The sequence below is a fragment of the Falco biarmicus genome, chromosome 14 (assembly GCF_023638135.1).
Source record: "Falco biarmicus isolate bFalBia1 chromosome 14, bFalBia1.pri, whole genome shotgun sequence".
Lineage (NCBI taxonomy): Eukaryota > Metazoa > Chordata > Aves > Falconiformes > Falconidae > Falco > Falco biarmicus.
The window spans coordinates 11,483,136-11,541,793 of record NC_079301.1 but is presented as its reverse complement, the minus strand read 5'-3'; the positions used below and the strand labels follow the sequence as shown (position 1 = coordinate 11,541,793).

At 57.4% G+C, this 58,658-nt stretch overlaps 4 protein-coding genes across 14 annotated transcripts; 3 read left to right on the top strand and 1 right to left on the bottom strand.

Moving 5' to 3' along the window:
- The first annotated feature begins 4,006 nt into the window (after positions 1-4,006).
- On the top strand, positions 4,007-10,133 carry RAB9B (RAB9B, member RAS oncogene family). Of its 9 annotated transcripts, none has more exons than XM_056360103.1 (6): positions 4,007-4,174; positions 5,761-5,830; positions 6,010-6,133; positions 6,222-6,359; positions 6,464-6,593; positions 6,687-10,133. In XM_056360103.1, the coding sequence occupies exons 5-6, from the start codon at positions 6,560-6,562 to the stop codon at positions 7,325-7,327; spliced, it is 675 nt and encodes a 224-aa protein (XP_056216078.1). In that variant the 5' UTR covers positions 4,007-4,174; positions 5,761-5,830; positions 6,010-6,133; positions 6,222-6,359; positions 6,464-6,559; the 3' UTR covers positions 7,328-10,133. The 9 variants fall into 9 exon arrangements, with proteins under 9 accessions (XP_056216078.1, XP_056216077.1, XP_056216080.1 ...); XM_056360102.1 differs by having other exon boundaries at positions 5,975-6,133; XM_056360104.1 differs by having other exon boundaries at positions 4,131-4,149.
- Positions 10,134-14,848: 4,715 nt separating this feature from the next.
- PLP1 (proteolipid protein 1) lies at positions 14,849-22,201 on the bottom strand. Of its 2 annotated transcripts, none has more exons than XM_056360097.1 (7): positions 22,058-22,201; positions 19,548-19,734; positions 18,798-19,059; positions 17,823-17,991; positions 17,541-17,614; positions 17,365-17,430; positions 14,849-16,894 (listed from the first exon to the last, which is right to left on the bottom strand). In XM_056360097.1, the coding sequence occupies exons 1-7, from the start codon at positions 22,059-22,061 to the stop codon at positions 16,823-16,825; spliced, it is 834 nt and encodes a 277-aa protein (XP_056216072.1). In that variant the 5' UTR covers positions 22,062-22,201; the 3' UTR covers positions 14,849-16,822. The 2 variants fall into 2 exon arrangements, with proteins under 2 accessions (XP_056216072.1, XP_056216073.1); XM_056360098.1 differs by having other exon boundaries at positions 18,903-19,059.
- A 13,196-nt stretch (positions 22,202-35,397) lies between these two features.
- On the top strand, positions 35,398-47,414 carry LOC130158953 (glycine receptor subunit alpha-4). 2 transcript variants are annotated; one of them, XM_056360087.1, is made up of 10 exons: positions 35,398-35,772; positions 38,462-38,595; positions 38,981-39,048; positions 39,807-40,030; positions 40,166-40,248; positions 40,478-40,618; positions 40,701-40,915; positions 41,222-41,371; positions 42,273-42,377; positions 45,132-47,414. In XM_056360087.1, the coding sequence occupies exons 1-10, from the start codon at positions 35,690-35,692 to the stop codon at positions 45,417-45,419; spliced, it is 1,491 nt and encodes a 496-aa protein (XP_056216062.1). In that variant the 5' UTR covers positions 35,398-35,689; the 3' UTR covers positions 45,420-47,414. The 2 variants fall into 2 exon arrangements, with proteins under 2 accessions (XP_056216062.1, XP_056216063.1); XM_056360088.1 differs by lacking the exon at positions 42,273-42,377 and having other exon boundaries at positions 35,401-35,772.
- Positions 47,415-51,812: 4,398 nt separating this feature from the next.
- Positions 51,813-57,832, top strand: GLA (galactosidase alpha). Its single transcript, XM_056359250.1, has 7 exons — positions 51,813-52,004; positions 52,357-52,531; positions 52,764-52,941; positions 54,373-54,464; positions 55,372-55,533; positions 56,136-56,333; positions 56,543-57,832. The coding sequence occupies exons 1-7, from the start codon at positions 51,838-51,840 to the stop codon at positions 56,804-56,806; spliced, it is 1,236 nt and encodes a 411-aa protein (XP_056215225.1). The 5' UTR covers positions 51,813-51,837; the 3' UTR covers positions 56,807-57,832.
- Positions 57,833-58,658: the final 826 nt, after the last annotated feature.

The following is a 58,658-nucleotide window of genomic DNA, read 5'->3' as shown; positions in this document are numbered from 1 at the left end:
GGGAGGGAAGGCAGCTGTTACAAAGGGGCCACGCAAGGAGCCTGTCAGCTTTGCTGCTGTAGAGACACAAGAAGGCAATCAGCGATCTCCCAGACATAGAAAGACTGAGGTCACCTCCATTGCCCCTGGTGAGGGGACTTCTGGCCTGGCATTGCAAGGGTCAGACAGTGAATACTCTGACCAGGAACAGGAACAGAGGGTCCCTGCCTTTGGCCAGGAGGAGGAAAGGGGTGACTGGGTATGCTGGGCTGTGTGGATTCGATGGCCTGGCACATCAGACCCACAGAAGTATAAGGCTGTGGTAGACGCTGGTGCACGGTGTACGCTGGTGCCATCAGGGTGCAGAGGCACAGAACCCATGCGGATCTCTGGAGTGGCGGGGTGCCAAGAATTGTCTGTATCGGAGGCTGAAGTGAGCTTAACAGGGGTCAGGTGGGAAAAGCACCCCATTGTGACCAGCCCAGAGGTCCCTTGTATTCTTGGCATGACTGCCTCAGGAGAGGGTACTTCAGGGACCCAAGAGGTACCAGTGGGCTTTTGGTGTAGCCACTGTGAACACCGAGAAGATCAAACAGCGATCTACCCTGCCTGGCCTCTTGGAAGATCCCTTCATGGTGGGATTGCTGCGAGTTGAAGAACAGCGGGTGCCAGATGCCACCGGGACGGTGCACTGGTCGCAGTATCACACGAGCTGTGACTTCCTGGCTCCCATCCATGAGCTGATTCATCAACTGGAGAGCCAAGGAATGATCAGCAAGACTCACTCACCCTTTAACAGTCCCACATGGCCAGTGCAAAAGTCTGACGAAGGGTGGAGGTTAGCAGTAGGCTATCGTGGCCTGAACGAACTCACACCACCACCGAGTGCTGCTGAACTGGACATGTTAGAGCTCCAACAGGAACTGGAGTCAAAGGCAGCCAAGCAGTATGCTACAGTTGACAATGCCAATGCATTTTTTTTAATTCCTTTGGCAGCAGAATGCAGGCCACAGTTTGCTTTCACACGGAGGGGTGTCCAAGACACCTGGAACAAACTGTCCCAGGGGTGGAAGCACAGCCCTACCATTTGTCACAGACTAATCCAAAGTGCACTGGAAAAGGGTGATGCCTCTGAACATCTACAATACATTAATGACATCATCGTGTGGGGCAACAAGGCAGAAGAAAAAGAGTAATTCAGATTCTTCTGAAGGCTGGTTTCACCATAAAAAGAAATAAGGTCAAGGGACCTGCAGAGGCAGTTCTCGGATTGAAATGGCAGGATGGACACCATCATGTCCCTGTGGACGTGATCAAGAAGATGGCAACTATGTCTGCAGCAGCTAGCAAGAAGTAAACACAGGCTCTCCTAGGCCTTGTGGGATTCTGGAGAATGCATATTCCAGGTTATAGTCAGCTTGTGAACCCTCTGTATTGACTAACCCAAAAGAACTCTTTTGACTGGGGCCTTGAGCAACAGCAAGCCCTTGAGCATGTCAAACAGGAGACAGCTTGTGCGGTAGCTCTTGGGCCTGTCCAGACAGGGCCAGCTGTGCAAAATGTACTCTGCACTGCAGCTGGGGAGCATGGTCTCACCTGGAGCCTCTGGCAGAAAACATCAGGAGGAACCCAAGGTCGACCATTAGGATTTTGGAACCAGGGATATTGAGGATCAGAAGCCAACCACACCTTGACTGAATAAGACATACTAGAAGCATATGAGGGGGGTTGAGCCGTACAACTTCAGAAGCTGGTACAGAAGCATATCTCCTCTTGGCACTCCGTTGTCCATGCTAAACTGGATGTTAAACATCTCATCTACATGTCATGCAACCAGTGCTACATAGAGTAAATTGGTAGTGTTGATCACACAACAAGCTTGACTGGCAAAACCCAACCACCCAGAAATGCTGGAAGAGATCATGGAGTGGCCATTGCCTGAGGAGGTGGCTTATGCTCAATAACCACCATATAATGAGTTATCAGACGAAAGGCATTATGCTTTGTTTACTGATGGATCCTGTCATGTTGTAGGAAACCATCGGAAGTGGAAAGGTGCTGTGTGGAGTCCCACATGACAAATCGTTGATGCCTCTGAAGAAGATGAGTCAAATCAGTTTGCAGAAGTGAAAGACATCTGAGTAGCCCTAGAGACTGCTGAACAAGAAAAGTGGCCAGTACTGTACTGACTCCTGGATGGTGGCTAATGCCCTATGGGGGTGGCTACAGCAGCAGCAGAAGAGCAAGCAGCATCCCCTGAGGCTTGGTATTTGCCATCCCTGCCCGGTGTGGTCCAGGGCGTCAGGGTATGGCATGGTGCTCTGCAGCAGCCTTAGGGCCCTTCTTGCCTTAGCAGGATCTGTCCTGGCAGCTCTGTCTTGCTCAGGAGGTGTCTCACCCCTCCTGGCCTCAGTATTTTTACACACTAAATTAGAGCTCTAATAAATATGTAATGATGAATAATGGGATTAAATGGCTGCCAGGCAAAGGGAGCTGGCAGGGGGAGGTGAGCCATGCTCAGAGACTCACTTCACCAGTGCATGGCCCTGGCAGGACCGGTGCAGGGAATGGGACTGGTTTGGAGTGAGCCCCAGCTGGTGGTGCGGGCTGGACCTGCCACCTGTACCAGCAGCATCCTGTGCTTCTGACCCTGGTGCTGGCATGTACGTTGGGGCACCAAATACATGCTCGAGGAGCACCCTCGTATTCCCCAGGTTCCCCTGGTCCCAGACTACCAACACCCTGCACCTGCCACGTCCTCCTCACCCCGCTACGATTCTCCTGTTCGCTGTCGCCTCCAGCAGATCACCGAGGCTGGTATTACTATAATCCCTGGCTTAATTTAAATCCTCCTCCCATCTCATGTTTTCCCGGGGGAGGGGGGGGGGGAAGGGGGGGGCGGGGAGGAAGGAATCGATGCGCTTCTGTGGCACCCGCTCGGCCCTGGGGCTGGTGCCGGGTTCAGATGGCCAAAAAGCACCGGGCGTCCATGGCAGGGGTCTCTGCTTTTGCCTCCTTGAGGAAGGTGGCTGGAGCGCCCCGCAGCCCCCGCTGAGGGGTGTCCCCGGGTTTTGGAGCTGTCTCTGGGCCGGCACCAGGCACGAGCAGGAAGAAGAGCTGATGGTTCCCCGGGGGAGGCGGGGGCGCAGGGAGCTGCTCCTCGCCACCCCCCCCTGCAGCTACCGGGGTCTGGTCTCTCCCTCCCCCTTCCCTCGCTGTCTGCCCCGAGCTGGGCTGACCTTGACACTGTTTTTCCTTTCTACCATCTGAAATGTTTGTGTTTGCTGCTCTTTCTCAGAAAGCTCCTTCTTTAAGACATTCTCCCTTCTGGTCCCTGGGGTGATGGTGAGGGTGGGGGGAGTCGCACGCCTTCGAGCAGCTGCCAGGCATTTGCCTCCCTCGGAGCTAAATGGGGAAGCAGAGAGAAGCCATTTGGGGTATTCGCAAATTTATTTCTGTACGTCCCCCTTGCGCAGCAGCTGAGGTCCCGCCGGCAGGGCGAGGGACAGGCTTCTGAGCAAGCCAGAACGGGCGTGGAGATGGGGACACGGGCACCCCTGCGTGGCGACATTGTGTGGGGAACTGCCAGGCAGGCAGGCGAGGGGCTTTTTGTGGCAAGGGTGTCCCCGGGCTCACACAGGCTCCGTGGAGACCCTGCTGCTGCGACGGGGCACCCGCCGGTACTGCTGGCCTGGCCCGGGCCGGGGGTCGCACTGCACCTGCCCCGGGGCAGCCGCGGGCAGGTGGCGTGGGGACAGCGGGGGTGGCAGGAGCAGGGAACGAAGTGACAAAAGAGAGACGGGAGGGGAGCGTGAGGAGGGCGGTGAGGGGACGGGAGAGGACGGGAGGGGACTGGACGAGGGGGGCGGCAGGCGGGCGGGCGGCGGGCCAGTGAGGGGCAGGCGGGCGACAGGAGGGCTGTGAGGGGCAGCGAGGGGCGGGCGGGTGACCGGCGGGTGACAGGCGGGCAGTGAGGGGCAGCGGGGGGCGGGCGGGTGACCGGCGGGGCACACGGGTGACCGGCGGCGCCACGGCCGCCCAGGAGCTCTCGGGCGGGAGCGGGGCGAGGAGGGGCCCGGCCCCGCCCCTCAGCCTCGCGCGGCTGCCGCGGGCAGGGCGCGTGCGCTGCGCAGGCGCGGGGTGAGCCGGCACCTGCGCCCGGCGGGTCAGGTGGGCGGCAGCGGCGCGGAGGGAGGTAAGGGCGGGGGGCGGTAAGGGCGGGGGGCCCCGGCGCCATTTCCCCTGGCCCCCAGACACCCCTTGGGGCTGGCAGAGCCCCCTTTCCCCCGGCCCCTTCCAAGCGGCCCCGGCAGCCGCTCCGGGGTTGGCTTGGGGGAGCGCAGCGCCTCGGCCGCTCGCCCCTTCCTGCGGCCCGGAGGTCCGGCGGTGGGTCAGGCGAGGGCCGGGCGGCCCGGCGAGGGCCCGCCGGAGGGTCTCGCCCGCTGCGGAGCTGGGAGCCGGGTCCTGGGGAGCTGGGAGGGGAGGACACGGGGCCTACCGTGCGGCTCCCACACACCCACCCTGCTGTTTTTACCGGCGAACAGGTGCTGGCGGCCTGCGTGAGGGTGTGGGCCCTGTTGTAGGTCGAGGTTACCCTCCGAAATGGCTTGTGAAGGGCTAATCGAACGCTGGCTGCAAACGGCGTTGCTAACAGCGGTGTCACGGGTGGCAGTGTGCCCGTCGGTGTCATGGCAGTGTTATGTCTGTCAGTAGCCTGTCAGGCTCTGGAGTAGCCTAGCATAACCCATTAGTCATTTTTAAAACGTCTGCTAGATGCTTGCTAACAAACCATTTCTGAACGGAAAGTCTTGTCAGGGCTGATGGTGTGTGTCAGGAAGGGCTTTGGTGACAAGGGCCAGGGACCTTCTTAAACCCCCCTCAGCAAGGGTTTGGAAAAGGAAGAGCAAGGGTTTTGAACAGCTCATCTGCTCAGAGGAGAGTTCCCCAAAGCCATTAGCCCCAGGGACCTATGCTGCAATTCCTGTTTGCTGCTTATGACGTTTGAATTTTCTTTGGTTTGAAACCACTGCTTTAGAACTGCAGAGGCTGCTCGGATGTCCCATGGACCATCGAGTCAGTTCAGCCATGCTTGATCTGGGGTGTTTCTGTGCAGGGGAAGTGAAATTGGTGAGCCTTCAGTTCTGCATTTTCCACAGTAACTTGAAGAGGAAGTTTCCGATTTTGGCTTTGTAGTAAGCACTGGTTGAAAAAGCTGCAAAAAGAGCAGAAACAAAACTGAACAGGCCCCCCTGTGATTAATACAGAGAGTGTGTTTTGGCCTGGAAGGAGTAGGAGTGCTGGTCTGAGCAGTGTTGAATGCGCCTGTTTTGGTTGATGGCCTGTTGGTCTGGTGGTGTCATCACTAAGCAGCACTCTGCGTCCACACCCTTCCAGGAATGTTGGTAGCACCTGTACGCAAGCCAAATCCCATCTCTTTTTGTACCAGGCTCTTGCCAGCTGTCTCACCCTTCTGGTTAGCAGATTCAGGCATGTGTTCAGTCCTCGGATCAGATTCTAGAGTGTGTGGGTAGGCAGGCCAAGCAGATCAAAGCTGTCTATGTCCCCTGGATTGAGGAGAGACGGGCTACGCAGCCTGTGTGCTCATGCTAGAGCTCCTTCAATTTATTCTTTTCGTATTTTGGGCTTAGCGTCCATAAATCATTACTGCATTTTCAGCTTCCTAGAGCTCTGCTGTTGTTCTTCCAGCCTGGGTCAATGTTACAAATTTAAAGGCAGTGCACCTAGTGCTGACAGCCTCACTTACTGATGTTTGTTTTTTAGTGACTGTTATGCTGGAGGAAGGTGTTCCCTGGGCAGTCCTGGAGACAGAAGCACTGTATATCTAGAGCAGGTATAGTACAGATGGCAGCCAAACAAACTTCTTATTCTGTGTCAGGCCTTTACATTTGCTTGCAGAATGTCCCTGGGAGCGGGAGGACTGGTTGGCAGTTGGCCTTTCTCTTGTGACTGCTGACTAAGGAACCTGTGGTGTCAGGGTTGTTGCAATGTGAACTTGCACCTGTGCCCTAGCATACTGTCTTGCAAAAAGCCTTGCCAGAAATGAATGGCAAAGAAGCTGGGTCTCTGTGCCTGGGAAACCCCTTCTGAGCTATGGAGATCGCATGCAGAAAACAAGCACAGCTCCAGTTGTAAGGTGAGTCAGTGTTCCTGGGGTGATTAAGAACTCATTTGCCAGATGAGTTGTATTGATGTTGGCCTGTACATCTTTTACATCCTTCCAGTAGAACAAGTCAGGAGAAATTACTTAGCTATTGATTGTACAGTGCAATGGAAGGCCTGATGACGGTGATCCCTGTTGATAATGCTGTTTCTGTGATAGCCTGAGGATACAGGCCAGAAGAGATGTTTAACTAGTGATGGTATGTTTGGAAAAACTAGACAAGCTTTCAGATACAGAGTTTTCATCAAAAGTGGTATAATTGACACTAAACTCTCAACAGTTGTTCTCACCTTGTGCTTACAGTGGTGACCAGCTGCTTCCATTTTGGACCTGCTGGAGGACTTGTGTGCCTGAAAGCTTGTCCAGTTATCAGCTCTCATTTCTCTAATAAGAGACAGAATGTCTCCTATGTACAAAACTTGTTCAGAAATGGGTATGGAAATACTGTATTCTGTTCTTCAGTGTACAACTTCCTGCAGAATCTGCAAGTCAAATAGCTGTTTTGTACTCTTTCTGAACCCTACAGATTGCCTTGGTACTGCACCCTTCCATCCTGCTGCAATGAGTGGGAAGTCCTTGCTCTTAAAGGTCATTCTTCTTGGGGATGGTGGAGTTGGGAAGAGTTCCCTCATGAACCGGTATGTCACCAACAAGTTTGACTCACAGGCTTTCCACACAATTGGTGTGGAGTTCTTAAACCGGGACTTGGAGGTCGATGGACGTTTTGTGACCCTCCAGATTTGGGACACTGCGGGACAGGAGAGATTCAAGAGCCTGCGAACCCCCTTTTACAGGGGAGCAGACTGCTGCCTGCTGACCTTCAGTGTGGATGACCGGCAGAGCTTTGAGAACCTCAGTAACTGGCAGAAGGAGTTTGTCTATTATGCTGATGTGAAGGACCCTGAACACTTCCCATTTGTAGTCCTGGGCAACAAGATAGACAAATTTGAGAGACAGGTGAGCACAGAAGAGGCCCAGGCCTGGTGCATGGAAAACGGTAACTATCCATACCTGGAGACTAGTGCCAAGGATGACACCAATGTGGCAGTGGCCTTTGAGGAGGCTGTGCGACAGGTGCTGGCAGTGGAGGAACAGCTAGAGCATTGCATGTTGGGCCACACTGTTGACCTGCACTCCAGCTCCAAATCAGGGTCTTCCTGTTGTTAAGAGTGGCTACTGCTTTGGGAATGTTGCTGGAGCCGGCGGCTGGATTGGAATAAGCATGGGCAGCTCTGGGGCACTCTGAGGAGAGTGGCCACAAGGACAATAGGTGGTTTGCTCACTGAGAAGTTGCAGCCCCGCCATCTGAATTCTGGCTGGAGTTTTCAGGCACAGAGCATGTATCTGCAGGAGGGAGATATTAAAAGAGCATGTAAGCGTAGTCCTGCTTCCATCTCTGCCTGCTTTTTAGCAGGTTTAAAGGACTGAGTTGAAGTCCTTTAAATTCACTGAAGACAGTAGTGATCTGATCTGTACCAAGAACTGCCTGCAGAACAAAGCTGAGAGTGCCCTAAACACTCTTTGAAGTATTTTAGTCCTGAACTCAAAAAAAAAAAAAAAAAATACTAGACTCACTAAACTCATGACCTTACTGCCAAAGGAAAGTCTGCTCAGCATACTGAATGAAACCTGTTGCAGAGACTCTAGCCCATTTGACTGTGAGAATGGCAAATACTAGAGTGGCTGAGATGTGTGTATCTGAGATGTTTTTGTTTGGGATAAGTGGATTGTGTCCTGAGAGTGAATTGTGCTGAAAATTGTTAGAGCTCTGATCTGAAGCAACATACAAAGGAGAGAGAGATGGACCTGTGTTTGTGGCAGCATCACTTCTTTGTAGCTGCCTATGACTGGTCTGTTTTTCCTCACCTCTAACTTTGTCTTGTGTGAGTGTTACTTTGTGGAGAGACTGCTTCTTGTTTAATATATGTTTCCTTGTCTTTTGTGGAGGTTAAACACCGATCTAGCTTCTCATACATTGAATCCCTGGATGAAAAATACTGATGTGGACACTTGCCAGGTCATGTCAAAGAGTTTAGAGTCACTCAGGAGTTCAGGAGATCTGGAGCATGAAACTTCAGCTGGTTTCTGTCACAAGTAATCACCGTGTCCAGATGATATGCTCTAGCAGACCAGATGTTAGCTGAGTGGAATGTCTTCTAGGTGTGCAGGTGGCTGGGGGAGTCATGCATGGTCAGCTGTTAAATCCACTTACTTGGTGTGCGGGACCAGTGACCACTGTGCTTTATTAGCTGGCGGATCAGCGTCTTCAGTTGCTTTGGCACGAACATTCCTGTCTGGGTGCTGCAACATAGAACCATTCATTTTATTACCTGTTGTGTGAGGTGCAGTGCTGCTGAGCACAGTTAACTCACACTGTTGTCCTGGCTCTTCCTCCCTAGCTGGGAATCCAGTACATTTTATCTGTAATTCATGACAGCTTTGACTGGTAGAGGATGTCCACTCAATTAACTGGCCTTTGTTAATGCCTGCTGTGGTCAGTCCACTGGGGAGAGAGCTGCACTGGTTCCACCTCTGTTCAAAGTAGCTGGAAAATGGGGGGTGGGGTGGGGTGCGGAACCCTTTAGAGAAGGATGCCAGGCTTTGCTGATCCCAGCTCCTGCCCCTGATAGGTGTTAGTCCCAACCTGTCTGTGTAGCAGAGATGAGTGCTTGCTGACTGCTGTCTTTACCATTATAACCTCATGTCCTGCAACTCCCCATGCAAACATTTGTCCAAAACTATGGCTTTGCCCATAAGCCCATAGGACCCTGCCACAGGGAGAGCTTCCCTGAGTACATACCCGCTAGCTGTCAAATGCAACTCCCACTGTGATAAGCTACTGGATGGTAAATTTTGTAGCTCAAATCGAGCACCCTCGCTTATGTCATGTTTTAAGAGCAGGCAGTGTGCCCTCACTGGCTGCTGGCAGCTAATCCCCATCACTGAACACGCAGGGAGTCTCCTGGGGGAGCTCAGGGCGATCCTGCCCTTCTCCGCAGGGCAGTCACGTGTGGAAGGGACTGAAGCTTTAATGCAAAGTGCTTTAGAGGGATCTGATTTCTAAACAGGGCTGGACACTCATATTCACAGGCATAGATAGGGAGTGCCTGCAGTCTTTGGAAAACCAGGTCTTGCGGTGTAAGAGAAGGCTCTGCCTCTGTAGGTGCAACAGATTTTTACAGCTTATTGAAGTTGTTGTTACTGTTTATTTACCAGTGTCTGACCTCCCCAGGCTCTAGATTTTTCTTCAGTTTAATGCTGCTTGATAGTTCCTTCAGGATCCCAGACTCTGTGCTTGTGGTTCTCATTTACATCTCTGAACAGACATAGTCCCCCGCAGCTGGTTTGTGCAGGGGCCCAGGGTCAGAACAGGCTCAGACCCTTGGGCACTGCCCAGCCCTGCCGGAGGGGCTGCTGAGGGACCTCCCTGGAGGTGAAACTGCCGCTTCCCCGGTGCAGATCTCACGGGATATGTGTGAGGGCTGGCAGGCACCTCCCGTGGGAGAGGACAGAGACTGAATGAGCCGTGGTGTGGCATAGGAGGCATGGGTGCAGCACGCTGTTTGCAGTACCCTGGGTACATGTTGATGCTGGTAGCTGAAGCTCAAGAACCTCATTGTGCACAGGCTGTGCAAATGGTATGTATCAGCGAAAGGTGTTACACAGCATCTTTTATTCCTAACAGACGTTGGTTTGTTGACTTGAAAAAAATAAATTATTAGGCTTATGTGTTTTAAAAATACATTTAAAAGGTATAGTATAATATATTTGCATTGATTTATTTTAAATGATACGCACAATTTCCAAAGGAGCCAGGGTTTTGAACTCTGTTGCAAAATTCAGTGCTAACAGCCATCCCCTCCCTGTGTCCGGTCATGCTGCTGCAGTTGTTGCTATTGCTACAGAACTGGAATTGTAAAACTGAGATTCTACCTTTATTTAAGCAAATAAAACATGGATGTATTCAAGTGAATTGAGGAAGTGGCTGCCGCCTTGGTTTATCAAAGTTCAGGTCGGTTCCTGTTCTCCTGAGGGATGTGGAACTGGGTTGGTTATAGCATCTGACAGAGAGAAGTCACTAAGGGATTGAAAGAGTTGGCTATTCCTGAATCTACCTAGCTAGACCAGTAGTTGAAGGAATATAACTTATTTACCAGCTGAATCCAGTGACCAGTTTTGTCTTTTCAAGTGTATCAGAAAATACTTTCCTAACAGAAACACTCCACATTGCTTCCTTCTGTCACCGCATTTTAATTTTCAGCCTAGGCTCTCAGCAGCAAGCCGGGGTACTTTCCTTTGATTTTTTCCTACGATCTTGGAACTGGTCCCTTGGGCTGCAGGGGGTTGTAACCAGGCATGATTTCCGTAGGCTGCTGAGACAGAAATGAACATATGGGGACTGTTCTCTTCCGCTGTCCTGCCGGGACGGTTGCTTATTTTAGGAGGCATTCTCTGTGTTTGCAGAGTCTTTGCCTGCTGTTTCTGTTGGCAGAATCTTTTAGTTTATTTTTCTCCCATGTCTGCTTGCCTACCCACACTTCCAGAAGCAGCATAAGGTTTCAAGTTCTTGGAAGTCCTGCTTTTTAAGTGTGGAATAGAGTATCTGGGGGCCTCTAGCATCTTACTTCATCTGTTTTGAAACAAAGCTGAGAACAGGCAGCCAATACGACCTGGTGGGAGATTGTCCCAGCCTTGGAGGAGTTGGGGGGGTTGGGTGAGGCTGTCTCAGTGTCAGTGAGGGTCTGTCTAAAACCACACAGTCTAAAACTCCTGTGATGTGAGATGTTTATAAGAAAATGTGGGGCAGAGGCAGGAGCGATTATGAGGCTGTTTCCTCATTCCCTACTTTGCCATTGCAAACAATAGCAGAGGACTCAGTGGGTTTTGTCATGGGTTGAGGAGCGGATGGGTCTGTGGAGGGCAAAGGAAAGCAATGAGCTGCTTCTGTGTGGAACAGATGCTGTAGCATATCCTTGTGTGCTCGTAGAAGGGGAGGAGTGGTGGGGAGTCTCCTGGTACCATCCATCTGTCTGCCACAGCCCTCTGGGGGATTTTGCTGCTCTGGGCCAGGTAGTGCAGCTGCAAGGCTGCGCAGCTGCTTGGTGGGCTGAGGTACCTGCAATCTCTGGAACTGCTAGTTGAGGAGCCCCACATGGCTGCAGATGCCCTGGGGTCACCCTCTTGGTGATGGAGGCGGAGGCTGCTCACACAGCGTATATTTCCCAAGTGCAGCTCTTCCCTAGCTCCGGAGGCTGGTTCCTCACAGGTGTACAGCTGTAAGGGTGTTTATGGGAACATGATCTCTGGGAATTGCATGTGCTTTCATGTGTTTGAGGATGAACAAAAAGATACAAAGAATGTAAAAATGCCCTTTCAGGAGCCTCTGAACCCCACTTCGGCCTCCACTTAACAGGGAGTTTGTTGCAGCTGTGGTGCCGGGGGTGCTGGCTTGCTGTGCTCTGGAGTAAGGAGCCCTCGCCGCTCTGCCAGGGTGGGAGGCAGTGGCAGCTCTGACAGCAGTTGCCCAAAGGCCTGAGGTGAGTTGGAGTCCTTCGGCTGGGAGACCGGGGCTTGGGACGTTCCATGAAGTCAGTGAAATGGTGGGTTACCTGCTGAGGCGATTGCTCAAGCAAAAGCAATTTGAGAGGGACAGGGATGGCCCTTGACCCCAGCGCTTGCATGGCTGCTGGGGCAGCCTTTTCCTGGTGGCTGCAGGGGGGCCCTTCGGGGGCTGGTGCGTGTGGCCACGGGGAGACGCAATACTGCTGTCTTCATGAGCAGCCAAGCGCAGCATCTGCCCGCGCTATTGTCAGTCCTTCCCATGAGGACTTTCCACTTGCTATTCCCTCCTTACCCCTGGGCATCTCCCTAGCAGAGCCAAACCGTGCACAGGAACAGAGAGAAACCAGCTGGGTGCCGGAGAGGCAGCAGGTGATACCTTCCTCTCGGGCAGATGGACGGCAGCACCATGTGGCCCTGGCAGGCAGGGCTGCTCGCCAGCTACCACCCCTGCCAGAGCGTCACTTGTCACTCGCCGCCCTTTCCGTGCCTTAACCGAGGCCAGGCCAGCACGGGGGGAGCTGGCGGCGGGTGAGCACGAGTGTTCCCTGCCACAGCTGGTGTGCCCGCTGTCCTCTCTGCGGAGCGTTGGTGCAGGCAGAGGGGTGGAGGGCTGAGCCAGGGCAGCGGGCAGCCGCTGGGTTTGCCTCTAGCGCTGCCTCCTTCCCCTGAGCCTTCCTGCTCATCCCGCACAGCGTTTCCCAGGGCCGAGCCCCGAGCCTGTGCTACGAGAGCAAGGCAGGGGGCTGTGCCTGCCTGTGTGGCTTCAGAGGAATTTGCTCTGTGCTTAGGGCCTTGCACACGGGCTTGAAGGGCAGCATCTGCATGTCCAGGGTAGCTTTTATTTGCTGCTAGCGGGACTGTGCGGGGCTGACCCCAGTGTAAATGAAGGCACTAGAGGGAGATGGTAAGGGTTTTTCTGAGGCGTGCCTGGTGGGCTGGCTTTGTTTTGGAGGGTCCCAAGGCACCCTTAGCAGGGGACGTGCCTTCGCGGGGAGGGCTTTCCCGGGGAAGCAGGGGCAGTGGAGGGGGAGCCGGGGCACGACGCCCGCCTCGCCCCGCCGCGCCCCGGTCGCGCCAGCCCGGGCAGCCGCCGCTGCGGCCGGCGGCCGCGGGGAGGAGACGGAGGACCGGGGATGCGGGAGGCGGCCGGGAGGAGCATCTGCACGGCGGGGCTTCGCCTGCGCAGGCCGCCTCCGCGGGGGTGGGGAGCCGCGGCCGCCCCTGCACGACCGGCCTGGGGTGCCGCCATCCCTCCCCTCCCGTTTCCCTGCGCGGGGACGGAGGCTGCTGCCTCGCTGTCCCAAGGGCTCGTGCAGTGTCCCTGGCCGGCGGCAGCACAGGGCTGTCTCCCGGAGCGGCAGGGCGTGGGGTGAAGCAGTGGGAGTCTCCCTGCCCGCTCGCCAGCACGGCAGGCGGGGGGACCTGCTCCAGGGTCCCCTTCCCTGGTCCAGCCTTTGTGGGAGCAAACTACAGCCACATTTCAGCCGCTAGACAGGGGAAAAGTGACTGTGCTGGTTCTCCTCCCTGGAGCTCTCGTGATGTGCCAGTTTCCAGAGATGTGGTTTGGTACGAGGCAGGGTTTATTCCCTGTCTTTTCTCAGCCAGTTCCTGGCCCGGGGAAGGAGCTATGATGTCTGATGTCCCCAGGTGGGACGGCAGCAAGACAGAGCCAAGGGCACAGCTGATAAGAGGCTACATGTGGCCTTCGGCCCTTGGACTTGCCCAGTGTCCTGGCCATGCTGGCTGCTTTCACACGCTACCTCACACTGCTGTCCCCAACCCTCACCCTGGCCGGGGGGCACCAGTCTCTGCCAGGGGAAAGAGATGGTGTTTTGTTCCCAGTCTTGCTCCTGCCCAGCGGCTGATCGCACACACACAGGGCCCTTTCAGCATGGGGAGAGGAGGGTGATGGCATCTGGGAATGCAGGGAACAAAGGGCCCCATTGATGCTGGCTACAGCCCCATGGGTTTCTGTGAGCCGGGGCAAGGGTGGGGAGCAGGCACAGCTGTGCGTTGAGCAGGGGCAGCAGCGATGCATGAGCTAAACCTCGCCTGGCTGGGCTGCATGGGAAGCCTTGCAAGCCCTGCTGCCTGCCCAGAGGTGGCTGAAGCGGGGGCAGAGAGGGGAGAGTGGGATTTGGGCTAAAGTCCCATTTAGGAAGAGCAGTGATGGTCCTGGCTGTGGGTAGGTAAGAGTCTGCCAGCTCTTAGCCCACCCTGCCGTTCACGGGCACCTAGCTGTGCCTGAAATCTGCCTCTCGGGCAGATCTGCTGCAAACGGGAGTGATGCTGGAGTTTGAGCATGCGGCTGGGAGCATCCCTCAGTGGCCTTGCTCCCTGGAGGCTCCTGAGCACAGCTCCTGAGAGGAATTTCCAAGAGAAGCAACATTTGAATTGATAGTTTTTGAGTAGCTGCTGCGGAAATGTGTGTCTAAGGTCAGTGTTCATCTGATCAGGGGCAGAAAGACACCAGAGGTAACCTCTCCATGCACCAGCATTGTGCAAACTGTTAACGACCCTGCAGCAAATGGCACACGGCCACCCACAGAGTGCGCGGACAGGACATGTGGGGCCCTGTGACAGTTAAGTCTGCCCTCATGCCTAAACAAGACCATCCTATTTCACACAGGCCTCTCTGCAGGTGAGTGAGTAACGCACGTTGCATGACTCTAGATGTGCTCATATTATGTGCATTGCCTGATGTGAGCCAGCGAGCTTTGCTCAAGCTGTGCCAATTAGTTTTGCTGTGGTCATGCTGTAGGTGCTGCATTAGGAGATGTGGCAGAGGCTGTCACCATGCAGGCTGAGTGTTAAAGGGCAGCGGCATATCACCAAAAACAAGCAAATGGCTCCTACAAGAGGAAACTCTTAGGGGGCTGGAGGAAAAGTAGATGTTTTAAGGGCTCCCCAGATGGGAACAAAGATTTTGAAGTCAGGGTTATGGACTCCTGGTTGGGCTGGGGAGAAGGGGTGGGCAGGGGCTGCTGGCCCACTTGTGGGGCTGGCAAGTGCTGTTCCTCTGGGGCCTTCTCCGCTGCAGCATCCCCTTCCCTGCTTTTTTTTTTGGCCAGGGTGGCGGGGGTGGGAAAGCCATCACAACAAATGGACAGACAGACGTGTATCTCATTCAGAATGTTCTTAATTTTAATTTATTTTCTTTAATTTTTATAAAATACATCTTGTAAGATAAGTCTCTAAAAACTTGCTCCTTTTTATTGCTTGTTAACAAGTTGAAATTCTAGATCAGAAATGAAGGAAATGCTTTCAGCTGATTAACTCTCTTTTTGCATGTGTGTGTGTCTGTGTGTGTGTGTGCACGTGTGTGTGTGTGTGTATTTGGGATCTGGGGACAAGGGTGGGAAGGAAGACCTGGTTATTTTTTGTTAGATGCATACCAAAAAACCCCAGCAAACCCCCAAGAGAGATAGCATCGATGTGAATTTCCAGATCTTGACTGGTTTCTCCCCACCCTGCTGTCCCTCCTGGCATGTCCCCCCTCCCCAGCCCATGTGCGTTGGTAGCCTGGCCAACCTATTTCAGCATTCTCGGCAGCAAGGATCTTCCAAATGCTCTGCTCAGCAGATCTGCTCCTTTATCCTTGCCCCTGCTGAAACCAGCACTTAAAAAAAATATAATAACAATACAGACCAAAAAAAATAAATCCATGCAAGATGGAGCTACAGTCTGCCACTGAAAGTAGTTTCTCCAATAAACAAACACAAAGATTAGCATTAAGGAGAGGCAGGGAAGAGCAAAACAAAATACTAATTGGTTGGTAGGACTGGAAATAGCGTTTTGGTGGGTCTGGCTGGACCCATGCTACCCAGCCAGAGGACTTTCCTCCAGCTGCTGTGGACAGCAGTCATGGGGGAGAGGCCACCACCACCAAACCCCTTGCCTCACTGCCCCCCTCCACGGGAAAGGACTGAACTGGCACCAGAAAGAATCTGGTTTGCAGAGAAGGGCCATGTTCCCACCCCATGACCCCCAAACCGCCACCTTTCCTTCCTTCCTCAAATCCTTCATGGATCTTGGCTGGAAGCGAGATGCTACCAGTCCCTCCCGCCCTGGCAGACACAAGACAGTTGTCCTGACTTGCAGGAAACATGGGGGAAAAAAGAGAGGGGAAGAGGGGGACAGAATGAGGGAAAGTTATGTTTGACACAGGTGAGAAATAAATCAAGGTCTCCGACACAGCGGAGGTTAGAGAAGCAGATGTCACCCCAAAGAGCACCATTGTGAAGGGACGAGAGCGTGCGGCTAGCGCGGCGCTTGCAGGGCAGGGCGGGCGAAGGTGCACAGTCCAGAGGGTCATCCTTTGCCTACAGAGGGACAGCTCTGGCTTTACACTCCCAGGGCATGACGCAGAGATGTCCCCTCTCGGTCAAACCTATCTGCCGCCTCTTGCTGCCTGGAGGGTAAAGCCAAGAGTCCCCCCTGTCCACAGACACCAAACTCCTTTAGCCTTTAATAGGGGCAGCTGGGTTAGGGCTTTATCAGCATTGGGGTCAGCACTCTCTTCTCTGCAATGGGAAGATCCTTGCCCTGAACTCCCTTTGCCTTGGTTGCAGCAGGCAATTTGGGGTAAATTGATCTTTCTTTGCTAAGGGAAAAAAAAAAATCATTCTTTTATTCTCCATCCACGGGTGGTGACAGCAGACAGCTCCAGGAGAGTCTCTAGCAATGGTACCAGAACTGGGCCAACTTCCTTTTCTCTCTACGTAGCCTTTTGCTACTCATGGAGCAACCTACACAGATTTCCTCCTCCCAGGAGCGTGAAGGCCTTTGCTCATCCCTAGGTAACATCGGGACACTGGAGTAAGTCCCTCCTCTTCTCTGGCTGGCTTTGATGGGCTTGGCCCTAGAGCGAACTGGTTACCGATGAGCAGAGAGAGAAAAGTGCATGAAGAGGTGTCCATTGGTGGGAAGCTCTCCTTCCTGGTCACGCTCAGCAGGATGGATGTGAGGGAGGAAGAAGAGGGGAGTCAGCAGCGAAGGCAGAGTTAACGCAGGAGACCTGGTGTCGGGTGGCTGCAGTGTTAAAGCCTCAGGGTTAGAGAAAAGAAGGGTGTTTGGTCTGGCTGGGATCCACCTCAAGGGCTAGAACTTGGTGCCTCGGCCCATCAGCTTGAGGACAGCGAAGTTGTAGGTGGCGGCGATCATGAAGGTGAGCTGTGGGTGGCAAGAGAATGAGCAAGGGGGGAGGAATAGAAGTTAAGTTCCTGTGGGTGAGGAGGGCAAGCAGGGTGGGACTCCTCGCTGGCAGATGCCTGAGGTAGCATCCCCCCGCCCAGCACCCCAACAGGGCAGTTGCCTTGCAGAGCTCCATGGCCCTGCTGCACCAGTGGGACACCGCAATGTTTTGTTGCTAGTGTAAACCAAGGGGAGGGCTGGGGAAAGGCAGGGGACTCAGTACAGAGGCAGCAGGACCTCTCCTCAGTGGGCTCCTAAAGCCTCTCCAGATCCCCTCCAGGAACCACCTCTGCCTTCTTATGGCCTGAATTCCCCATCTGCACTTACGTGCCAGAAAATGACACGAGCACAGGCTCTGTCTGGTCCATGCCCAACACCTCTATTGTCCTCTGCCCCCACATCCTTGCCAGGTGGAGGAGAACAGCCGGGCAGGGGGAGCACTGACTCACCAGTGAGACCAGCGTGGCGGCTGCCCCCACAAAGGCTGCAATGAAGAGGTGGAAAGTCATCTGGAACTGCAAGGGAAGAAGGGTGTAAGCTCCCAGGGTCCCTCATGCTGGCTGAGAGGCCAGTGATGAGGCCACCTGCTGAGGGAAGCATGTGTAGGGTGGCAAGAAGTGCTCACCTCACTGGTCTTGCAGATGGAGAGCAGGTTGGAGCCGCACACCTTGCCAGGGAAAGCGTTCCAGGGCAGGACACCTGGTGAGATGCAGGGAGCTGGGTAAGCTGGGCACAGCTGCCAGCCAGCTGCCTTGCTCAGCCTCCCGCAGCCGCGCACACCCCAGTGTTTTGGGGCTCTCCAGCACTTGCTCCTGCTTTATCCCAGCCTTATCTGCCTGGGTCCTCTCCTCCATCCCCCCTCCTCCATCCTGAGCCCTGGCTCCTGGGTGGCAAACCTGGCACTCACCGTACATCCTGGCATCCGCACACAGGGTGCCAATGCTGGCTGAGGTCTTGCTGGGGTTGGCAATGGACTGGCAGGTGGTCCAAGTGTTAAAGTAAATGTAGACGGGCACTGCAGAGCAGGCGAAGACCAGGAGCCAGATGATGGTCAGAACGTAGGTAATGCCCACAAACTGCAAGGGGCAGGACAAGCCAGGGCAGAGCCATGGTTACCGAGCGGCCAGGGATACAGACAGGGGAGCGCGAGGGTCCCCAGGCAGGAGAGGGCATGGGGCAGGCAGGGGGCTGAAGTGCTGCCTGCATCCAGCTCTGCACCACCCACCAAACCCGGCACGTCGCCGAGCAGCAGCCCGAGCCCAGCACTCCTGTGGCTCACAGGGCCAGCACCAGGCCCAGGTTTGTGGCCGGCTACACGTGCATACGCTGACCGGCAGTGGCAGCAGGATGGCTGCCACGTCCCGTGCCGGGTGGGGGATAACTGGGGCTGAGGCCAAGCAGGGTTCGGCCTCTGCGAGAGGGCAGCTGCAAAACCCGCTTTGGTGTGCAAGTGTGGCTTTCCTGCCCTCCCTCCGTGGTGCCACCCCGACTGGCCCCGAGGGAACCGCAGCCATCCCCCCCTGCTCCCCCAGGCCACAGGCTCCCCTTGCCAGCACTTTGTCATGGTCCCCAAGCACAGCGGAGAAGACAGCCCTCGGGGGCACTGGGTGCCGGAGATCCTTGGGCTGCCAGCATCACGGAGATGCTCATGGCTTTCCCACCAATGCTTAAATATGAAGTGGTTTCATTAAATGTGGCCATTTGGGCTGCTTTGGTCCCCAGGGGCCATGGCAGGCCTGGGGGCGGGTGGCCAGGCTGCACTTCCCTTTGGGATACCCCGAAACCCGGACAGCCGCAGTCTCCTGCCTGCCCTTCAGCCACGCCGAGCGTGGCAAACCCGCTGCGGGCGCGCGAAGGGGTGCCAAACCCCGGTTAAGATCACCTTGTCAGGATGTCCTAGCCACTTTCCCAAACACTGACACACCCGCTGCAATGAGTGAGCTCGCTGGGGGCCTCGCGCTCCCCTCCCTTTCGGGCCCCCAGTTACCGTTGCGCTGAGGCCCTTGCCGCAGATGGTGGTCCTGTAGTCCCCGAAGATTTGCCGGACGGCGCCTGTGGTGTAGAAACCTTCGGCCAGCAGCAGGGCTCCATAGAGGAAGAAGAAGGATGCCGTGCCATAGATGACATACTGAAAAGCATGGATGCTGCCGGGGAGAGGAGCAGGCAGGGATGCTCAGGCACCAGAGCAGTGCTGGGGAGCTCAACCCTGCATGTGGCATGGCCAGGGCAGCCTGGCTGCCACGACTTACCCTCCCCACACCATCCCAAGGGGACCGAAACGGAGGGTGAGGCCACAAGAGGAGGGAGCCAGGGCAAAGCTGTAGTAAGTAAGGCTGTGGGCTGCTACTGGTTCCCCTGTGCCCTCCGTACCTACCCAGTGCAGAGGTCCAGCTCTAGCCAGGGCATCTAGCGAGGGTCAGATAAAAACAGGTGTGAAACGGAAACAAGTGGCCACTGAACTCTGCCATGCAGCTGTGACACCAGCACATGGCAAACAGTCTGGGGTCTCCGTGGTGCCTGGGTGGCAGCATCTCCCTGGCCACGCTGGCCGGACACCTCCTCTAGGCACAGAGCAAGACAGAGACGCAAGGGGCCCCGGCGTGAGGGCAATGCACCGCAGCAGGGTACTTACACATCAATGAGATACTCGTAGTCCTGGTAGTTTTTGGAGAAGTAGGTCTCAATGAGCTGCTCGGTGCCTGTGAGGGCTTCGTGCCCACAGCCACAAAACAGTGCTACCCCAAAGAAGCACAAGCCAGTGGCAACCAGTGAAGCAAAGGGTGCCCCAATGAGACATCTGGCACAGCACTCAAGCAAACCTAGAGAGAAGAGAGGTGAGGCAGGACGGGACCACCAGGACAGGGAGCACTCAGAGCCTGCAGCTCAAGAGCAGGCAAGCACAGGGGGAGGAAGATGCCCAGCGGGAGGAAGGAAGCAGGTTGAAAGAAAACCCAGAAATTTTTCATTGTGGTACTGGAGAGCCAAACCTCAGTAGCTTCCCTGAGAGAGTTCTCTAAGTTCTCTAGGGACAGGGGGTGATGGCGGCACAGGGCACTGGGGCCACAAGGTAGCCTCTGGGTGTGAGGTGGACAGGGAGCCAAGGCAAGCCAGCCATGCCGACCCGTGTGAAATAAGATGGAAATACAAGGTGATGTAGCGTAATACCAGCGGGACCAGGCAAGCAAGCTGCTAATGGGCTCCCCACTGCTGGCGTAGCCCAGCTGCAGGCAATGGGGACGCCAGCTGCCTGCATTTTTCTTTTGCCATCAAAGATGGGAAGGAACACAGCATTGCCACAGAGACAAGCCCCAGCAGAGACCCAGCAATGTGGCGCGGCCCTGGGACAGCACAGGAGGAGCCAGCACACACCCCGCGCTGGGGTGCACTCATCCCCTATCCTGGCACCCTGCGGGCAGCTCAGGCTGCAGCAGCCCCGTTACACGGGAGATGTGCTTATGGAGAGAAGCCATGTTAGTGCCCCAAGCATCGTGATTGTGTAATAGATTTAGTCCTTCAGGACAACTATTTTGCGAGAGGGCACGTGTACCTGTGCATGGGTAGGGAAAGCAAGGGCACATCCCAGCGTGCTGCTTGGATTGCCTAAATGCTGCATTTTTTCAGTAGTGGGGCCATGGGCACCTGCTCCTCCTGTACATCAGGGCTCCAATATGCAGGATCGTTAGCTCAGGTTCCCAATGGGATGGTTTGGAGGTGCTCAGCCAGCCTCTCTCCTGCCCAGTTTGGGGGCTGGCAGCCAGCTGGGTTTGCACACACTGGTATCCAGCTCTGGAGTGCCGGTTTAGCTCCAGCTAAGCTGCAATAACCTGCTGCCCTGGCTGCGCAACACTTCTTCACAGGGCAGCTGCTCCCCGTCCCCACGATGTGGGCTCTGACACCCCACTCTCCTGAGCATGGCGGCTGCCTGAACACGTGCCATCTGGGCATAGCATTTCTGCCTTGAGTGCCAGAAAGGCGCCCGTGGGAAGTGTTCCCAAACCCACGCTCCCTCCACGGACCCCACAGTGCTTATCTCCTCCCTCAACAGACAAGAAAGCCGTGGGGTCCTGGCCAGCAGTGCCCTCCCCTCCCCACTGGGAGCAAGGTCCCGCAGTGGCACTGAGGACAATAGCGGATTGTCCTGGCACTGCCACTCCAGCGGCTGCCCCTGCGGAGAGCAAACAGGGAACAAAGGCAGCGCTATGGGGGAGTGCTGGGACCCCTCCCTCTTGTTTGCCTTGGACGTGGCAGGTCCAGGGGGGGTCCTACTCCTCCTGGCCAGTGCTGCTCCCTGAGCATCGCTGGTACCCACGGGCACCGGGGTGCTGGGCCAGACCTGCCTGTTTTATTTTTATTTTTGGCCACCTGGAAAGTGGTGTGTCAGGTGCCTGGGGCTGGGATATGGTGAATGGCTCAGGTCCTGGGGGTCTGTGGGTCCCAGGAGGTGGCAGGGCCTGGCAGGCTTCCTGCCACAGCCCTGGCCCCTTGGGCTTTGGGAAGTCACACTGGGGAAGCCTGGGGAGGGAAAGGGAGGAGAGAAAGAGCCCTTGTGCCACACAATCCCAGGCCTTGTACCCGGGCTTAGCTGCTGCTGGAGCCAAACAATACACTGCAGACAGGAGGAGGAGGAGGAGGCAGGGTGCCGGCAGCCCATGGCACCCCTGGGAACAGAGCACCCCTGATACCCGGGGGGGGTGGGGGGTTATGCCAGTAATTATTAGCTCTGGTGTATCAATAGGGAAACTGAGGCACAAGGCGTGCCTGTTTTCCCAAGGCTGACGGTATACAGGTGGCACGAGCTGTGACAGGTCTCAGCAGCGCCTTGTTTGGACCTCCCAGCTCCCACCAGCCCCAGGCAGAAGCTCTCATCTTCCCAGCCTGTGTGGTGAGGGCTCGGGTGGGACCACCTGTGGGGATGGCATCTGTCCCCACAGACAGCACAAGAGCACAGGGGAGAGAAAAGCCCTTTGGGAAAGAAAACCACCCCTGCCATGCCCTCCCCCAGCAGCTCCCATGGTCACACCGGGGCCACCAGGACCTGCCCAATGCCAGAGAATAGTTTCAGGGGGCTCTGCTCTGGGACAGGGTCCCCAGAGCCACCAGCAACAGCTCCCCGGGTGTCTGCCACCCTCACCCCATACTCACCCATGGCGCTGGACTTGGTCACCTCCCCCGACTGCCCACTCAGCTGCTTTGGTGCTGTCTGCGGGAGCCCTCGCCTGCCTGGCGGTCCCTCGCCCTGTATTTCCCCCTCTGGGTGCCTGTCCCGCTCTCCAGCAAAGAAAAGGGCTCTCTGAGTGACAGCCACCCCCCTTAAAGGGACAGGACCCCGCCCCTCCCCCCGGCCCCCCCAGCACCCCTTGGCTGCCAGCTCCTGGGTGCCTGGCGGCTGAGTGGGCAGAGCCACCCCACGGCCCTGCTCAGGGCTTTTGGGGGAAAAGGGTTTTACAAAAGAAAGAGAGCAGCTTGGGGGTCGGGGAGGGTTCACGGGGTGTCCCCTCATTGGTAGCCCTGGGACCCCCCGGGCCCAGCCGGGCTCTTTGCCCTGGGCTGCCCGCTGCGGCAGTGTGGGAGACCAGCCCCACAGGACAGCAGTGATGCCCCTCTGTCACCTCCGTGGCACCCCAGTTCCTGCCAGCAGGGAATGGGGGTCCCCTGTCCCAGGGACCTGCTTTCAGCCTTAGGGGCTCCAAACTGGGAGTTTTCCCTCTTTTGATGGAAATCCTGTGGATGCTTTCCCTGCCCCTTGGCCCCTGTGAGGGAACGGTGCTCGGGTGGGCACAGCCGTGGGGTTCCCAAGTGATGGGTATCATGGCTCCAGGGGCTGCAGCACATGGAGCAAGCTCCCTTGGGTGCCCCACGTCCCTTGGGTGCCACAGCTCTCAGGGATGCCCCTTGCTCCCCTGGGTGCTGTGGCTGTGGAGCCAGCATGGGGCCGGGGAAGCCTGCAGAGGGCAACCGGCCCCTTCGTGGCGGGTATGGCGTGGACAAAGCCCCACTGTGTCCCTCAGTGCACTGCTTTGTGCCAGGCAGTGAGGTGGCAGGGTCTGGTTGTCCCTGGGGCTGGGATGCTGGTGGGCTGGGGGGTCCTGGACTGCAGCAAGCCAGGAACAGGGTGGGCCACCTTGTGGGGACCCCTGCCCCTTCCCCACCCACCCAAACAGCCGCCCATTGGCTTGCCTGCAGATGGGTTGGGGGAAAACACTGCTTGGGCAGCTGAGTAAATAAATGATTCCAGGGCTTCATGGTGGCCAGCTGCACCCTGCCTCGGTGGCACCCAGCTCCTGGCCCTCCAGCACCACTCCCTGCCTCGGTTTCTCACTGTAAGGTAGGGTGTAAGAGGGCTGGCTGGGGTCCCGAGCCAGCCCTAGGGTGGGAACAGCTGGGGAGGGACAGCAAAGCAGGGAGAGCTTCTGCCACCACTGTGGGTGGCATCCTTGAGCACCTCCCTTAGCCTTCCAGGTGGCACCCAGGTGACCTGGCAGCGGTGTCACCTGGCCACGGTCACCTAGTAATGGCCATGGGACAGCTTTGCAACATCCCTTTGGAAACAACCTGTGACCCCTACAGCCACTGGAAACCAGCAGGGCCCAGTCTGCACCCCAGGGCAGCACAAGGGGGGACCCCTGGACGCCAGGAGGAAAAAATACGCTGTCAAAAAACCTCGTAAGTATAACATACAAAATATAACATAATATTAAAAATAAAAAAGACATTGGGGAAAAAATGCAAGCCCTTCTTTTTCTTACCATAGAAATTCCAGTCTTGCCAGCTCTGTAATTTCTGAACACCCTGGGGGAAGCAGCAGCTTTACCCCATCAGGGAGAAGGAGCGCAGCTAAGAGGGACTGTGATTTCTGCACAAAGTGGCTTAAAATTCCTGGTGATCAAGCACTGTTCGTCAGCATTTCCCCCCTGGGATGGAAACCCGTGGTGCTGCCACTAGCAGCTGGTACCAGCTGTCAGTAGGGATGAGCCCATCTCTCTGCGGGTGCTCCAGAGTGGAGCTGCAAGCCAGGGAGATGGGGGGAGAAGCCGAAAACCCCTCCCTGGATTTCTAAGGCTTGAGGGAGAAGAAAGCATGCAGGAAAGTGGTTTGGGTTGCTTTTCTTCTGCCAGGACGGTGGGTACCCTGCACAAAGCAGCTGAGTGTGCGGCCAACAGCACACCCCAAACACTGCACCATCTGCCCACGCTTGAGGTGGGTGGAGGGGGGATGGATGCCCCAAGGGTACATGGCCACAGGGATGCTGAAAAGGCCTACTTGCATTTCACTTGGACAGGCTGTGAGAGCATCTCCTGCAAATCCTCAGTGTGTAACCACAGGCTTCTGCATGCTTGGAGCCATTCTGCAGCTCAGCCCCTTCCTGGATGAGGCCCTGAGGGCAGTGTGTGGCTGCAGGGAGCCTGCCAGTCTACATAAAAGTTTCCTTGTCGGCTTGTCCCTGCCAGAGAAAATGTTGCTATTTCTCAGGCAGGGGAGGGGAGATGCATCCCTATTTGCCAGCCAGGAGAGGGCCATGCCAGGCTGGTAAAAATAAACATGCTTATAAATCAATCTGGATCACCTTGCAATTTGTTCTGACCCTTGGGCAGTGGCCAGTTATGTCCAACACCACCCCCCACCAGGCAATTAAGGGCTTAGCTACCTGCACTCATTAACAGAGCCTGGGATTGCCATGCTGCCCCTTGCAAGGCGTGCCGGCAACCAGACACGGAGAAGGCTTTGCTTCCCCAGCCGCCTGCAGTCTGCACTGACACTGGAACGGGCTGCACCAAATAAGTATTGGGAAGAAAACACACACGTACATCTCTAAATACACTCCCTGCATGGTAAGATCTCTCTGGGATGTTTGTGGGTTTTTCTCTTCTCTCCTTGGTTCTTCACAGCTGTGGCTCAGACTTCCCTGGGCCATGGGGAAGGCAAATCTGGGGCTGGGGGGACAAGCAGGTGGCAGTAATGGCAAAGGGAGAGCCACACAGGCACCACTGATCTGCACCGCTCCACCACTTTAGGGCAAAGAAGCAAGATGAGAAATCAAGCAGCAGTGTATGGGGCAGGGGCCCAAAGCATCCTCCCTGTCCCCATCCCCATATGCAGCCACTCCACCCGTAACCACTGCAGACAGTCTGTCACACCTGCTCCCACCACACTGATGGCACAGGACAGCATCCTGCCTGCCCTGGCCCTCTGCACACACTGGGCACGCCGGGCACAGGGGCAGCCCTCTGTGGGGCAAGTTGGGATGCAGCAGGGAGGCCAGTTGAGAGAAGAAGTTTCCTTGCTCACTCCCAGCTGCTGCAGCCTCACAGTTTCGGGGAGGACTTTTCTCCACTCTAATCGATTTCCTTGCTTACACCCCTATAGGCTCATTTTCTGCACTGCCCTGGGCTGGGCACGGGGCTGGGTTTTCAAAGACACATGGTGGCCAAAATCACACACTTCAGTGGGTGCCGACCCTGCAAAACACAGAAAGACCCTCCATCCTGCACCCCCAAAATGCAGGCACAGCCACAATACACCCAAGAGAAACCAGCGATGGTGCGTGCAGCGCCCTTATTCATTATACATGGGGCAGTGGGAGAAATCCCAGTGTATCTTGTCACAGCTGAGAACCTCGCTGCTATTTTTAGACAGCTGCTTCCCCGGCCAGGCTGAATTTCTCATTATCTGCTGCTGATTTTAACTGTCCTTCTTCACCCACCTTGCTGCCTTGGTTCACCCATCAGCAGGGTAAAACCCAAGACTGTCCTGCTTCCGAGTGCCCAGGGGCAGCTCTGCGACCAGGGCAAGCCAGGCAGCTGCACACAGCAGCCAGGGATGCCCAGGGATTTTCCTGCCGTGCAAAATCTCCTGATCTCCCAGTCAGCCCTATCCAAGCGGAAAGGTGATGGCAACTGTGGGAAGGACACGGCAACACCGGCAGCATCTGTCCAGCTGCTTCCTCCCGGCAGCGCCAAGGACGCCTGCCAGAGCCAGCCCCACTCTGCTGCCCGGGCCTGGCTGCACTCACTGTCCTATTTGTATTCCTGGGATGCTGCAAGGCTGCAAAATGTGCTAATAAAAATTAAATTATAAAAAAATAAAAAAGAAGCTGGCAGGGGCTGTCAGAGGACTGGGGAGGCATGCTGAAGGAGAGACTGACAGGCAGGATGACAGAGGAAGGGCAGGGGTTGTTTGGGAGATGAGCGGGCTAAAGCCCTTGCCCGGCTTAGCCAAGGGCTGGGCAGTGGGTACCAGCCTTGGGCATGGGAGCCAGCAGCAGTGGGACCTCACACTCCAGGGATGCTCCAAGGCTCTCAGGACCCCCTAGCAAGCAAAGCTGTAGGCAGTGGTACAAAGCTCTGCCAGACAACCCAGGGCCAGAGCCTTTCTTCCTGGCACCAGCACCCATCACCTGCCTGCATCATCTGCTGGGCTTTATCAGGGGCCACAGCAGCAGCCATGGAGGTGCCGGGCAGCTGAGATGACACTGCAGCTGAGTTCACCTCCTCACCTAGCTGCCCTTTAGAGAAGATGAGCAGATGCCCATGCCTTCTTTTTGAAGTGCCTGGCTGATATTTTCCCCTGCAGGAGCCTGGGTTTTGTAAAATACCAAATTTTAAAATTTGGAGGGTCTTCTCATCCAGCCTGTGCACCGTGCCTAGGCTCGCTGGTGTAGGAGGACCTGCAAGCCTGGGGGGACGAGGAGGCCACCAGCCCCCAAGGCATGCTCAGGGCAGCGTGTCTGGCATCCTGGAGGTGGTGCAGCCAGGAGCCCCGCTGCTGCCCTGCTGTCCCCACACCTTTCACAGGCTGTGAAGCCCAGGGTGGCAGGGCCACGCAGCACAGGTGTGAGGGCATGGCTGCTCCTGCCCGGGGAGGGAGCAATCAGGGGTGCAGGCAGCTGCTGGCAACACAACTCAGGGCTCAGCTGATGCGAGAGGCAGCCCAGGCACCGGAGGGCTTGCTGGCTGCTTGCTGCACCTTTTACCCACCAAATAGCCCTGTTATTTACTGCAGAAATTGGGGATAATATATTGGTCCAAACTGCTTGCTTATTCTAGTTTCTCATTTCCCCCCAAAGTTCTCACCAAACTCTTTGCCTGGTGCAGCGAGTCCCCTGGGTTAATTTCAAGTTTGGAGAGAAGGAGATTTTTTTTTTTCCCCTGGCTGTTTTTCCAGCAGATTTGCCTTTCATATCCACTGCCTTACTCCTTGATTTTCTTCCTAAAGGAGGGTAAACAGATGCCTCACCCTGATGTTCTCCGGGCTGTTCATTACTCTCTCACTCTGCCATTCGTAGGTCATATTCTTGAACTGTTCTCATTTATCTTTCAGAAAATCCTAGAAGGGAAAGGCAGATGTTCTTCTGCCTCCATGGAGCCAGTGGTGTCTGAGAAGAGCAGATACAGATCAGGATCACTCTGTTTCTATTTACCCCTGTGAAGCCAGAATGGGCTCTGTAAAGGGAGGGTGCAGGCAGCGCTGGGGCCAAGCTCAGCTCTGGGGTACCCCCCTTTATTTCTTGCTGCCCATGGGACCCATTTGAAAGGGTCAGGTGAATTCATGTGCCTCCAAACAGACAAGGAGGTGCTAACTTGTCCCACACTTTCCCTGAGCCCAGAGGAGAGACAGTGATGCTGAGGAAGGTCCTGAGTTAGCCAGGGCAGTCCAGGAGCAGCAGAGGTTGTGCCTGCAATGTTTTGTCTTGGATTTCTACCCGGAGAGGGAGCTTTTGCCTGTATTTCCCTCCGGAGCCCAGGAAGATGCTTCTCCTCCTGCCCACCCCCATGCCAACCCCAGCCCCAGCTCACTCACACATGCCAGGGGTGACGCTATCCCAGGGAGCAGGGGACAGGGTCTGACCCATCCACTCCAAGCCCTGTCACCAGGCTGGTGGGACCCTTCCCACAGCCAGCTGGTGCCAGCTGTGGCGGTGGTCTCCTGAGGAATGAGCAAGTGGTTGCTGGGGAGGTGATGGCTGGGCTGGGCAGCAAAAGGGCAGGAGTGAGAGCCTCCGGGGTGGCACTGCTGTCACAGCACCTTGTGCCTGAGCCACAGAGAGCACACTGTGGCTTTTCCTGGAGAGCAAACCCAATGGAAGGACCAAGCGTGTGAGATGCAGACATTTCCTACCTGGCATCCATTGCCTCTCCCCAGAGTTGCAGACACAGGCAGCTCTCGCAGAGTCAGCTGGAGAGCAGCAGCTGCACAACCCTCCTGCGCCCCCCCTGCAGCTAAGCCAGGCAGAAACAACCCATGAATGCCACGCAGTCTCCTCTCCCAGGGTGGCTCTGGGGACAAGGGACTCATTTGCTGCTCCAGTTGTTACATTTACTTAGGTGATGCTGCTGTGAAGCCCCTCTGTGCTGGCAGCTGCACAGGGAGAATCAACCTCACTCCCCCGGGGTGGCAAGGTGGTAACATGGGGACGGATGAGGTGCCTTTGCCAGGATCCACTTGTAGCAGGGACCCCAGGACAGCCACCCCAGAGCCCACAATAGCATGGCAGGCAGAGAATGGAGTGGGGTCACACTAAGGCTCCTCACAGCACCATCCTCTGCAGCCACATGACCACTACCACTGGGGTGGCACCCAGCATGTTGTCCCCTCCAGCCACAGCTTTATTGGCACCACGACACCAGCTCCACGGGATGCAGGTGCCATCAGGGCAACGCTGCACCCCAACTCCCACAGCCAAGATTCCTCTGGGAAGCAGCTGCTGCCTGAGCCACTGCTGTTTGCATCTGTGCAGCAGCGGGAGGATTTGCCGTCTAATTAAACAAATCCTTCATCTCCACCGTGGCAGCCCTGCTGGGGAGGGGGCGGGGAGGAAGCAGTGGGGGGTCGCAGGACAGGGGTCTGGTTTCTCATTCCTTCTCCCTCCTGCTTGCTGCCTGATGCCACAGATGTGTAATGCTTTTTTTTCCAAACTTGTCCCTCCTGGGGTTCTTGAGTGGAAAGAAAAAACCCCATCCAATTAGGCTGAGGTGGACAGCCTGCAGACAGCGCCATGCAACACAACCGCATGTTTTGCTCCCGGTGATGTTCTTCTGCTTTCTTGCTGGGGCTGAGGGCAGGAAAGCCACGGAGGCGAGAACAGCAAACAGAGCTCATCAAACCCCGCAAGCATTCCTGCTGCAGTGAGGGATGTGCATTGCCATGGCAACCGTGGCCAAGGATGCACAGAACTGAGTACCCCAAAGTGGGGAGGAGACTGGAGGACCACAATAATCCTGTCCCACATCCCTCACCTGCCTTTGCTGGTACAACACTCCTTAGCCTGGCATTGGCTGGGCATCAGTTTTACACAGCAGCTCCTCTCCTTCCCAGGCTCAGGCAGGGTGAAGAGCTGCAGGGTTGGGTGGGGCAAGGGGAGGCAGAGGTTAGGGGTTGGGGGGTCCTGCAGTGTCAAAATCCTGTAGATTTTCCCCAGAGTAATTGGAAATGCTGGAGGCAGCTGGGGCAGGAGTCAGGCCAGCGCGGTCACCCCAGAACCGCTCCTCACAGCCCATTGGCACATCCCAACCCCACCAGGTCCCCTTCCTCACCAAGCCGGTCCATTTCTGGGAGCAGAGGTGGGAGCATCCTCAGCCAAGAGACAGTTTTGCTCCATTCCACACTTCTTCCCTGTAATCCTCCAAGTGCACCACCAACCTCAGGAGGGAACCAGCCCACACTGCGTGGCAATTTGGGGACAAGGTAGGCAGCAAAGGGGTGACCTGTGGGAAAAGAGAATGGACACAAAGACGGGAAAAGACCAGGTCACCCTGGGGGAATGAGGCACCCACTGACAGCTTTGGAATCTCTGCCAGGCTTTGCTGCTGGCCCCAAGAGTCTCGCTTGACACTTATCTAAATTAAATCTCCCTGTTCATCGTGCCTGGCTTGCCAAGGTCACAGGATCAGCCTGTACCATTGCTCCAGCCTTCCCTCTATCTGCAGCTCCCTCCATGCTTGCTCTATCCGAAAATACGATCCACGTATTTACCCAAAACAGAGCACCACCAGTGCCAGGAGGCACAAAGGCAAGTTAGGACCATCTAGGTCGTGTCTTCAGGCCAGGGTGGGAGTCTTCTGCTCGTATATGATGTGGGGGGATGTACACGAAATACTTCCTTGAGAACCTGCTATAAAATATCAGAAATGTTATACACGTGAGGGTAAGTGTCTGTTAGATGAAAGGTTGGTTTTGAAAAACATTGGACTCTTCTTTGATAGCTTTTGGGAGAGCAACATCCAAAACACCCTGCGGTGTGCATGGAGGATGCCCAAGGGCTCCAGGGTGCTGGGCAGGGCTCAGGCAGCCTTTGTGCTGGCAACGACCAACTTGACAGAGCACAGGAGAGCTCCCCAGGGCAGCGCTGAGCTGCACGGCCACCAGCAGCACAGCTTATGCAACATGCCCCGACCTTCCCTTGGCCGCCCAGCCGGCTCCCATCTGGCACAGCATCGAGCCACAACAGTGGCTGTGCTCTGCCACGTGGCCTCCATCACAGTGGTCCCCAGGATGGCGTGACATAAGCCAAGGCTGCACAATGGCACAGGGGACCGAATCATTAAGGATCACCCTGAAAAGTCCCATCATGGATGCAGACATGGGCCTAGGACCAGATCCTGCATTTCTCATTGCCCAGCTCTGAGCTATCTGCTTGCAGTGGCAGTGGTGCAGGGCTGAGCTGCCTGCTGTGGTGAGGAAGGTGGTAAAGGTGGATGGGGTTGGTCCAGTTGGATCTTGCCATGTTGGGTCTGCCTCCAAGCTTGGGAGACACTTGGCAACCCTCTACCCTCCAGCCACATGCTCAGGTGTCCTAAACTCATCTCCCCAGCAGCTCAGACACACAGAGACAGGTGAAGTCCATCAACCTGACGACCCCCGCCAGCTATATAGAGGGACTGGGAGCACAGTTCCTTAGTGTATGCAGCAGCCCCACAGCCATGGTGATGGGCTGAGCTCCTCATGCCTTGTTGCACCTTGTTAGCAAAATGAGCCCTGCTGTAGCACCCCACCCCCAGGCTGGTCCCCAATGGGCCAGATGCACCCAGAGGAGCTGCTGTATCCTAACCACAGCTCCCAAGGAGCACCCAGATGAGCTAGTGTGAACCTCCAGGATCAGCAAAGGACTGAGTGGTTGCATCTGGCACAGCCCTGGAGAGAGATGCCAGGTCACCTCGGAGCAGGAGGAGACAAGACGTGACCTCTGAGCCTGGCTGCTCAGGGGGTGGGAGGACCAGCCCCATGGCTGCTGGCAGGGCCACCTGAGCCCCACTGGCTGGATGCCTTTTGCCAGTCCTGCAGCACGGAGCATCCCTTCACAGCTGCTGCATGCAGCGCCCGCCCCACGCCGCACCAACAGCAGGGGTATTTTTAGCCTGGAAAAGTGCCACAAAATCATAGAGTGACATTAGCTGGAGTTGGGACCCATCTCAGTTCACCTTGCAGTCTCCTCTGGGTCACCCTGCCCAGCTTGATGAGGCACCAGCAGAGCCCCAGTCTCCTCACCAAAGCGCCACCTCAGTTATTAATCTGAGGCTTACGCTTAGCCACACATTTATTGCCCTAAGATGATTTTAGCTCCTGCTGGGGAAGCAAAGCACCTGCAGCCCATTACACAGCTTCTCCGGGAAAAGACAGGGACCAGCATGACACTGGGGAACCAGATGAATGTGCTGTTAAATGAGAACAGAGCTCCCAAGCTGGGGCACATGCCAGGTGGCCAGGGAGAGCCACAGGCTGGCAGCAATATGCAGCCACCCTCAAGAATGTGTTTTTCCTGGCGTTAATTTCACACCTGATTAGACACCTCAAAATGTTTGCTTTCGAGGAGCCTGCTGCTGTGTCCACCTCTGAGCGGAGGGGGTGGTCTTCCCCCCAGATGCAGGCACATGGGGTTTCCTATTTGTTTTGCTGATTTCCTTAGAAACTCTAAGGAGACCGTGTCTATTTTCCCTTGCTTTCATTGGTTGGAGGCTTAAAAAATGGAAAGGGGAGATGGCATAGCCCTAAACCAAAGTCACAGAGGGCTTGACTCTTCCACAAGGAGCCCTTTGCTTTCCTGCGCTCGTTACGCGTTTAACCAATTGGTACAGAAGTGCACAGCAGCGCTTGCATGCTGGCTGGCTGGCAGAGCCCTCCGCACGCAGCGTCTGTTTCACACCTTGGTTTCTGAAAAAAAGTCCTGGTTCTAGGGCAAAAGAGAGAGGAGGATGCCCAAATCTGGCTGGGTTGGCTGGGAGCCTTGGGAGAGGGGAAGAAAGGCAGGAGGAAATTAGGAGACAGGGGATGGAGGTGCCTGCTGTGCACGGCTCTCTAATTAAAATAAGCAGTCTCCTAGAGCCTACCTCTGCCCCTGATTAATTGCAGAGTCGTTATCCTGTCTTTAGCTGGAGGCTGGCGCATGCGCTGCCCCCTCGCTGGGGCTGGGGCTGTGAGATGCAGAGCATGCGATGCCCCTCAAAATGGGAGCTGCCTCTAAGCTGCTATCAACTCCCCCTGCCCCGCCCCCCCCCAGCACCCCCACCCCCCCCTCCAAGCCTGCTGGAGGGGAGTTGGAGCAGGTTGCTTAAAGCACTCCACAAACCTGTGCCCACCTGAAACTTCTGCTCCTCCTGGTGCTGCAGGTTCTCCTGGCTCTGGGGCAAAGGGGAAGCTCCAAGCTTACTCCGAAGGACAGCCCGAAGAGCAGCGTGGGCAGCAGCACCCCGGTCCCTGGCCTCCTGAGGTTGGCAGGGGAGCCCGGGGGGCCTTCGTGGCCCTACACAAACAGCGAAACACACTCCTTTGCCTGTTGCCCTCCTTCCCACTCCCCCACCCCCAGCATGAACAGCACAAAATTGATCTTACAGGCAACTGTTCATCCTGAAATTGAGCTGAAGCACCTCTCAACCTTTCCCCTGGAAAAAAATACCAGACCTGTTTTCAAGGGGCTGAATCACTCAGCCCTTTGGAGTTGTGTTGTCTGCAAATGCACTAAGGGTTTATCCGGCAGGATTAAATACATAATGTGGCAATGCGGTGCCGAAGCAGTAGAGAGGGGTTGGGGTCCAGGCAGCGTGGATTGGCACATCCTTCCTCCAGGCTCTGGATCCAGGCAGATTTACAGCAGGTAGGAGTCCAGCCCCAGGGAAGCAGTTTGACGTGAGCTCAAAGATAGCTGAGGGAAAGGGAAAAAAAGATACCACACTTCCCTCCCTGTCTTAGCAACCCCAGCCTCTGCTGCCTGTGTCTCTCCTATTAGCAGAGCCTAGAGCCTAGAATCATGATGAGGATGGCCTCAGGGCAAGGACAGGGGGATCCCCAGAGAGGGCCATGCCAGTGCTGGCCCTGGGGGCTGCACCAGGCTGGCAGCCGTTGCCCACAGCCCAGGCTGTGCTACTTCCCCCACCCCAGCCTCACCACCGCCGGGGAGAGCAGCCCGTAGGCCAGCCTGGTGGTGGGTGCCTGCTCCGGGACCCCATCAGTGGCAGCTGTCTGCTGGCTGGCATCTTTGCTGTTTACAGAAAAACCACCTCATGGTCTGATTTGAGGAACATGAGGGAGAAGCCTGTTCTTATCACTCCCAAAAATCCCCTGACTGGGATGTGGTGCAGTGCCTGGGGTCCACCAGGAACGGCCGAGCTCTGCTTTTGCAGCTCCTGCTCCATCCTCCCAACCTAGCTGGCAACAAATCAGCACTGCCTTTGCCTTCCCGATGGGATGCTTGCTGCCTTCATTTTCTCAGAGCTCATTTTCAGCACAGCTTTGCTCCTTGCAGTGCTGGCTGCCTGCAGAGCTGCAAGGCGGACAGGAGTGCTATGGCTGCACCATCCCCTGCAGCCCTGCCCTGCAGGGAGCCACCTTGCCGCATTGGGTTCGCCAGCCTCTCCAAGGGCCTCATTAGATCAGCCCCAGTGCCCTGCTGACCACTGCATGTGTAGCTGAGGCTTGTAGCTGGTTATCGTGAGAGCCCGTGCTCATAGCTGCCTGCAGAACAGGCTCCATGGCCCCTCCAGCCATCCCCAGGCCCCTCGGTGGATGCAGGCATGGATGCAGGCATGCTATCCAGGTGCCTCAGTTTCCCCAGAAGGCAGAGAAAGTGTGGCTGTCTCCCTTCCTTCCAACGGTGTCAGGTCCACTTAGCTCGGACAGTCTCTGGAAAAGGAGCTGTCACACAGTGAGCACCCTGGGGCTCCAGATCCTGCCTTGCGCCTACCAGCACTGCAGCCTCGTAAACATTAATGGCAACAGTAATTGGAGGAGACTTCTCCTAGCTCCTGGTGCTGGGAGAGCCGATGAGTGGGGATGAGGACTCCTGCATGCTGCCTTGCAGCTGAATGCCTGCTGCCTACAGCCCCCTGCCCTCTCTCCTGCGCTGGACAAGGCACCCCAGGCTTGGCTTCATACAGCCAGCCCTCATTCACGCTGCCTCCCTACAGCAAACAGTGGGGAGCTCTTGAAATCCTGTGCTGGCTTTCGGCTGAGGAGAAGCCAGCACAGACCTGAGCCCCTCACTTGCCCTGGGGGGAGTGGATGTTGGGGGTACCACACTCTTCTCCTCCTCTGCTGAGATCCTCCTTTGCAGACCCCTGCAGCAATGGCTTTGTACGGCAGCTCCTAGCCATTACCAAACTGTAATTAATACACATAAATGAGATGAGCCAGCGACAGTAGGGTGAACAGAAACCTGAATGACATATCCGCCGGGAATCATTTATTCTGTGCTTTGCTCTTTTTTTAATACTATTCGCTTCCTCACAAATTAATCACAGATGGCCTAGGACCAGAGGCAACTCTGAGGCTTGGCCGGGTGGCCCCAGGAGCTGGGGCAGAGGCAGCCTGAGTCCCAGCCCTGCCTATGCTGCCCTGGTTAACAAGCAGCCCCCTTCCCTCTGCCTCAGTTTCCCTCTCCACGGCAGCCAGTGCAGCTCCCTGCATGACGCCGACGTGATTGTCCATCTTGCCTTCTCCAAGGAGCTTACCTGGCCCTACCGAGGGACAGGATTGCCCATCCGCTGAGCCTCTGGGAAAGGCAAGCACAGGGGTCCCAGCAGGAGGGCTGAGCCCCGCGGGGTCTGTGCCCCAGCCTGTCAGCAAGCCGGCCCTGTGCTGCGGCCCCGGGGCGGGCACCGCCAGGCCGGGCAGAGGGAGGAAGGGCCCCAGCTGTTCCCAGCCGCTCCCTCCCACTCAGCCGGGCAGAATCTCCAGGGCATCCCTCAGCCCCTGCGCAGCCTTCGATCCCAGCACGTCCCTCGTCCCCGGAGCATCCCTCAGCCCTGCACGTCCTCTGATCCCAGCACAGCCATCAGCCCTGCCCCATCCCTGAACCCCGGCGCATCCCTCGATCCCAGCGCACTAGCGCACCCCCCCAGCCCCTGCGCCCCCCCGACCCCCCTGCGCCCCCGGCCCCTCGCAACCCCCGCGAGAAGCCGCCTCCCCGCCCGGCGCCGGGGCAGGACCTGCCGTCCCGCTCCCGCGGAGGACGCGGGCTCCAGCACAGCCCCGACGGGGCGGCAGAGGTCCCCGAGGCGGTGAGGAGGAGGCGGGCGCGGTGGCGGGGGGCTCCCCGCCGCCGTGCCCGCCTCCTCCCCGCCGCGGCGGGCGAGGCTCCGCCCGGCTCCCGGGGCCCGCAGCCGGCTGGCGCCCACCCCGCGGCGGGCTCCCGCTCGCCCGGACTATGAGGAGCGGGACCGGGCGGGGGGCGGCGGCAGCGGCGGCGGCAGCGGCCCCGGTGCGGCGGGAGCGGGAGCGGGAGCGCCGCCGCCGCCGGCCGGGTCATGCCCGTGCGCCCGGGGCGGCGGGGCTGCGGGCTGCGGCGGGATGGGCGCGCTCCGGGCCGGTGCCCTCGCCTTCCTCCTCCTCCTCCTCCTCGGCTGCCTCCTGCCCCGGCGCGGCCCGCTCAGGTGAGCGCACGGCGCGGGTCTCGGCGCTGCGCGGCCGGCGGGGCGGCCCCGCTCGCGGGCCGGGGGCTGCGGGGGCAGCGGCTCTCCGCACCGCACCCCCCCGCACCTGCCCCCCATCCCCCGGGAGCCGCACTTCCCCTCCGGGACCCGCGCACCACTCCCTCCCGGGGACGGATCTCTCCTGCGGGACCCGGGCAGCATCTCCCAGACCCGGAGGTGCCCCGGGACCCCCCACTCCCGATCCGGACCTCTCTGCAGGGGCTGCTCCCCCCAGCCCCAACCCTCCCAGCCCCAATCCGGAGCTCCACGCAGGCCGCTGGAGCTCCCCCAAACGCGGCCTCACCCTCCTTTCCGCGGGACCTTAACCCAGCACCCCGGGGACCCACCGGACGGTTCGTGTGCAGCTCCAGCGGCACGCAGGTGGGCTCTGCCTGTCCCCAGCAGCCCCTGGCCCGGTGCTGGGTCCCCGCTGGTCCCCCGGACCCCAGGGCAGCTGGGACCCTGCCACAGTGGGAGAAGGGGCGAGCTGAGCCAGGTGATGGCCCAGGCAGCTCCTTCTGCAGGGCTGCAAAGCCCCTGTGATGCCCAGACCCTCTCCTGGCTCAGGGTGTTTGGGGGGGCTCAGGACAGTCCCTAACCTGGCCCCTGGCTCACCCAGGCCAGTGGGTGCCCCAGGTCCCGTGGGTGCAAGAACAACTCTTGGCCCACTTGGGTGGAAAGTCCGAAGCCCACCGGTCCCTTTTTCCATCTCTGGCCACCTTGTTGCTATCTGGGACAAGGTGGGATGCAGGGTAGAATGGTCCAGGCAGGGAGTGTTTGGGGGGCTGCAGTGCCCCTGGGCTGAGCCCACTCCCTGCCCTCACTCTCCCTCTCACCAGCTCATCCAGTACAACTGTGTGAGGGAACCGCAGCATTTGTGGTGGGGAGGGGGGAAACCGTATCAAAATGTCATCACTTCACATGCGGAAACTGCTTATCTCAGGTGGCATTTTTAGGCAGGCATGATCATTTTGCAGCCCCATTATCCTCTCGCTTCATGGAGGTGCTGAGCTCCAGGGCCCCGCAGTGCCTGGGTCAGGTTAGTGGCAGAGTCCCCTGGGGCAGGCAGTGCCCAAAATGGGGAGCTACAGCCAAACCTTGGGAAGAGCCCAGACCCAGGGGCTGTGTGCCAGCATGGCTTTGCCAGTGATGGAGGTGGCTGCACCCAGGGCACTTCTGCACCCCCTGCAATCCCCGGGGTCTGAGCATTGCTGGGGCTGCAGATCTGCTGCTGCTTCACGGAGCTAGCTGTCGCAGTGCCAAGGGAGCCTTCCTCCCACATGCTCCGGGGAGAACCCTCATCTTCCTCTCCAGTAGGGGAGGACAAGATTCACAGCTGTGAGGCAGGCAGAGGCCTGATTTAACTCCTTGTTACCCTCTTGCAGCTCTCCTCCCAAAGGTGCACCTTTCTAACACAGCTCCCAGAAGGGGACTTGCTCTCAGCCTTTTGCTCTTGGCCAGGACCAGTCTCTGGTACTCTGCTGCCCACCTCCAATTAAAGGGAAAACCTCCCTGGCTGGATCATTTTTGGGTGGCCATTGTGGCCATTTCTAACTGGCAAGAATGCATATAAGCCCCTCCGGGATGAATCCTCCTCTCCTGAGAGGAGGTAAGGGACAAGGTGTGTTGGTAGGAACAAGGGCCTCAAGGGGTCTCAGCTCCCAGCATCATCCTTTGCTTGTGATAACACGGTTGTAGCTCCAAGCAGGAGTGGGACCCACCTGGGCATGGACCTGGCAGAGTTATGAGGCAGCAAGCAGCAGCACCAGCAATATGCTCAAAGTTCTTTTGGGGTCTAGAGGTCTCCAGCTAATTCCTCTCCATCACAGCCAAATGCCTGTCAATATGGTGAGCGAACATCTCTCGCATTGTTTCTTGAAATGATCATTATAGACTGATGGAAGGAGAGAAACTGGCAGGCTAAGATGCATTCACAAAAATAGCCCCTCCAAGGTCAGTTTAAATAAGTCTCCATCATTATTGGGAGTGCTGCATGGGAAAGCTCATGTCAGCTCCACGCCACAGCCGGTGGGGAGGTAGGTTTTGCTGCTCCTCTCCTGCCACATCATCTTGGTCCCTGGCAAGGTGTCACAACCCCAGCTGTGCTCCTGGGAACCTCATCATTCAAGCCAGAGCAGCCCATGGCTCAGGGCGTGTGTCGTGTCCCGCAAGCCAAGCCCCCCAGGCCATGAGTCTATGCAGGCAGAGTACCGATGTTCGCTCAGCAACTCAAGCCAGGGCTTGCAATTGAACCCAGGGAGGGTCCCTCCCCACTTCCCCCCTCCAGCACTGGAACAGAACCCATCTGCTATGCACAAGGCCATTGTCCGCTGCATCCCATCCCATCCCCACCCCTCCCAGCCCCAAACACCATGCCAGGGGACATGGCAGGCAGGGACTTTGTTGGTAGGGGGACAGGCAAAATGTGGGCGTGTGGCACTCAGACTGTGGCAGGCAAGGGGGCAAGCCACCAGGATCACAGCGGATGGAGGAAGGGGTCCCAGGGTCAGCACGCTGACTCAGCACTGGAGCAGATGCGGCAGGGGCACAGCCGCTTCCCCTGCCAGCTGGCAATCCCGGCAGGGTGCCAAAATGTGCCTGCAGACCCTTGCTGCCAGCAGGCAGCTAACCTGCCTCCTCTGCCCTGCAGGCTGGTCTCAGGGCGGGAGGAGATTAAAGCTGCTTCCCGAAGCTCACCCCAGCCCATGTCACCCTCTGATTTCCTGGACAAGCTTATGGGACGAACGTCAGGGTATGACGCCCGGATCCGACCCAACTTCAAAGGTAAGAGGAAGATGTGAGGTTCCCAACCCTGGCAGTGATCCATGCTTATGGCTGCCCAAAACCAGGGAATGGGCAGGCGTGGGTTTGGGGGCAGGACCCTGACACACATTCTTTCATCCCGGCACCCTCCCCAGAGTCCTGGCTGCTCCTGCAATCACAGCCGCCTTGCACGTGCCTGCTGGGCCTGCCGGTGTGGGCAGCTGCAGTGCTTGCAGGGTGTGCTGGGGTTCACCCCGACACACTACAGGGGTGAGCCCAGCAGGCAGGGGGATGCTCGTGTGCATTCATCCACACAGCACGTGGAGGAGGCATCACCCCCACGTGTGTCTGTGTGGTGCACGTCTCCCCAGCCAGCGGCAAGAGGAGGCTTCATGCTGTTTTCCAGGTCCGCCTGTCAACGTGACGTGCAACATCTTCATCAACAGCTTCGGCTCTGTCACTGAAACCACCATGGTGAGGGTTTCGCCAGCGTGACGGGCTCCTTTCCCAGTGCGTCAGGGCTGGTGGTGGCTCTGCCAGGGATTGTGCATATCCCAGTGCCCGAGCCCGTGGCCGTGATCGGGGGAGTCCTGTGAGCCCTTGCCCAGAGCCAGCTCTGGCACTGTGGTGGGGACATGCAGAGCCATAGCAAATGGTCGTGGCTTTTCTGGGGTCAGTTAATCAGAGTTTGGCTGTGTGGACCACATTCCCCATGCCTGAGCTGGGAGAAACACCCCAAGGGGTCAGGGCGAGGTAGCTGCTGGTAGCTCCACTCCCTGCTGCTTGCAGGCTTCCAGGTACATTATAACACAAATGAGCAATGTGTCCCCACCATCTCCAGCCTCCTCAGGTGCATAAGGAACTCCTTTGAGGATGCCCAAGCGCTAAAAATTCCTTGTTTGTGCCACTGCAAAGCCTTGATACTGTCAACCGTCACATCAACCCCTCCCTACAGGGCCATAGAGCCCTGTGAGAAACACTGCAGGCAGCAGCTGCTGGTCCTCCTACTCCTCCCTCTCCGCTTAGCTGCTGTGGCTTTGGTTTTTTAATTTCCCCTGGCTGCTGGACAGCGTGAGAAGGCTCCTGAGCTGCCCCTGTCCCACGTGTGGTTAGTGTCAGGCAGGCAGCACGTGCAGGGCTGAGCCTCCACCAAGAGACCCCCCTCCACTTCCTCCTCCTCCTCCCTGGGCACCATGGGGTGCTCCCTGCTGATGCAGTGCCTTCTGCCCCAGGACTACCGGGTGAACGTGTTCCTGCGGCAGCAGTGGAATGACCCCCGCCTGGCTTACCGCGAGTACCCTGACGACTCCCTCGACCTTGACCCCTCCATGCTTGACTCCATCTGGAAGCCAGACTTGTTCTTTGCCAACGAGAAAGGGGCCAATTTCCACGAGGTCACCACCGATAACAAGCTGCTGCGTATCTTCAAGAATGGCAATGTGCTCTACAGCATTAGGTAGAACCCTCTCACCCTCTGGTGCAGTGCCGAACTGGCAAGGCAAAGATTTGCTCTTTTCCTTCCACGGGGCAGCTTTTCCACTTCAACTGCCCCAGCCTTCAGCAACCCTCTCCTTTCCTCTGCCTCCTCCAGGCTAACATTAATCCTGTCCTGCCCCATGGACCTCAAGAACTTCCCCATGGACATCCAGACATGCACCATGCAGCTGGAAAGCTGTAAGTATCTAGGGGGCTTCAAGCTGTGCTTCATCCCCCCATCCCATCCCATCCCATCCCATCCCATCCCATCCCATCCCATCCCATCCCATCCCATCCCACCCCATCCCAAAGGTTGGCTTCTCCCTGCTTCTGAGGGAGGTGAGCAGGAAGGAGTGGTCATTCATGGTGGGGATGAATGGGGTGCATATCCCCCACCCCAGCCCATGGTTCCCTCTGTCCCCTCCAGTTGGCTACACCATGAACGACCTCATCTTTGAGTGGCTGGAGAAGCAGGAGGCTGTGCAAGTGGCAGAGGGCTTGACGCTCCCACAGTTCATCCTCAGGGATGAGAAGGACCTGGGCTATTGCACCAAGTACTACAATACAGGTGAGTACCCCAGGGACCTGCTGCCATCCCTCACCATGGCCCAGGGGTCCCTCTCACCCATCAGGGCTGTCTTTCCCTGCAGGCAAGTTCACCTGCATTGAGGTGAAGTTCCACCTGGAGAGGCAGATGGGTTACTACTTGATCCAGATGTACATCCCCAGCCTGCTCATCGTCATCCTCTCCTGGGTCTCCTTCTGGATCAACATGGATGCGGCGCCAGCACGGGTGGGCTTGGGCATCACCACTGTGCTCACCATGACCACGCAGAGCGCTGGCTCCCGTGCCTCCCTGCCCAAGGTCAGTGCTGGCTCCATGCTGGGCTCCCACACTGCAGCCTGCCCAACATACCTGGGGTGCCCACTGCCCCCCTGCCCCCGCCCCGTGCCCTAGGGACATCATTCCCTTGGGAATGGCTGGCTCCGTGCCAGCTAGGGCACCACACTTGCTGAGGGGGAAGGAACGTGCTGCTGCTTGCCTGGGCGAGCTCTGGCCTGTGTGTCCCGGCTGAGAGGGCTCCTGTGCTCCTTGGCAGAGGACCTAGCAGTGAGGGGGACAAGTGAAGTGGGGGGCAGTGGGTCCCTGAGCCCCCTCTCACCCTTGCAGGTCTCTTACGTGAAGGCCATCGATATCTGGATGGCTGTGTGCCTGCTATTCGTCTTTGCCGCCTTGTTGGAGTACGCAGCCGTCAACTTTGTCTCCCGCCAGCACAAGGAGTTCATGCGCCTGCGCCGGCGCCAGCGGCGACAGAGGATGGTGAGTCCTTCCTGCCACTGCTGTCACAATGTCTGCCCATCCTCAGCCACCAAGGGGACACCCGGGCCTGCAGGGCCAGCTTCTCAGCAGCTACCGGGGCAGGGCTCAGTGCTGGGCTGTGTCCCACTGCCCAGGGCTTGCGGCCAGCCCCTCCAGCACAGCAGGGACCCATGGGCATCACAGTCCTGTCTGCCTGACTAGCACAGTGCACTGCACCCATGGGTGCCCCAGGCCCTGCCAGCACAAACGTGCCCAGGGTGCCATCCTCCTCCTGCTGGAACATCCCTAAGCTCTGCTTCCTCAGAAAAAGCAGAAAAATAAACAGCAATGGTGGGGGAAACGTCATTCCCCCTTACCTGCAGCCCCAAACTGGGGTTCCTCACTGTGCTGCAACAATGACTGGGGCTCACTGCTCCATCAGGGCGGTGAAGCACCAAGGGGACCTGGTGGCACCAAGGGACAGGGTCTGGGCTGCAGATGGGAGCACAGCATGGCCTGGAGAGGCATGGTCCCTCACTGGCAGGACAGCCCTCCCCTCCGGCAGCCCACTGGCACAGGCATAAGGCCTGTGAGATGCTTGGGGAAGGCACACAGCTGCCCCACTCTCATTTTCTTGCCATAAGCACAACATGAGGCACCAGACCTCCATGGAAAACACAAGCACACATACACACCGCACAGGCTCGCAGTGCCCTGTGTGGCCAAATCCCTTTGGCACATGCTGAAGACAGATACCAGTGCCCAGGCACTGCTGGGGGGGGCTTTTCCCCCCCACGCAGAGCCCCCAGTCCCCTGTCATCCCCATCCCGGCACCCAGAGCTGCTGTCCCTGGGGTCAGGGCAGAGCCATCCATCACCCGCTGTCCTGTTTCTGTTTGGTGCACTCTGTTGGATGCCAAAAGGGCCTGAGCAGCGGGACAGCCAGCCTGGAGTCCCTGCGGCAGCTGAGCAGCCAGCACGGCGGCGAGCACACCTACACGACGCTCTCGCAGCTCTCCAACTCCCGGGTAAAGCACAACCCTCCAGCAGCTCCCCCCACAGTGCAGCACAGTGCACCCCCAGTCAGCCTCACCCTGCCTCCCCAAAATAAGCCCCCAAGGAGCTGGCCTCAGGGGCCAGCAAGGGCCTGTGGAAGAAGCAGGGCAGAGATTTGCACAGAGCATTTGCCTGTAGGATGGAGCTGCTACTCCCTGGGCTGAAAAGAGATTTGAAAGGGATGGGAATAGAACAGAGTTCCCTGGAGACACCCCCGCTCCGTGCCTCAGTTTCCTTTTCCATAAAGCAGGACCAGTGCAGCCCCCTCTGCCAAGGGGTGAGTGATGCTGGGGCAGACCAATGGCCACCCCTGGGCTGCTGCCCAGCTGCCCAGGCCATGCCCACATCTCTGGCAAAGGTGAGGGCTCTGCCTGTCCGTCCTTCCCGGCACAGGCAGGTCTGTGGCACTTGCGGCTGCCTGCAGTAGCCCCGGTGCGGGCAGTTGCTCAGGGCACACAGGCCCTTTGCAGCTTGAGGTGTAGGGAGGAGCGGTGGGGCAGGGCAGGCTTCCAGGCTGGTGTGGGGATGCCTGGGTACGACCAGGAGAGGAGATCAGGTCTGGTACATCCTTGCCTCCCCACCTGCCTGGGCTGCCCCAAGCCTCTCCTCTGCCATCATCAGGCCTTGGATGCCAGGAGAGGCTTCCTGGCTCCCCCCAGAGCGCTCCCCTGCTCCCTGCCTGTCACAGGCCCTGAGCACCCGCTCCGGGAGACAAACATCCACCTGGACAGGGAGCGGGAGGCTCTGCTGAGCCTAGGAACCATCTGCCGGCTTAAAAGAGACCAAAGTGCCACTGCTCTGAGGTGGAGGCTGCAAAGCCACCCTGGGGTGCCACCAGCAAGGCTCTGGTTGCAGCCAGGAGCACCCTGGCTTGCTGCTGGGTCAGAGACCGGAGCAGAGCCCCGGTGCCCACAGGTCCTGTGCCAGCACTGCCTGACACAGCACAGCCTGGGTGCCACAGCCCAGTAGCAAATCCCTCCCACAGATCCCGCAAAGCTGGGCCCTGGGAGCCCCCTGCACTCAGCCTTGGCACCCAGCAAGCACCCTGGGCTGCCCCAACCCAGAGGGACCCAGCTGGGAGGACTAGCATCCCCAGTTTGCCATCTCCTCCCCCAAATGCCCTGGCTGGGGCTGCTGCCTCCCTGGGCCAGGGGAATAGCTGCTGCCTCCCAGGGCACACAGTCCGTCCACCCCCCATCCCCCCATCCCAGTCCCCCGTTCCCTGGCACAGTGTCCCCTGGGGCAGCCACAAGCACTCAGCCTGGAGCAGGGGAATAAAACTCTGCTGCAAATGAGAACTGATCTCAGCAATTTGAGCCGCTGCTGCTCTTCCCACTGAGAAATCTTGCTTAGCTGGTGGATTGCTGAGTTAAATAAAGATACCAGGGTGCAAGCTCTCTGCATGAGATCCCCCTTGCCGGCTGAGCGCCTGTGCAGGCTGACCTCAGCGAGAAAGCTGCTCTCCATGGTTTGGAGGGCAGTGCCAGCTGGAGATGATGTCTGGGATCTGGCACCCGGGCTGTGTGCAGGCATGGCGTGAGGTGAGGGGCTGGCCTCCAGCATGCCCTGGGAGAAGAGACCCACCGCAGCTGGATAGGGCACAAGCAGAGCAGAGGCAACACGAGCCACAGAGACCAAAGTGGCCTGTGGGCTCATCAAGAAGCCAGACACGCAGCCTGGGCTTGCATGTGCCAGCCCCTTGCCAAACCTTTGCACACACAACACCCCAGAGGATAGAAGAGCAGGACGAGGCGAGTCACTAACAGTGGGCAGCTGTTGGTGGGGAGGGGCATGGGCACCACTGGCATGCACCCAAGTGGCCACGAAGTGACCAGAGCCATGCCGCAAACAGTGGCAGTAGACTGCGACCAGAGGGTGAGGGCAGGTGCCTGGCTTACACGGCACTTTTGAAGATTTTACAGGCATGCAGCTTCACAGGGAAACTGCCCTCTCTGTAGCCTCCCACCAGCATGGGGGGAGTTGGGGTGAGCAAGGGCAGAGAGACCAGCAAGGAAGGAGTCCAGCTCGCTCAGCCCCGCTCCTCTGTTGTGCTGGACAGCCCCCACCAAGCAGCCATAGGGAGAAATGGGGGTCTGGGCCCTTGGAGGGACCCGGGGGGCCTGCAAGTCCTGATGGTAGCCAGGCTCCTGCATCCCTGGCCAGCTCTTCCCTTGCAAGCTGCTTGCCTCCTCCTATTCACTGACACAAGCACACTTCCACCCTGCAGCAAACACAGCTGTCACAACAGTGCCTGCACCCCCAGGCTCTCTGCACCCCAGGGTAACCTGCCTCTCAATGCAACCTGCATCCCCTGCACCCATATGTTCCCATCTCTCCCTCCACCATTTCACCCCCAGCCCCTCGGCTGCCAGAGAACCAGGCTTCCCGAGTCCCCAGGCTGGAGCTGGGTGGAGACCAGAGGGATCAGTGTCGGGCTGCCAGGGTCAGGGTTGCCCTTGGATGCTCCCTTAAAACACGGTCCTGATGACAAAGCAGTCGGTCAGTGCTCACCTCCACCTGCACACACCACTGCCTGCCTCTGCCCACAGCCTGCTTTTTCCTGCACACTTTGAGCTTTCTGAAAAAGCACCTAACCTTGTGCTGGGCACTCACATGACTGTATCGCCTGGTGGGGGGTGTCTAGGACATGCAGCCACAAATGCCTGCTCACCCTGCAGTATCGATGTCCATGGGATGCCCCAGCTGACAGCCTTTCCTTTCACCAGGAGGAAGAGCTTGTCCGTGAGAGTCGCTTCTACTTGCGAGGCTATGGGCTGAGCCACTGCCTGCAGCCAAAGAATGGAGCTGGGGAGGGCCCTGGCATCTACAGCCCCCCACCAGCCAGCATGCTGCTGCGGGAAGGGGAAAGCCTCCGCAGGCGCTACATTGACCGGGCAAAACGCATTGACACCATCTCCCGAGCTGTCTTTCCCTTCACCTTCCTGGTCTTCAATATCTTCTACTGGGTTGTCTACAAAGTGCTGCGCTCGGAGGACATCCACTCGGTGCCCTGAGGCCTGGAAAAGCATGACTGCCTCTCGGTCTGATGTCCCAGTGCGCCCAGGCACCATGACCTCAGCCAGAACCACGTTCCCCTCTGTCCTGGAGCAGCAGCACTGCCAGGCTGGGCCTCAGAGCCTGGACAAGTGGCAGCTCCCATGTCCCTTTGGAAGCTGGGGCACCAAGGGCAGGGATCAGCAACCCCAGGTCCTCTCCTGCCTTCTGCATGGTGTCACCCCCAGGTACCCAGGGATGCTGTGCTGCAGGGGGAGCCCCAGGTACCTGGGGATGCTGTGTGCCAGGGCACAGGGGAGGTTCTGGTACTGAGGGATGCTGGTGGCCAGGGAACACCACTTCCCAGCCAAACACTCTCCACCTCTCCGCTCCTTCCATGTCAAGTTGCTGCTTCTTCAGGCTGCATCACTGAGTCATGGGCCACAAGCAGGCAGGCGAGAGGGTGCAGTCCTCTCTCCTCCCCTGGCCTGGAGCTTGGTTGCAGGAAAGAGCACACAGCACCCCTGCCTGAGCTCGGACTGTGTGGGATGCTGGCTATGGCCCCATAGCCCCCAGTCCAGCAGTGGACAGGGTGCCTCTGGCCCCTAGCCAGCTCCAACGCACAGCAAAGCAGTGGGTCGGGGATGCTTCTCTCCCTGCAGAGCCCAGAGGTGCCCACGATGCCCGCAGCTGCAGGCGGGACTGTGGCAGGGACACCGGGCAGAAGGCTCCATTTTCTTTGAGGAAATGCCAGCCCTGGGGCAGGCAGCAGGTGAGCCCAGTCCTGCTGGTGGTGAAGGGACACAAATGGCCATTGCAGCTGCAGGGAAGAGCTGCTTGGCACTGGGGAGCCAGCAGTGCACTCCCTTGCAGGGCAGGGCCCACAGCCCATCTTCTGATAGAGATTTTTAGGATGAAAGTAGTGGGGGCAGCTTGGCCTATCCTTTTGAAGGAGTAGAATGAGTGGTGGCATCCCCAGACTGCTACGTTCCCACAGCACCACAGTGCCAGCAGAGAGCTGGAGGTGAGAACCGCCCTGTTCCCCAGCTTTTTCCCCACCCTGGCACCCAGGCGCGGTGTCCCCCAGGCAGGTTCACCCCTGCTGCTCCTCCACTGGAGAGGAGAGCATCCAAAACCTCAACAAGACAAGCTCAGCAAGGCTTCCAGCCCTCCAGACCTGGATATCCTCTGTGCTTAGCAGGAAATAAAAGCAGTAGGTGATGTTTTTGTAGATCCTACAGAAAGAAATGTGTTGATGCTCTCCTTTCCCCCTGCTCACAGCCAGCCCAGGGAGGGCTGCAGCCCAGCAGAGCCCATCTCCCCACAATCCCCAGTGCAGGAGGGTGCCCAGGGTCTTCCAAGCAGGGTGGGATGGAAACTGGATTTGCCCCTTTCCTTGGAGGCTGTGGTGCCACCATTTAACAGCGAGGGCCCCAGTGACCCGCCTATCATGGCAAAAGGGACCCTGCAGGGTGGGCAGGAGGCCAGCACTGCCTGATGAAGCCAGACCTGGGCAGAGCCCCCTGCCATGGCCCCCAGCCCCACTCCTCAGGCAGGCATCACCCTCTCCATCGCATGAGTCACTGGGGGCGAAGCCCTGCCATTCCCACCCCCTGCCCAGCCCCTCCAGCCCTGCAGAGCACTCAGCCACATGCACCCATTTCACAGATGGGGCAAGTGGAAGAGAACTGGCCCCAGGCCACTCCCAGGACCCACCAGGACAGCTGAGCCAGCTCCATCCCACCGCCACTGCTGTACATGCCCTCCCAGCTGTGGGGGTCCCCACAGGGCCCCACCGTGCTTCCAGGTCAGGCTTTTGGGACGTGTTTTTGGGAAGGCTCCGTTTGGAGGCAGAGGAAGGGGTTGCACCTCGACTGCTCAGCTCACCTGGCACCCAGTGCCCAGAGGCAGCAACGGGGAGGTGCCAGTGCCAGGCAGCGCTCGCAGGCACTAGGCAGCCAAGCCACCCTCTAGCAGCGGTGGGTTTTTAAACAGCATCAATCTTCCTACGCAAATAAAGCCTTTCTGGGATTTTCAGTGGTGTGCTGGGGGTTTGCCTCTTCCAAAGACCCTACAGCCAGCTCCAGGTGTGTGGGAGGGACGTGGGGACAAGGGTACAACAGTCCTCTGGGGACAGAAGCCCTGAACTGCAATTGCACCCCAAGATCATTACTTCCAGGGGTGATTTTTCTGACACAATTGGCGGTGACTGTCAGGTTTTATCTCCCATGTGGGAGACACCAGCAGGGCTGGGCAGGAGCCCCCCACAAGCTCCCAGCCCCAAACCTCATCACTCTCCTTGCCCCCCTCCAGCTCTGTGGGTACTCCCTGTGGTCACCCCAGCTCCTTTCCACCCCACCCGGGCTTGGCCAGGGGGAAGGACCCAAGATGGGGCAGAAGTCGGGTAGGGGGTGCTTCGGCTCTGTGGTGGAGCTCAGACACCCGAATGCAGGCAAGCATCCTGATGGGTGAGCCTCCCTGTGCGGCCCCTTCGTGCCGGCTCGCTGGGCAGATGCCAGCCTTACAGAGCTGCCAGCTGTCCCAGGGGGCTTACGCCAGCCCTGCAGTGCCATCCGGGGCCAGCACTTTTGTCCCCAGCTGGCACAGGGGCAGGCAGAGCCTGCAGCTGAGGGCTGAGCACCCGAGCAAACATCAATCTCCCTCTGTCCTCCTGGCCAAGTTTCACAGACCGGCTCTGTTGGTACCTCGCAGCCCCATCGCCTGCCCAGCCCCATTGGGGTCTTCTGTGGCAGGGAAGAGAGAAAGCAAATGCACCCATGCTGGTTTGGTGCTGTTTTTTTTTCTTCAGATGGGACAAATCAAACCCCCCAAAACCTTTCTCCTGCCCCCACCCCAAACCTAGAAAGGATGCAGCCAAGGGAAGAGCTGGGAGCTGTTTCACGCCAGTGCGGTGTGCCCAGCTTCTTCACTCCCTGCTTTTCTTTCTCTCCCTTGCTGAACATCAGGTCTGGGCACCTAGTGTCTGGAGATAAACGCTGCCGTCAGCCCTAAGCCCCCTGGCTCTGAGAAACAACACGTCCCAGAAGAACGAATAGGGTAAAAAGCCAATACAACCTTCCTAAGTTAAAGCTCCCAGGTCCCGTGTGCTGGTCACAGCAAAGTGCGGGGGGCCTTGCTGCTGGCACCGCACTTGCAAAGGCATGAGGGGAACGCTGCCCCACAGATCTGCAGACTCTTGCAGCTCCGGTGTCCCTGGGAGCAGTTTCAGGGTCAGGAGCAGCACTTAGCCCCCACCCCTTGTCCTCCCAGCAGCCCAGTTTGGATTGGGACCTGCTGGGACACCCACAGAGCTGCAGGGCTGTCATTGCCCTCCAGCACACAGCTCCAGCAGGTTGCTCACATCCTGGGGACAGTGGCAGAGCCCAGGCTGGGGGTGCTGAGCCCCATGCCCTCCTGTGGGTTGCAGCATGGCCAGAGGCCAGCGCAGGTGGCTCCATCCCCCAGCAAAGCCCATGGCCTTCTGACAGAGTTTTCCACTTCCCATCCAAGGCCGTGCACTGCAGGATGCATCCCAGCCACCACGGAAAGCAGCTGCAGGCATGGGACCAACAGCCATGGCCAAGTTAATTGCTAGTTTAAATGGAAGTTAATGGAGTTACTCTGGGTTAATGGGACTTTCAGACAGCAAAATGATCATCAGCAGCACCAGCTGCTTCCCAACAGCCCAGGGGTGGGCAGCCATGGGCACACACAGGTTTGGGGCAGCACAGCCCCCTGCCAGCCCCAAGGGCTCCCTGGGGCTCCTGCATGGGGCCGAGCAAACATGCTCTTGGCCAGGCACTGTGGCAGCATGCCAGATAGGCCCCTACTCTGCCAAGCACAGAGGGCCTGATCCTGCTGGAGCTGAGCTGTGCTGCTGCGCATGGTGGCACTGGGGCACCAAACCTTCCCTTCCTCCCCCTCTCCCTCACCAGAGCCTCCTGCATGCACCCACAGCCTGGAGCTGCCTTGGGGCAACACCAGCTGCCGGAGGTTGAGCAAACCACCCTGTCTGGATGGACCAATGCCTGCAGGAGAGCATGTCCCATGCTGCTTGGGACATCGGCTTCGGGGCCAGGTGAGCTCTATGCAGCAAGAACAGGTGACAGCTTTTGTGGGGCTCTGAATACCCAGTGCCCTTCACATGTTGCCTGGGCACAGATTTTTTGTTAAAGAAAATATCAAGCTCCAAAGTCCTGAGCCAGTCCTGAGCGGGCCAGGGCTGGTCCTTAAAGATGGGGAAACCAAGGCACAGGGAAAGTGACAGGAGCTGGACTGGCAGCGTGCCCTGCTGCGATCCAGTCAAGCCGTGGTGCACAGGGCCCTCGCAGGACTGCAGTCCTGCTACAGCCGGCCCCATGGGGCAGGATCCTTCCACCCCAGGGAAGGTGCATGTGCAGGGCACTCAGGCAGTGTGGCAGTGCCAGCACCCCAACCCTCAGCACAGCTCTGCCAGCACTGCCTGCGGACAGAGGAGCCCCAGGAGCCCAAAGGCACTTTGGCCCCCAGTGTGTCCCTGTGATCTAAGCTGCAGCATCACCCCACAGCCCACCTCTGCCCGCTCAGAGGGGCTTCACTGTACTCTGCCAAACCCCACACCCCCACGGCCACATCCACCCCCCCTGGCAACACTATGGGACCAGCCTGCACCACCCAGGGGAAGCCAACCAGCACGTGCAGGCCACAGGGCACCTCACAAGCTCCCCAGCCCAAGGGATGTGGGGTGCCAGGTATCGCAAGGGCAGGCAGGGACACCTGACAAGGGGCAGTAACAGAGGGCTGGAGCCCAGACACAAGCAGGGATCAGCCCTGCAGTGCTCCCAAGCCCTGGAATACGGGATAACTGCCCAGCTCTGGGCTGTGGTTTTGAACAAGAAAAAAACAAAGCGATGAGGTTTTCCAGCTCCCAAAGCGGCTTGTTTTGTCCGACTTTGAGAAGCCTCTGCGCTTCAGCCCCTCAAGGCCAGGGGGAGGACCCCGGCACTGAAACAAGGAACAATTATCAAACCACAGGCTCTGAAGAGCTTTTGTTCCCTGGATGCACCAGAGCAGGGATCGGAGGACACCTAGCGAGATGCCTTTGATGGACATGCACGCAAGCAGCGCCCAGAGAGCCCAACACCATGGCAGCCCTGGCCCGGCAGTGGTCCCATCCTGCTCCCCCCCTGCTGCAGTGGGGCCCACGATGAGAGCTCCAGTGGAGCTGCAGGGGCTGGCCCAGCCCTGGGGGAGATGCACAGTGGAGAATTGGCTCCTCATTCCCTGTTTCCTACTGTTCTCATGGCTGCCTTGGCAGGGAAAGCCTCCAGCCTCCCTGACAGGCCGCACACGCTGCCAGTGCCCGGTACCTCCAGCAGGGTGAGGCCCAGCCATGCTCACAGCTGTGAGTCCTGCAAAGGCAGAGATGAAATCTGGGGCTCACCTCAGAGATGCTGACTGGGATGCAGGTGCCCTTTACAGCTCTCTGGGTGCTGCTGACACCCCCATTGCCCATTCCCAGAGGTTCTTGTTTCAACCCCCAGTCAAGCTGATTTTACTGGTGCAAACAGGGCAATGCCTGGTGACTATGACTTATTCTTGTGGCTGAACTTGTTTGAAAAGAGACCACAGTCTTTCAGCGCAAAAATCTGGATGAGCACAGGCACCCCAGGCAGCGATGCGCTGGATCAAGCCCCTCAGGGATCCCCACAAGCGGGCAGAGCAGCAGCCAACAGCCCGGCCATACCCGATGCTCCGTATCACCTATTGCCAGTGCTGGATCCAACCCCAGGCTTCACGGATCCTCGGATCGCTGCCAGAGGAGAGCCAGGCTCTGCAGAGACCCCATTCCCCTACCCCACCTCCCAACCCACAGCCCTGTAAAACACCCCGAGCTCACGGCAGTGGCCCTGCCAGCTCCCCAGCACGGCGGCCGGCACCCGAGGGCCCTGTGCTCCGAACACCTCAGAGGGGTGCAGGGACCCCCGCAGGGTGAGAGGGTAGCGGCGACAGAGGAGGAAGGCGAACAGGGGGACGAAGCTGCCCCGGGGCGGGAGGTGCCTCCAGAGGGTTCGTTACGGAGCTGCTCGCGGCAGGTTCTGAGGCAGGTCCCAGGCCAAGCCCCAGGCCCGGGGGGGCAAATTCCTTCCACAGGGCCCTGCGCTCGCACGGGCGGCGGTGACACCGCACACGGCCGACGCGCCGGCAGCCTCGGTCAGCGCAGCCGCCCAGCACCCCTCGGGGCCGCGGCGCTGCAGCCGGGCCGGGCCACTGACAGACAGGCAGGCAACCCCGCCCCGCCCCGCCCCGCCCCGCCCCGCCCCGCCCCGATCACATGACCATCCCGCACATGACCGGCAGGGGGCGGGCAGCAGTGCGCCTCGCTCCCCAGGATTGGCGCAGCCGTGGCTCACGCCGCGCGGCGATTGGCCGCTTGGACAGTCCGTCGTCGCGGCGGCCATGGCGGCGGTGCGGGGGGCGCTCCGCTGTGCTCTGGCGGCGGCGGTGCTGGCGGCGGCGCTGGCGCTGGACAACGGGCTGGCGCGGACGCCGCCGATGGGCTGGCTGCACTGGGAGCGCTTCCTCTGCGCCACCGACTGCGCCACCGACCCGCACCGCTGCGTCAGGTACCGCCGGCGGCCGGCCCCGGTGCCCCGCGGCCCGGCCCCGGGAGCGGGATGGGGAGCTCCGGGCCCAGGGGAGCCCAGCGGTCGGCACTGGGGGGGTGAGGGCCGGGGACGGCCGGCCCGGCGCGGTGCTCTGCGGCCCTGTGCGCTGGCAGCTGGCGCGCCCTCCCCGCGGCAGGGCGGAGAGCCAGGCTGGGCCCCGGGCGGGCCTTCCCTGCGCTCCGCCGTCGCTGGCGTGCCCACGGCCGGGCCGGGCCCTCGGCAGGAGCCGCAGGGCTGCCGTGTCGGTGCTGGCAATCGGGCAGCCACGTTCTCCGCTTTCTTTCTGGTGGTGCTGCCTCCCCGTGCCCAGCGAACGGCTCTTCGTGGAGATGGCCGATGTGATGGCTGCCGAGGGCTGGAGGGACGCAGGCTACGAGTTCGTCTGTATTGACGACTGCTGGATGGCCCCGACGCGGGATGAGCACGACAGGCTCCAGGCTGACCCAAAACGGTTCCCCAGTGGCATCCGCAAGCTGGCTGACTACGTGAGTGCCACCCACAGTGGTGTAGGGCAGTGATGGCAGCTGGGGACCCGACCTGCAGCCGTGTTGGGAGCAGGGATGGAGAGGGAAGGCTGAGTGGGGAACAGCTGCGTAGCTGCTGAGCTAAGGCCCTGCCTGCCGGAGTAGGGTTTTGCTTCCCTTGTCATCCCAGTGCTACCTCTTCCTGCCCCACAGCCGCCCCGTCCCCAGTTCTCTTTTCTGTCTGCACATACAGGTCCACTCCAAGGGACTGAAGCTGGGAATCTACAGCGATGTGGGGAACAAGACGTGTGCTGGCTTCCCTGGCAGTTATAACCACTATGACCTGGATGCCCAGACATTTGCCTCCTGGGGTGTGGACTTGCTGAAGTTTGACGGCTGCAACTCTGGCTCGCTGGAGCTGCTGGCAGAAGGTAGGCATGGGCTTGAGGCAATACTGTGCCACGGGGAGGGAACATTCTGCAGGCAGCAGCAATTCTAGGCCCAGGGTGGGCTCCAGGGAGTTGTTTCTCCCTGAGCATACTCGTTTAAGGGATTTGCTTGGAAAAGCAAATATGAGACTCAGTTTGCAAGCCCAGAGTGGCGAGTGTTTTTTACCTGTTCAGCTTCCTGGAACTTTCACTGCTTTGCACAGCTTGAAAAAGCAGCTTTCTCACACCAGAGACCACATCACAGTGAGCATGGAAACAGCAGCAGTGTACTCTGGGAGCTCTCTATGCAGACTGCTGCCTCAGCTCTTAACGCAGCAGAAGCTTTGCCCTTCTGCGGTGCCTTTACTGGAGACCTCAATGCATTTCACACACTTAACACTTAATCCCTTTGCTGAGGCCATGTCAGTGTGGATTAGCTTGAAGCTAGAACAGCCTGTGTCAGTCATAAAAATAGCAGTTATCAGGGCTTTTAACGGAAAAAAAAAAATATGAAGGGAATGCTGGCATGAAAAGCCTACTGGGGTTTTCATTTTAAAGCATGCCAGTGTAAATCCCGGTTCAGAAGTTATTTGCACACAGGTTGGCAAGTCAGCAGCTGAAAGCTCAGTAGTTTACTGTGCTGAGGGAGCTTGGCTACAGACTCTGCAAGCACAACCAAATCCCAGCAGCACAGGAGCAAATCTGCAGAAAGAACGATGCAAGTCAGAAGGCACTTTTCTCTTGACTGAGCTCTTGCTGCTGGCGCAGTCAGCACCATGGTGTTTGGCAGCAGGGATCTGGCATGCAGTCCTGGCCCTGTCTGGCAGGAAGAACCTGCCCAAGTGACAATCCCATCGAAGCCAGTTAGTGGGGCACATGCCAGCTGCTGCAGCCAGGAGCACAGCTCAGCACTGTAAGTGACAGCGGAGCTGGAAGCTCTTGTTGGATCATATGTGTAACCCAGATACAATCCAGTTGTAGTGAAGCAGTTCCAGGGGAGAGAGTAAACTTTTTGTTCCCTCCCTGCTGATTAAAAGGGACTTAACAGAGCTGTCGGGCAGCTGTTGTCCCAGCAGCTTGATAGATAACTTGTAAGCTTGATAAACTTGTATTTCCAGGTATCCAGAGGAAAAAATGCCATACAGCAAAACCATAGCCTCTTCCTACAGCTGTATGTACAAAGAAATCAGCAGTCTCAGAGCAATAAGCCTGCACATGACCTGTAGCAAAGCTGTGAAGAAGCTCACCTGTCCTTGGGAAGCAGGAAACTGGCTGCAGACTATAAGCTCCCCTGTCCTCCCTGTGGTGGTTCAGCCACTGTAATATGTTCAGCCTTGTCTTTGCAAGAGTTGAACTGAAACCTGAACTTGTGACATGGGACTGGTTCCTCTGTTTGATCAAGGAGATTGTGTAACCTCTGTCCTCTTCTTTTAGGTTACAGGCACATGTCTGTGGCCCTGAACAAGACTGGAAGGAGCATTGTGTACTCCTGTGAGTGGCCTTTCTACTTGAGACCCATGCAGCAGGTAAGGAGTGTTTCTCGAGGCTTATCCTGGGGCTGAAAGTGGGAAGAACAGAAAAGCATTAAGACTGCAAAACAGCCTCCTGAGAAACTTGGTGCTTTCTGGTCTGACAGAGAACAAGACTATAAGCTGGAGGAAAACCACCTTTTCCTTTAGGGCCCTGAAGTATACCTGAGGTGACTCTGCTGAAAAGAATTCAGTAGGATCCTGCAGCATGAAGGCACAGCCCAGCTGGAGCATGCCAAAGAACACAGCAGCATCCTTCTGCTTTGTCTCCAAGGAACCCAAGCAACAAAACATGGGCAATACAGACACATAGCTAGCGGATAGTTCGGTGTTATTCCTCCTGGACACAGTGCTGCAGACTCAGCTTTACAGTCACCTCTAGGGACTAGGAGAGAGACTTTAGGACAGCCTATTTAATAGGAATCGCCCACATTGTTTACCAACAGATTTCTGCCTGCCAGGGTCTGTGGCAGACATGTTGCTCTCCACCCAGAGCTGGCTTCCCCTGTGCCATCACGACAGGATGGTGCCATTCTCTCCCACTGGGAGTTAAATGCATTAGTCACCAAAGGGTGTAAACCCAAGAAATGGCAGTAATTACTGGGATGTCACAGTTTAATCCCTCTGGCCCAGTCACACCTTCAGTAAAATAGCACTCAAAGGAATTTTCTAACAAAGCTAGGTGGCCACAGCTGTTCTTCCAAGGGAAGCAATAGTGTTGTCTGAAGCTTGGCAGACCAAAGTTATTTGGCACAAGGCATTCTAGGATCATCCAGGTAGCTGGTGATGGACAATTGTTATTATAGTTCTCCCCTAGATTATTCCCAATCCAATCTAGCCATGTGTACGGTCCTGTTCTTGTACAGCAAGGCTCTCTGGCTAATCACACTCATTGTTTTGGCAGCCCAATTACACGGAGATCAAACAGTACTGCAATCACTGGAGGAACTTTTTTGATGTCTATGATTCCTGGAGCAGTATCAAGAGTATTTTGGACTGGACAGCACTTCACCAGGGCAGCATTGTGAAGATAGCTGGGCCAGGGGGCTGGAATGATCCTGACATGGCAAGTAGAGCAATGCTCACTTCCCTTGTGGCACCAGCAAAAAATCCTTTTGTCAGCTGTAGGCTGAGAAGTATGGGAAGGGAGAGAATCATGGGCAAAACATTGAGAGCAAGGGCTCTGACAGGGCCTGAGGATGAGGAACTTGGTGAGAAGGTCCCTGGCTGGAAAGGGGAAGAACTGCAGCTACAGACAGTACCAAGGAAGCGCTGTCTCTGTGTACTGCAGCCTCTACAAGCAGTGCCAGTGCAGAATACAGCCGTGAAGGTGGGAGGCGGTCCGCAAAGTGCTGGTCTCCCACTAGAGGGAAAACCCCTGGGTGCCGACATTGTAAGGAGTGACTAGCTGCATCGAAAAGCAGATTCTTAAATGCTGCCTAGCATCCTAGTTAGGGATCCTTCTTTACCTCCACCAGTGGTTCATCCTAAATTGCCACACTAGTCATGCCTTGCCTTTCCCAACCAGCTGGTCCTGCTCCTGGTGCTCAGTCTATCTAACTAGTCCCCAGATAAGGGTCCCACCCTCAGCATCCTGTCATTTATTAGTGTGGCCCAGTTTCTCTTTGGCTGGCAGTGTTACTGGGCATTTTTGTTTTCTTGTCACAGCTGGTGATTGGAAACTTTGGGCTGAGCTGGGACCAGGCGGTGACTCAGATGGCAATGTGGGCTATTATGGCAGCTCCCCTCTTCATGTCTAACGACCTGCGACACATTAGTCCTGAGGCCAAGTGGCTGCTCCAGAACAAAGAGGTTATCGCCATCAACCAGGATCCACTGGGCAAGCAGGGATACCAAATCACCAAGGTATGGCAGGACCAAGCTGGGGGTGCAGTGTGGGGGTGCAGGCAGCCAGCCCCCTCAGAAAGGGGGCACTACATGGGTGTAGAGGGGAGTGCTCAGGGTTTGGGAACAGCCCAGCGAGCCTACTTGTTCCTGAAGCTGTCTTTAACAGGCATGAAGAGCATCAGTTCTGCCTCCCCTAACATAAGCCCTGGGTTATTTTCTCTTGGCAGGACAAGAACTTTGAGCTGTGGGAGCGGCCACTGTCTGGCCAAGCCTACGCTGTGGCAGTGCTGAACCACCAGGAGATTGGGGGACCCCAGAACTTCACCTTCTCCCTCACCTTCCTCGGCAATGGGCTGGCGTGCAACCCAGCGTGCTCTGTCCAGCAGATCCTGCCAGCCAGCAGGGACTGGGGGGTTTACAGCTGGGTCTCCTCCTTGAGCGTGGAGGTGAACCCCACAGGCACCGTGCTGCTGAAAGTAGTGGCACTATAGGAAGCACAAATTCAGTCTTTTCATAAGCCTCGGACTCTGTCTAAACTTCTTGTGACAAGAAGCCTGTCTCCTTCCTCCATGCAGGGTCTTTGTTCTTTCCTCAGGCATTCACTAATCAAGTACTTCTAGGTGGATTTTGAACCTTTAGCCTGATGTGACAAATAGGCATCACTGTCACCAAGAGATAACAGGGAAAGGGGTGCTGCTTCTCTTCTGTTTACCCTTTCTCTGGCATCTCTCCTAACTCCTCCTTCAAGGGGCTATAAGGGCCCCAGCTGGGCAGCACCACCTGTTAACATGCACTGCCACTGCCAGTCAAGGAAATGCAAAGGATACATGCAGCATCTTACAGCTCTCCTGGAGCATTTCAGGGACAATAGGGAAATACATCCTGGCTGCCTTGCTCTTGCTTTTCCAGGCTGGGGCACAGAGTCCCAAGAACAAGAAAAGCTGCTCCTACCCTGCTGAAGAAACCCAACACTCCTCAGAACGCAAACTGGGGCACACAGTGCATGAGCAAGAAAAGCTGCTTGTACCCTGCTGAAGAAATGATGTTCTCACAGCATGGACATCTACATCTACCTTCTGACAACTCAGGGACTGGCCTAAATCACTGCACTTCTTAGCAACTGCTTCCTTGACAACTGCCTGCACAGTATAAATGTGATTAAGTATCGTGCCTTAGGACTTGGCTTTTGAAGGTGTCTCCTTACCCCAAGAGTCTTCCTCTCATCAGTGGCTGTCACTTCCCTTTAGATGACAATTCCCTGCCTACCCTTCATGAGACCGCTGGGATCCTATTCCTCAGTGAGCCGCCTTCCAGAAATACCAGTGTGCTTTTGCTTTCTGCTGCTGACAGCGGCCTTTGCATTAACAGGTCCTTCTGACACAGGAGATGGATACTAATCACTTATGTAACCATCACATACAAGTATGTCCCCTTTTGCCTCCTACACAATCAGGGCATCTTGATTTGTTCTTATCTCTGTGATTAAGCACTTTGATTAAAATGTCCCTTAACAAGGATGAGCTTTTTCTTAGTTCCACTCTACAGGAGTACAGCATGGTATCTGAAATCAGGTTTTAGAAAACAGGCCAGTCTGTTCCAGTCACTAAGTTCCTGTGAAATTTGTCATAATTACAAGCAGTGCCCAGTAAAGTTGCCAGGATGCAGCTATGCTGTCCATCTCACAGGCAGAGGTCAAGGCCACTGCTGCCAACAGCTTAAGCAGCAGGAGTTTGAAAACACCAGTCACATCAGCCAGTACTGAATAAGCAAAAATACAAACTGTGTTGCAGTTTGGTAACTGAGCACTCTGTTCCTATGAAGATGTGAAGACGCATTTCTCCATCCTCCAGCTCTACGTTCACTAAAAGAAAGAACTCTGCATTGCATTCCCAGCATCTGCTGCCAGGGGATTCACCAGCAGCACGCTGCCACCTGTGGCTGATCCAGTCAGAGCCCAGTGTAGGCTGTCCTGTAACCCACCATGCTCTTGGTAGCTGCCTATCAGTCAGGGCTCATTTGAAACTTCCGTGCTGTGTAGGAGCTTTTAGGGAAAATTCTAAGAGGTGCCAACAGCAGCCAGCCACAGGACAGTGGACATGCAACAGCATGCAGCTGGTGTGAAGCTGTCCCTCTCCCTCTTTGAGCTACCGTTACACTCACAGCCACAGTATGTAACCACTGCCCAATGGTGCAGGTGATGCTCCTTCCCATTAAGCCCCATACTAAACCCACTAGTTGCTCCAGGGGCTTTGCTGATGCATTGCCCCTTAGGGCAGCACAACTGTTTGTGAAGAGGGGCCTACAGCCAAGAGCAGGGGCTGTTGGGATTACTCTGGTCCCTAC

Coding starts and splice junctions, on each gene's coding strand:
- RAB9B (XM_056360103.1), top strand. CDS start 6,560: ATGTCTCCTATGTACAAAACTTGTTCAGAAATGG. Junction 6,594..6,686: donor CAAAACTTGTTCAGAAATGG/GTATGGAAATAC, acceptor TGAACCCTACAG/ATTGCCTTGGTACTGCACCC.
- PLP1 (XM_056360097.1), bottom strand. Junction 19,060..19,547: donor TACGAGTATCTCATTGATGT/GTAAGTACCCTG, acceptor TCTCCCCGGCAG/CATCCATGCTTTTCAGTATG. Junction 17,615..17,822: donor TGCGGATGCCAGGATGTACG/GTGAGTGCCAGG, acceptor GCATCTCACCAG/GTGTCCTGCCCTGGAACGCT.
- LOC130158953 (XM_056360087.1), top strand. CDS start 35,690: ATGGGCGCGCTCCGGGCCGGTGCCCTCGCCTTCCTCCTCCTCCTCCTC. Junction 40,031..40,165: donor AATGTGCTCTACAGCATTAG/GTAGAACCCTCT, acceptor TGCCTCCTCCAG/GCTAACATTAATCCTGTCCT. Junction 41,372..42,272: donor GCCAGCGGCGACAGAGGATG/GTGAGTCCTTCC, acceptor GGATGCCAAAAG/GGCCTGAGCAGCGGGACAGC.
- GLA (XM_056359250.1), top strand. CDS start 51,838: ATGGCGGCGGTGCGGGGGGCGCTCCGCTGTGCTCTGGCGGCGGCGGTG. Junction 52,532..52,763: donor TCCGCAAGCTGGCTGACTAC/GTGAGTGCCACC, acceptor CTGCACATACAG/GTCCACTCCAAGGGACTGAA. Junction 56,334..56,542: donor AGGGATACCAAATCACCAAG/GTATGGCAGGAC, acceptor TTCTCTTGGCAG/GACAAGAACTTTGAGCTGTG.